This window comes from Vigna umbellata, chromosome 2 (assembly GCF_029865625.1).
Source record: "Vigna umbellata cultivar VRB3 chromosome 2, Vumbellata_1.0, whole genome shotgun sequence".
NCBI classification, from domain to species: domain Eukaryota; kingdom Viridiplantae; phylum Streptophyta; class Magnoliopsida; order Fabales; family Fabaceae; genus Vigna; species Vigna umbellata.
Window position 1 is genome coordinate 42568979 of NC_142166.1, and position 72089 is coordinate 42641067.

The 72089-nt window shown below is 30.6% G+C and overlaps 6 protein-coding genes and 1 non-coding gene across 7 annotated transcripts; 5 read left to right on the forward strand and 2 right to left on the reverse strand.

Moving 5' to 3' along the window:
* Nucleotides 1-5527: 5527 nt before the first annotated feature.
* LOC124842361 (putative methyltransferase At1g78140, chloroplastic) lies at nucleotides 5528-9393 on the reverse strand. The gene is made up of 8 exons (XM_088106917.1): nucleotides 9098-9393; nucleotides 8888-8991; nucleotides 8651-8791; nucleotides 8299-8383; nucleotides 7088-7281; nucleotides 6846-6957; nucleotides 6350-6457; nucleotides 5528-5809 (listed from the first exon to the last, which is right to left on the reverse strand). Exons 1-8 carry the CDS (start codon nucleotides 9269-9271, stop codon nucleotides 5669-5671), a joined length of 1059 nt encoding a protein of 352 aa, XP_087963043.1. The 5' UTR covers nucleotides 9272-9393; the 3' UTR covers nucleotides 5528-5668.
* Nucleotides 9364-9436, forward strand: TRNAK-CUU (transfer RNA lysine (anticodon CUU)). Its single transcript has one exon. It is a non-coding gene; the product is annotated as a tRNA-Lys (tRNA).
* Nucleotides 9437-22044: 12608 nt separating this feature from the next.
* On the forward strand, nucleotides 22045-24986 carry LOC124828437 (uncharacterized). Its single transcript, XM_047301723.2, has 6 exons — nucleotides 22045-22271; nucleotides 22403-22538; nucleotides 22614-22687; nucleotides 23608-23734; nucleotides 23845-24117; nucleotides 24491-24986. Exons 2-6 carry the CDS (start codon nucleotides 22419-22421, stop codon nucleotides 24758-24760), a joined length of 864 nt encoding a protein of 287 aa, XP_047157679.1. The 5' UTR covers nucleotides 22045-22271; nucleotides 22403-22418; the 3' UTR covers nucleotides 24761-24986.
* Nucleotides 24987-34221: 9235 nt separating this feature from the next.
* On the forward strand, nucleotides 34222-37280 carry LOC124828438 (putative pumilio homolog 7, chloroplastic). The gene is made up of 5 exons (XM_047301724.2): nucleotides 34222-35603; nucleotides 35741-35903; nucleotides 36308-36471; nucleotides 36650-36905; nucleotides 36987-37280. Exons 1-5 carry the CDS (start codon nucleotides 34222-34224, stop codon nucleotides 37089-37091), a joined length of 2070 nt encoding a protein of 689 aa, XP_047157680.2. The 3' UTR covers nucleotides 37092-37280.
* Nucleotides 37281-41495: 4215 nt separating this feature from the next.
* On the forward strand, nucleotides 41496-44378 carry LOC124828439 (sugar transport protein 5-like). The gene is made up of 4 exons (XM_047301725.2): nucleotides 41496-41703; nucleotides 42573-42892; nucleotides 42995-43624; nucleotides 43746-44378. The coding sequence occupies exons 1-4, from the start codon at nucleotides 41568-41570 to the stop codon at nucleotides 44175-44177; spliced, it is 1518 nt and encodes a 505-aa protein (XP_047157681.2). The 5' UTR covers nucleotides 41496-41567; the 3' UTR covers nucleotides 44178-44378.
* Nucleotides 44379-52595: 8217 nt separating this feature from the next.
* On the forward strand, nucleotides 52596-55856 carry LOC124828429 (sugar transport protein 5-like). Its single transcript, XM_047301718.2, has 4 exons — nucleotides 52596-52778; nucleotides 53491-53810; nucleotides 54431-55060; nucleotides 55210-55856. Exons 1-4 carry the CDS (start codon nucleotides 52646-52648, stop codon nucleotides 55648-55650), a joined length of 1524 nt encoding a protein of 507 aa, XP_047157674.1. The 5' UTR covers nucleotides 52596-52645; the 3' UTR covers nucleotides 55651-55856.
* An 11516-nt stretch (nucleotides 55857-67372) lies between these two features.
* On the reverse strand, nucleotides 67373-68982 carry LOC148204067 (uncharacterized). The gene is made up of 2 exons (XM_088107844.1): nucleotides 67845-68982; nucleotides 67373-67563 (listed from the first exon to the last, which is right to left on the reverse strand). The coding sequence occupies exons 1-2, from the start codon at nucleotides 68980-68982 to the stop codon at nucleotides 67529-67531; spliced, it is 1173 nt and encodes a 390-aa protein (XP_087963970.1). The 3' UTR covers nucleotides 67373-67528.
* Between the last annotated feature and the right edge of the window lie 3107 nt (nucleotides 68983-72089).

Genomic DNA, 72089 nt, shown 5'->3' on the forward strand with positions numbered 1-72089 from the left:
TTAAAAAATACATAAATGAATGCAATGGTACACCTATACGAGCCAAGTCTAACAACCTGGGGACCATTGGAAGTTTGAATTTGTTGCTTCCAAATTATTATGTCCGAATAATTTTTAGGGTAACAAGGGGAGTTGGAAATTACACTTGAATTTGCTGCTAATGCATTAACTCAGAGCATGCATCGGTACTCAGCTACAAACAATATTCCAGACACTGACCCATTAATAATAGGGCTCAAAATTGAAGCTCTTCAAGTTTAAAAATGTAATTTGACTGTATTAGGATAAAAAATAGGGTTGTATTTTATATAACAAATTTATGGGTTATATAGGGAGTTTGATAACGGTATGTGCACACATTACTTTATTTGATTGTAATATCCATGCCAACTACGAATATTTTATATATGAATTGAGACACCCTTAACGTCTTCTGTACACACATACATACATACATATATATATATATATATATATATATATATATATATATATATATATAATATTTCTTGTTGAGAAAAAAAATATAAAAAAACAAATTAATAAAAAAAAGTGTGGCGCAACACCAATTTTACTTATCTCATGATAAATGCCAAAATGTTGTAACTATAAAAAATGAATACCGTTAAGTTAAAACATTCCGTGTTTTATGTTTTTTTTTCCATTATTCCTCTTTAACTTAGTATTTATGAATTATTCCCATATGAATATTTTATTTTTATTATCTAAATTCTTTGTATTATTAGTAAATATATTTCTTTAATTTTATATGTTTTAAAGTATCTTTGGAATAATTTGTTTTTTGGTAAAGATTAATACTAACAAATAAATAATGTATGTGCAATTTATGAGTGTTATTTGATAAATTTAATTAATAATAAAGTATACATTTAAAATAATATATCAAAAAGTACTTGTTAATTCTTTCCTAAACTTTTCCCTAAGTAATTATCAACCATTTCTGTGGCTCCTTATCACCTGCTAACTCTGTTATTAATTGATAATCCAATACGAAATAGATAGATGTTGGACCAAACAACATCAATTACATAAATAAAAGTTAAAGTCTATAAACCAAAAGGTCTTTAAATGCAAACATTCGCGGTTTAGTAATTTATTACATTATTAAAAAGTTATAGGAAACATTTTTAAAATATATTTTTAGATTATGTAAAGTTTGTTTGATATGATAAGTTGTTTCCTGTTAAGTTTGTTTCATATGAACAATTTGGGAAATAAGAAATTTATAAATAAAAATATTAGTATATGGTTTATTCTCAAACTTGACAAATAAATTTTTGCATAGCAATCAAAGTTGTATCGTACGGCCAAACGGCTGTACCGCAAAAGAGAAACGGCTTCTCTCCCACTTTAACCTCCAAATTCAGATTAAGACAAAGACTTATAGATCATCCAACCACGTATGAGTAAAGACCGAACACAGAGAGAGTTCAGTAGTAAAATACTTCTTAAATATGCTAAAAATCGAGATTGAGGGTAAATATTTATCAGTGTAATGAGTTGAGATTGGACCTTGATTAAGACTCCATCATCTTAACTCATCTCAAAAACTATAAATAGAGATCAAAGAAAATAGGTAGGTAATCATATTTATTGTGAATTTAAAACTTTACTCTGAGTCAATCTAGATTAATTACTAAGTATTAGAGTATCTTTAACAGTATCTTCATTCGATTTAGAACGTGAACGAAAGAAAACTTAGACTAAAGACGAATACAATAATTCAAACAACTAAAAAGTAAAAGTGTAAAGGTGTATTTGTGAAATTACTCGACTCTACATCCGAAACAAAAGTTAAAAGATAAAACTATTTAATAATTTTATAACATGTTATTTATAAATATATGCAAGAAAGTATATTAATTATTACAATAAATAAAGGATAGAGTGAAATAATATATTAAATTAAGAGATATATCACTGGAGTGAAATAACGTCACTCAATCATATTCTCTAGGAAAATATTTTTTATTTAATATCTTAGGTATACTTCTTATAAAAAGATAATTGTTGTAACATTATCTTCATTCATGTGTGAAACAAATAGTTTGAGCAACATATTCATTATTATTTAAGTGACTGGATGCTTAAACTTGGAAATTTAACACCAGTATTTATTACTGAAATTTTTTTAACTTGAACAAGATTAACTTGCTTAAACGAAATATTCATATTAATGACACCATAAAACATTATCAAATTGTTTAATTTAAGTACTTAATAATCTAACAAATCCCATACATATATATATTTTTCAACTTATCAAATACAATTAGATATTTTTTAGAATTTCATCATATCCCACCCATAGTATTTGTTGTATGGCAGCAATTTAAAGTATTTCTTGTCCTCATACAACTTGTAAATTCTCGTCAATTCACCTTTATGCATTCAAATTCCTATTGAACTCAAGTTATCATAAAATAATACACATAGAATCAAACTTTCTATATTGCGAATCCAAGTCATATCAATGTATATACTACATGGATATAAAACCAAAAGTTCATTTAAATTTTCAACTTCAACGATGACAGATTCCACCAACACGACAACTTATTCAAAACTTTCAACAAAAATACGAAATTTCTTTTTCATAACTAAATACTATATTTTATTTTTAAAATGGTGTTTTTCTCATTTCCATGTGCAATTATCCCATTCTATTAAATCTAAAAGAATGTAAACAAGTCAAAAATTCATAATATAAAAAGAGTGACTTAACTTCCCTTACATTATAACAATTTGGAGATTTATAAATTAAGAAATTGAAGTGAGACACTTTCGAATCCCTTGTTTAGTTCAATATTTAGAATCTATAAGAAAACACACTTTAAATCTCAAAATGCACTTAAAAGAAGAAAAGTAAAATTTCATATATCATGATTTTTCTCAAACACTTGTATGGCTCAATCTAATAGATAATCAAATAGAAAGAAGAGATAAATCAGAAAAACTTAACTTTATTTTAGTCTACATATATTAAGAATTAAATTTTTAAATCCAACTCAACTTTATAAAATTAATTTATAAAATAAAATTTATATTTACTTATTCACTTATATATTATAAATTAGTTTTGTCTTCAACAATAATATTTAAGAGTACTAATTAATTGTCATTCTTAAATTTAAGAAGTGAAGCAAAGTTTAGACTTTGATTTTGGAATTAGTAAGAGATATAAAAAAAAATTTAAAGAATAGGAATGTGTTTCTTAAGAAAGGACACTTTAAACCTAACTCAACCCCACAAAATCAGTTTGTAAGGTGAAATTTGCACCTTACTTATATATTATAATTTGGTTTTATCTATAGGTTGGACTTCCAACATTTCTATATTTTTTTACACATAAAGAAAACAAATTCCTTCTCTTTTTAAATTTCTATTGACATTCTTTGTTGGATAAGTTTACATCTTTCTACTTTGTTTTTAAACTCTAATACAAGTTTAAACTTATGTCATTAATATTATTCCTTCTGGGCTCATTTATCTATCACTTATACCAAACGATACGTATAATACACAATTAACAATAATAAAACTATTATTATTATCATCTAGAAAAAACATGTACTCAGTAATGCTTGTATATTCAATTTTTTATTATGTTATTCTTTTAATGAATTAAAATTTAATATTTATATTCATTTTAATTTATATTTTTTTAATAAAAATATATGTATTATTATTTCTTTATTTGATACGTAAACTATAATTTAATCTGAAGAAAATATAAATTACAAATTTTCTTGAAAAATGAGAAAATACGAAGAATAAGTGCATTGTAATGTTTAGTTAATAGACAATTTATCTTTACTAATTTAACATTATAATTTTGAAATATATAAAAAATAACATAACATATATACATAGATAAATGCGATTATATATTATTATAGATTATAAACTATTATTGATAATAGCATAAGAAGAGGAGAGAAATGTGAGTCTCACCATTTTAGAATGATTGTTGCAGAAGACAGAGTAGAGAAATGGAGAAAATCCTTTTCTGTGGCAATGGTGATGAAGATCACCCTCTCACCTCCCTTCAACTTGTTATTTATGTCTTAGATTTCATTATTCTCCTTTTTGGTCACTAAATAAAACAAATCAAATTAGTTTGGGAACTGGACCACTTATTTCTCCCAAGCCAATTATTGTTCTCTACTTCTTTCATGAAAGTGGACACTCCCACAAATGAATATTGTTCTCGGGTTTTTCATGAAAAATTATTATTTACAGAAGAGCCAGTGGAATAAAAGGAGAAAAATATTAGGAAAGAAATGTTTGTTTATTTAAAAGTTAAATTAAAAAACAATTAAAATAAATAATCATTCCTTCAAAGGATGTTAATTCAAACATTATATTAATTTTATTGTTATTCTGTATAAATGATGAGAATTTTTAATTTTAAACTTAATTTGGTCTAATGAATGTTCTAATATCAGACAAAATAAGGTTTAATAGCCAATTTAGTCCTCACTTTGATTGAAAAATCTCAATTTAGTCCCTCGTTATAAAAGTGTTTTGAATTAGTCCTAACTTTTAAAATAGTGGGTCAGATTGGTCCTTTCTGTTAAATATAAGTTAACAAAATTAATGGATGATGATGTGACACAACTTAAAGCTAACGAGGGACCAATCTAACACATCAGCTTTAAGCTGTGTCACATCATCATCCATTAATTTCGTTAACTTATATTTAACGAAAGGGATCAATCTGACCCACTATTTTAAAAGTTATGACTAATGTAAAACACTTTTATAACGAGGGACTAAATTGAGATTTTTCAACCAAAGTGGGGACTAAATTGGCTATTAAACCGACAAAATAACATATCTAAACAAACAATAAATTTTGTTAAAATAAATTTTAATTCATGACTTTAATATTATTATAAAAAATAAACTTTAAATTTAATTCAATCTTACAAAATCATAAAATAAGATTTACCATCACTTAAATACTCTAATTTAATATTCTCTTTATATTAGACTTTCAACATAAGAATACAGAATGTTATAGACCTTTTACTTTTTTACCATTGATTCTAAAGTTTTGTGAATGTTTATTTCCATCTCCTACGTATTGTTTTACTGTATTTTACTAAAACCAATTCCGTTTCACCAAAGAATTACATAAATCTCAATTTTTATAGGTACCTCAAGAAAAATTATTGACCAACAGTTTAGATGATAATAAATTATAATTATGTATTTTAAAACTGCACGAAAAAAAATTTGGTGCCCACAATTAATTTGTAGAGCTTTTAAGTTACTGATAATTTAAACCTACTCTACATATGAGAAGCTTTTTGCTGTTATAGAGGTTATACCGAGTACCCTTTTTCCAACGATCTACCCTTCTCGGATAATTTACAAACGTTAACAGTATCAGTGAAACATTGGGCATTTACTCCGTTGTGGTTAGCAACAAATATTTTGCCGGATTTACCAGATAATCCATCTTCTGTAATATGGTTTGATTATTGTGAAGCCTAATTAATTACCAAGTCAAACCACAAATTTAATCAGATTAACATGCATCATTTTGTCTGCTTACATTTGAAAATTTTGATCATGGAAGATATACAGGCTTCAGCATAATGTGTTCAAGGCAGCAAACAGAGCACCCGAAGCTCAAACTTTAACTGGGCTTTCTAGCAGAGATCATCACAAAAGGCCCATTTCTAATGCATTTAAACCCAACCAGCCCACACGCCCTGCAGAGATCTTCAAGCTCACGTTCAGAGAGAAAGCTGTAGTTCCCAGATGCTTGCCTTAGAGTCTGAAACGTCAAACAAATATTCTATTACTCAAAACTTATAGAAATAAAAATAAATGATAAAAGTTGACCAACAAACATTCATTTTAGTGTCTGAAAGATTGAGTTGACGAAAATTTAACCCTGTCATGGAATCTGAAATAAAAATCATTCTTCCACGCACAATCGAATACTCTAGATTGATATCTTCTCATATCATTAAGAAACTAAATTACCACCGACTTCCTATAATTGAGAAACTGAATTGAAGCTAGCAGATCCAAATTAAGGAAAAAAGAAACAAAAACAACTAAGCAAAGAAACTCTTACTGATTTTATCAATTCAGACGGAGCATGCCAACACTTGCACAAAAAATTTCAAGCTAAAAAATTTTAGAGAATTATCACCAGAGAACAGATTTATACAATTTGTTTTACAGCAAAGAGAAGAAAGAGAAGTGAGGAATAAAATGGTTGATATAAAGGAGGCATAGATAAGAAACTAATACTGTAGTAAGCGTCGTAAAAAAATGTTGTAAAAAAAACATTATTTAAAATTAATACCTGCCGTAATATACTTCGAAATGGGATAATAGAAAAAGGACCATCAAGTATGTAGGTGGTTGCAACAAATACACCTCCAGGTCGTAAAACACGACTTATTTCAGCAACCTGTTAAAATAGATTACATAAAAGGAAAGTGAAGTCACAGAGTGATGGAAGGCATGGCCATCTGACTAAACTAGGCATACTACTAAGTGATAAATCGGCTGAAGTAATTTATCCATAATATAAAGGTAACCCTTGAAAAAATTGCTTATATTTAAAATCTGCTAGCATGATTAACATTCTGAAACATGTTCTTGTAGTTGTTGACACAACACTGCATACACGTTAAGGGATTCCATTTACTACTTCAGATTAATATAAAAACGTTGTAAACATCTCAAAAACCATGGCTAAAGAATTTATAATTTTCCTCAAGCCACTGTCACAGGTATTTGAAACAAATGAAACATTGTCTGCAAAATCCAAACATAGAGAATAGTTATTCACTTACAGCTGCCAATGGTGAAGGCCAACAGTGTAGAGCAGCGCCAGCATGCACAGCGTCAATAGAATTAGAAACAAAGGGGAGCCTAGATATGTCTGCTCTAACCAAGATTAAGTTCCTAAAACATAAATATTAACAAAATATAATTGTAATATGAATAAAAGATGGCTTAAATAGTTCCTTAGAACTATGAATTCAAAAGTTAGATATAATAATTTATAATCAGTTTAGAAATATAAACTGAGTACTCTTTTGGGAAGTTCTCTTCCTGCTGAATGAATTCATAACATTGCTGTAACATGTTTTCCGAGTAGTCTAGAGCAACAACAAAAGAAAAGAGTTGACTTTTTGCGAATAATCTTGAAAACAATCCACTTGCACAACTAGCATCAACTATATTTCCTCCCAATACGGGTTTTAGGAAACCCTTCATCAATTCAAACTGCAGACAAATTAAGTAGAAGGCGTGAATCACTGTTGAACAACACACGAGCATAAAGAAGTCATACATTAACAACATAATTCCAATATAAAAGTACATAAGACAATAGAAGACAGATTCGTTAGTATTTCAAATGATTTTATCTTATATTTTGCAGCACCATATCCAAATTAATATTCTTTCCACCAATCACCCAAAGTTAAACAAAACAAATTGATTGGTAGAGCTCTCTGGACATACACGAGCTAAGGGTGGGCACATTGGCTAATGCTCTCTGACTGATCTTAATCTCCTCTTTAGAAGATAGTGCAAAACTTTCATTGTGTACCTTGAACAAGAGTCCCTAAAAGAAGCATTTAATCAGGTGGCATTATGGATTTGAATAGTTCAAGGCTTTTGTGGAGTTCTGTACAAGTTACGGAGGCTTTGCACCTCTTCTAAGGAGATTAAAACCAGTGATGATGTTAACATTGATTTTCTCAAGAACACAATACCAAACATGACAGAAGGCATTATTATCATTGTTGGAACGTCCATTAGGCCCAATGTCTCACCTCAATATATTTTGCTTCCTCATTGAAGCAAGTAAACCACCAAAGGTTTACAAACTAAACAATCCTTATTTTTATTACAAAAAAGGATGTGTAGCTTCCTTTCACAAATAATTAAGTTTTAAACTTGTGTATGAATTACACAACAAAATTCATTTTATATAAATTGAATGCAGTAAGCACTCATGATTATCGGATATTTTTATATACATGATATGATAAGCCTACCAAATAAATTCCAATAAATCTAATTCTAATCAAATATACTTACAATTACAAATATCTTAATTAAATAAGAAAACAAATAATAAAATATAAAAGAAGAATAAATTTTAAGAGATCATCTTAGATACTCTAAGAAGATATCACCGGATATTTTTCTTATTTTCTAACAAAACATATTAAAAGAAATAATATGGGTTCATTAAGAAGGAATTGTTATTGAGAACTGGGAAATTTAGTTAACCTCTTTCTCAGGACCTGGAAAACCACCCCACACAGAAAAGGTTTGACGCCAGCCCCTCTCATAGAGAAATGATATCAATGGCACCCTGATTCAACAAACAATCAGTATGCATATAAGTGGCGAATCGACTCCACAGCATATACACAGCAGAACAACTATACTGTTAAGTCGCTGAGTGCCATTATTAGCAAACTAATATTCATATGCATATGATATCTATCCTCAGATAGTAGGACCATGACTTAAAGGAAAACAAAAACCATTCTCTAAGATCATCAAATACAACTAAAGATTGATCATGAACAATAAAAAAAACTTCATATGAAAAAAAAATGACAGAGAACTAGAATGCCTGAAAAGCTCTGTGGAAAATGGCATCGTATCACCGTAGCTCTTAGCTCCACCTGTTGCCGTGAGATCAATGTGAGTTTGGTTACCAACATATGTTTTCTGACATGTCCCACATTGAAAATTAGACCCGCTGATTGTATCTCTGCATATAAAAAAATTATCACAATGAACAAAAGACCAGAAATGACAAACGCATACCTATAGCGGAAGCAAATAATAGATTATTAAATAAACTCACACGGAGAAACCAGGACCACCATTCCATGTCAAGGAATCATAACACACGGGACAAGCCAACGGGTTGCTGCTATTCCTCACTTCCTTTTCAACTACGACGGATTCCTAAACAAAAAATTACGTTCCTCACGCAAGTGTTTGACGATAAGTGCTGACGAAAATTAATATGTAAGTCAAAAGAAAATTCAATAGGAGAGAGAAGAAGCGTTACCGTTGGATTGGTTTCGGTGTCTATGACGGCAGTAGAAGAAGCACGAAGTCGAATTGAAGGAGGAAATCGAAGCTTTGCAGCGAAATGAGAGCGTGAGAAGAGGCGCGTGGGGGTGAACGAAGAGAGTGGTGGAGAACGCGTGTACATAGTGGCAACTGCTCCGCCTATTGCCATTAGGCAGCACCAGCAATAAGAAACGAGAAGAATGGATTGAACAGCATAGAATAATCTACGAATTCTTTGTAGCTTCGATTATGTTGTAAATTGCCCGTCTAGCTCAGTTGGTAGAGCGCAAGGCTCTTAACCTTGTGGTCGTGGGTTCGAGCCCCACGGTGGGCGTTTTAGTTTTAAAAACTTTTGCTATTCCAAATTTCCAATTTCTGTTTCTTTGTCTCTCTCGTCTTCTTCCACCTGCCAACATATAAATTAGTAATATCCCTTCCATTGAACTCTTACACAGCACAAACACGATAATGCTTTCATTATTACATTTGTTTTTAATCATCATTGCGTTCAATTATTAATTGATGTCTAGTTGTTTCCTTAAAATATATATTATACCACCTCTACTTAGGCCTAATTACAGACACATAATCAACGGACAAAATATATTACATTTTTATAATATTTAAAATAAATATGTTTTGAATTGTAACCTTTTACATATCTTTATCAATTTATTGATATACTTTTTTTTTGCTTATTTATAAATACGTTGATTTATATATCAATAAAAATGCTTTTATTAAAAAAATAACAAATAAAGTGGTACCGAAACTTTTTTATTCAGAATATATTATTTGATAGAAATTATAATAAAATTAAACACATATATAATTGGTTTATCATCAATTTTTGATGCTGAATATAGATTATGGTTTGCACATGTTGAGTTTACATGTTAATAAATATTATGTATCACTTTTATTGATTATTATACAAGATATTATTATGTTTATTTATTTATATCTAAAACTGATGTGGTTAGTATTTTTTGGAAACATAAAACATTAGGAGATAATCAAACCGGCTACAAGTTGCAACAATAAGATTTTACAGTCAAAAGGAATACAGGAATAATGTTTTTGATAATTTTTTTGAAAGTTGACATTAAACACCAACCTATTATGTTTGACACTCTATAACAAAATTGTGTACGTGAGAGAAAAAAATAGAAGCCATCATGGAGATGATAAATATGCTACATGAAAAAGATTGTCAAAGAAGTTGTGGGCAAAGGCTCCTGACATTGTTACGTTTTAGTTGAATATAGGTTATACAAACCAAAGGTTTGAACAAGATGACTTTATTTGAAGGTTGGTTTGGATACAAAATCAAATTTACAAAATTTGAGAATCTTTGGTTGTGATTGCTTCTCTTATGTTTTGCAAGTTAAAAGGGACAAGTTTGATAAGAAGGTTGAACACAGGGTTTTCCTTGGATGAACAACACTTGCAAAGCTTTCCAGCAGAAATCTTAAGGTTCCTTGATGATGATGATGATGTAAACATCTTGTCACAGAGGTACAATATCATTATTTGAGATTTATCAAAGATGCAATATGACTATCTAAAAAGTTCGAGGAAGTGTTCATGAAGATAAAAAGTTTATTAAAGTTATGGAAGAAGAGTCCAAAATGAGAAGATGGTGCAAAACCCTGAACACAACTACCTATAGGAATAAATACAAGGTAAGATTAATATTCAAAAGAATACTCAAGTTTTTGGGACAAATTTTGATAAACATTTACTCTTGTTGCATGTCTTGATATAATCAGAAAGTTGCTTGCTTCAACAACACAGGATGAAAAAATTACCATTTTAGATATGACATTTACATTTTTAAATGGCTATTTGCTGGAGGGATAGTAGAGCAACCAAAGAGATTTAAAGTTAAAGGATAAGAAGACAATTATAAGATAAAGAAGGTATAGGGTTTGTTAGGATATAACTGATGATCATCTTCAAAATCATAGATTTGTCAAAAGCTAAAACGAAACTGCATTATATGTGAAAGTGGTTGGTGTTATTTTAATCATGGTTTTTGTCTAAGTTGATGACGTACTTGTGACAAACACTAATGAGAATGTTAATAACAAGCTCAAAGTTGAAATAAAAAATCTTGGTTTCATGAGATAAAGACGAAGCTTATATGTAAAAAAATCAAAAGAATTAATAGAGAAGTTTTTCTTGGAGGACAGAAAAAAAAAACATTATAATGCACAAACAAACTAAAAGGCAAAATTCAACAATTATATGGAGCCGATAAGGTAGATGAACATCATTATAGAAGCTTAATAGATTTTAAGTAATCTTTCAATGTTCATGCGTGCTAGTGAAGTTCATTTTCAAGTTGTTAAATGATATTTTTAGGATCAATCACCCATCTCATATGAAGTATTTCCATTTTAGAATTTGTGCTCTGTTACGTTTTTGTCCTTCAAAGACGTCTCAGAAGGTGGAAGAGAAAAATGAGTATTAAACTCTTTTTAGCCAAAATTTCTAAGCGATATGAGACTATTGGACGTGGTAGGAATATAGTTCCTAGTCGAGGTCTAAGGAGAATGATTATTCATCCTCAATTAAGGGTTTAAGGGACCAATGGTTCTTCTTAAAACCTCGTTATTGATCCTATGGTGGAGACCAAGGTTCCAATCCCAAGTTAGGGTCAATCACCCTTCATCCAAGGTATTGTTCACTTTTGGAGCCTATGCTCCGTCACGATTTTGTTCTTAAAAAGATGTCTTAGAGGGTGGAAGGAAAAAGGAATATTTAAAATGTATTTGGCCTCGACTCCTAAGCGATGTGGAACTATTGGGCATGATATGAACATAAGTCTCCCAATCAAGGTTTGAGGGGAACGATTATTCGTCCCCAATAAAGGCTTTAAAGGGCTGATGATTTGTTTATAACCTTGTTATCGGCCCCACTTTGGATGTCAAATGTTCTTACCAGGATCTTGAACATGGACCTTCGGACATGTGGCGAGATTTGAGTGGATTGGAGAACCCTGATGTTACTCTTGAGGGCTGAAACAGATGAGGATGTCTACTTGCAAAAGAATCTCTAACGCTCAAGTCAACAAAAGAGTTTAGATATTTTGAGTAAGAGAGAATGACCAAGGAATAAAGAGATTGCGTTGTTACAACAACTCCCAGCTCGTCATAGGCCAGGTAAAAAGGAGCTATTAGACTAGGTAACCGTCTTTGCAAAAATACTTCCATATGGTAAAAAAACATTTCATAATGTTTCAATGAGTTTGAGATCAATCATGTGCTAAGAAAAGAAAACAATAAGATCGACATGTTGTCTATATTGGTTAACATAAAGAAATTCGACTAACATATAACCCTCATCCAATAGACCCTCTAAACCCCGAGCTAGGATCATGAGGATGTACTCAAGATTTCCCCAACCACACTAAGCTAGATAACCTCAATCATAAGTTATTAGACCACTAACATACTCATCGCCAACTAAACCAAAGCAAAGTACATACATATACAATGATTAGGGTATTCTACAATGTGTAAAACGAGGAAATATTCAAAGCAGGGATTTGTTGCACCTTTACTCAAATGCCTATATTAGAAATAGGCCCAATATGTGCTTGTTGAGATGCATCGTAGCATATGCGGCATGCACTCTAAAGCTTGATGCATGGTCGTACGAGTACTAAGAGTCGATTATAACTAGCCTACATTAAGAAAAGATGTCCATGAATACATCATGAAGTGGAAGAGTGTCAACAATTTGGCCCACTCCATCAAGTCCCTCTTGGAAAGTTGCACACCATTGCTCCTTTGGCCATTTATCACATAGGAAATGGACATACTAAGCCCTTTGCAAGGTATAGAAAAAACCTAAAGTTCATCGCAAAGATCTCGAGAAAAATTAAAGCCCTATCTAAAGAAAGTCCATTGGCCCAATCCATAGCCTCGATAACCAATCCTTCAGCTTAAGCACCAACCTGCTTGCCACTTCACTATCAACCTTGGAAATATCCTCAATATCAACAATAATGACATCATCCATCGCATCCTTACCCATGTGAAATCGACCCAAGTCTAGGTCAAGGTAGATGTGAGCTAGTTGCCTCTTGGTTGACACCCTCCTCATCCAAACCCTACAACATAGGCAGTCAACCCACCAGTGAATAAGGTTGACACCCTCCTCATCCAAACGACAACATTAGCTTTGAGATTGATAGTTTTCTCATTCAGAAGGGTCAACTCCTCCTAAAGGTCTCAACATTTGTCTCGACCTCTTTGACCTTTGTTACTAAGGTCATCTTCTCATCCTTTAGTTGCTTGAGAATACTAGATCATTGTAAGTAGTCTTAATTCCATACATGAGCATTCGACATCCATCGAGAGGTTGAAACATACAAATTTAGTATTATTTCATCAAAGTTTGACATAATGTTAGCAAACTCCAACCAGTATGATCTTTGCTCACTTATGATTGTAGTAGTTCTCATCTCAACCTTACACATAGGATATGGTCAAAAGTTCTAGTCGATATTCAATGTAATCTTGGTATGATCACTATACATAAAATATATGTTCTATTTTCTAAATATTATCTTTTATTAATTTATTAACTAATAACTTTTCTATTTTGGTTATATATAAATTTGCATACAAATAAAAATAACTACAATTCCCAAGTAAACAAATAACCAACAAAAACTCATAGTTGTATTTTTATCCATTTTTTTATATTAAACATTTACCCCCCTACCCCAGTCTCTTCGCCGTACTACAATTAAAATGAGTGCAACCCATCATGACAATTAAGCAATACTATATATTAAAAACAAAAATTGAAATATAGATTAGTATGATACTCTTGCTGAATTAAAGCATGGAGGACCATAAGCAACTAGCAATATCTCCTTGTTCATCAACATGCTATCTAATTGTTTTAATATTTAAGTTGGTTTAAACCCTCCCTTGGTCCTCATTTTTGTATGAAAATCTCAATTGGATCCTCATTTTTTCATCTATCTCAATTGGGTCATATTTTTTGTAAAAATGAACACATTTTACCCTAACCGTTAACTGGTCCCAGACGGACGTTAAATTAAGGACACGTGGTGTAGAGAGAATGTGCTTGATGTGTGTTCCTCATTTACGTGGAGTGTTTTGATTAAATAAACAGTGGTGATTTAAAAGGCCACGTGGTGATCTTTTGACTATTTGATGTTTCGTTGGACGGTGGTGGTTGTTGGTGATGGCGCCGGTGGAGCAGCAATGAGGGAGGAAGCGGAGGGGGAGGGAGGAGAAGATCTGGTTCTAGTCAAAACATCACCACGTGGCCTTTTAAATCATCACTGTTTATTTAATCAAAACACTCCACGTAAATGAGGAACACACATCAGCACATTCTCTCTACACCACGTGTCCTTAATTTAACGCCGTCTGAGACCAGTTAACGGTTAGGGTAAAATATGTTCATTTTTACAAAAAATATGACCCAATTGAGACAAATGAAAAAATGAGGATCCAACTGATATTTTCATATAAAAATGAGGACGGGAGGGTTTAAACCTATTTAAGTTCGATCATTCAACTTCATTTTGATATAGTGGTGGATTTAAATATCTGACTTACAGACTTTCTCTCCAGTAGATTTAAATACGGTTGATAATACTGGTAAAATCTTCAAAATTTCAAGTCGCGGAGTAATGCATTAAATACAGTTTCTATGGCTCCCTATACATAGGAAATTCCAACTAGTGCTTGGAGTTGACCATCAACTTCACATAGTATAATATTATACCGACGATGCATCTTTACTTTACGTTCTTTTCTTAATTGCTTATTGGAGATTGGAAATGTGAAGGTTTTCTAAAACTAACTAATGAAATTCACTTCTTCGTTTTTTTTCATGTTTTGTATCTTACACTTTCTCCAGACTCAATTTTAAAGCAGCATGTGGTGGTCTTCACCACCAATGATTTTGTAATGCTAATGGAAACTATTTCTTAGACATAACAGATGTCTGTGAATTTTGGGCTATTGATCTATTTTAGAAAGAATACGTAGACAAATTACATCCACGATAAATCTTAAAACAGATCCAGATTAACATCAGTAAATATTTATTTCACTTATTTTAAAAGAAATAATATTAACAAATTTTAGCTATGATAAATCTTGAAATACCCTTACTTTTGTATCCCTAATTCTATTTTTTATTATAATAATTCAAATGAATAACTTATTTGTAATTATTAAACTAAAGAAAATATCAATAACAAGAATTGAAGGAAAAATTGTTGATTGAATAATTTTTATTCTCAAAACTAAAAAAAAAACAAGAAACTCTTAAACCTTTACTCACCTCCCTTATTCCTCTTAGGCTTTTGTCTTTCGTCTCTCTCACTCCAACATTTTCTCTGTCATCCTTACTTTAGTCATAACTGAAAAAATCAGAAACACTCGTCTAACCCTAATACACCTTCCTCACTTATCCAATTTATTTCTCTCTCATCTCCATAATTATTTTTTTTTATTAAAGTGGAAAACAAATAAATGAGCAAGAGCAACAAATTGCGGTGTCACAAGTTTCTTTTAATTAACTTATAAGTCTTTTCGAATTTGAATCTAAGAAAAATATGAAAATAACTAAGATAAAAAAGAAGAATTTGAAAAATGATGAAAGATTTCATTCCAATTTAATTGAATCTAGTTCAAAAAAGATACTACAAAAATAATACATGGATATGAAATTATATTTCGTTTCAAATTGTCAGTATTTTAGTTTTTTTTAAGTATTTTTTATGACATTGTTGCCCCCAACCTATCCATAAATCTAAAAAATAGCGAGAATTTTTTATTTCTCTCAATATCTCTCTCAATTTGAAATTTAGGATTTGAATTGATGCCTTTCATCGAATCCTCCTAAAATTGCATTGATTTATCCGAAAGATTTCACTTCAATTGGAATTGTATAGGTGAGAGAGAGTATTGAGATGAAAGAAAATAAATTGGATAAGTTAGGAAGGTAGATTAGGGTTAGGCGATCGATTCTGATTTTTTTTTTCAATTGGGGCTACGGACAGAGAAAATGTTGGAGTAAGAGAGATGAAAGAGAAATGATTGAGAAAAATAAGGGAGGTGAGTAAGGGTTTAGGGGTTTCTTTTTTTTAGTGTTCAGAATGAAAATTATGTCAGAGAAAATGTTGGAGTAAGAGAGAGAGATCAAAGAGAAAGGATTAAGAAAAACAAGGGAGATAAGTAAGGGTTTAGGGGTTTCTTTTTTTTAGTGTTCAAAATGAAAATTATTTAAATACTCTTAAAATTGAGAATCCATAATATATAAAGATATTTTTAAAATCCATTACACATAGTTAGAATGTACCAACTCAAAAAAGAGCTAAGTTAGCAAATCCATATATATATATATATATATATATATATATATATATATATATATATATATATATATATATATATATATATATATATATATATATATATATATATATATATATATATATATATATAATAGTAATTTATGGTTTTAAAAAACATGCTCATGTTCGTCGACAAGTTTTCTAGTTTCTTTTCTCTTGGAATCACTTCTTCCTTAGTGTAAGCAATAAATTCAGATGGCTGTATATGTTTTTCCTAAAAATAAAAAATAAAAATAAAAATAAAAATGTAATTATAAATTCAGATGGCTGTATATGTTTTTCCTAAAAATAAAAATAAAAATAAAAATGTAGTTTATTGCCGATGCAATCAATAGTAAAATCCAAAATATATACAAATAATGCTTAGCTGCTAAGAAATTCAGAAATGTTGCTTGACTGTATATAAGTTGTAGAGTTTTAAAATTTTGCTGCCATTCTGAGCAAACTCTTCTGGTGCCACTACCAGATGCTGATGCAGACTTGGGGAGGTGAGTTATTCAGTTAATTAGGATGAAAGCTCACCAGCTGGCAAATCTTTATTGCAGATAAATGGAAACAGTGCTATGAAAGATGCTAATTAATTGTCATACTATATATTATTTTTAACATGAAGTATAAGCTTGGACGGTTCAATTATGTTTCTTGTTATCTAAATATCATCATAATATGGTAACAGATAAATGAGAATTTAAAGTATTATTTTAATTGGGGTAGATGGTGGAGGAAATGAAGAGTCATAAAAACCTAGTAGAAGACTCACCTTGTGGCCTCTTTAAGGAATCGTCCTTTCCATTGTGTTGGTTGGGTGTGCTTCAAGTTAGGTTTGCACTAAAGTGTGGGACATTATGTCGTATTTTTTTCACGCATGGTTTCTGCTCCATCTTTCCTTAGCCCTAAAATGCTACTAATCTAAACCCAAACCTCAAGCTCCACATATAATCATGAAAACCCATGCTTTCAATGTGTAATAGATAATTTTACTTTTCTTAGATGGCACCAAATTATAAACACCTCTCAGCAAGGCTAAATGGATGGAGGTCAAAGGATTCAAGAAGCTGGATATATATAACAAGTTGTTGATGAGGAAATTGGCTTGTGAGCTCATTTCCAACCCAAAAGCTTTGTGGGTCAATGTATGAAAGTATATGTGCATAAAAATATCACATTATTCCTTTTCCTCACATATAAACTATACTTCCCTGTGATTCCAAAACCTGAAAAGGAATCACTTTTATTTTGAATCAGGTCATGGAAAATAATCATTGGATTTGGGTGTTATTAGTTGGAAAAATAATACAAAGTTCTCACTAGATGTATGGTTGCTCGGATTCAGTATGTTCAACTATTGATATATTTTAAAGAATGGTAATGTTTAATATATTTCTAAATGAGAGAATATATAAGCTATTCAAAATGTTTATTTTGAAAAAGTGGGAAAGGTGGCAACATCGCTTTAGGTATTCTTATTTACCAAAAACGTATTCAATTCCAAAATAATTTATCAATGTGATGAACTTGGAACTGGACCTTAAATTTTCTAAGTGAAATCTCAAGTTTAATTAATTAATTTATTTATGTATTTGGTTATTATTACAATTATTATTACTATTATTATTATTATTATCATTATTATTATTATTATTTATAACTATTAATAAATAATTTTTTTTAATAACTGGTTTTGGTGTGCACATCTTACCATCCATTTTATCTTTATTGATTTAAATTACTTTATTAGTTATTTACTTTTTAAATTTTTAACTGTTTCTTATAATTATAATTATTTTTAAAAATATATATTTTTAAATTTACTAAAAGAAATATTGTAATCATAATTAGAATAAATATTTTTTATTTATTATAATAAATTAAAAATAGACCCATATACATAACTAATGTGTTTCCACTAATTAACATGTTAAAAGAATAATCAATTCTGAAGGTAAATTATAATTATTGAAATAATATTGTTAAGAAAATTATTTACGAGAATTAGGAATTGGTTTCACTAATGTGTTGATATAAGATTCAATATTATAAGTTATCTTAATGCTCTAATAGTTATCTAATCTAAAGTATAAAAAGATGGAATATGTGGTGAGAAGAATAGAAAATTCTAGTTTAGAAACTTTATCTTAGTCATAAAATGTTAATGGATTAAATTTTTGTGTAGTAAGTTGAAAACTTGTTAGTAATAGCTCTACAAACTAGGAGATCACCACAAGTTCATAACTTGTTAGAGTTCCGATATCAATACATGTATTCGAATAATTGAATCTTACATGAATCTTTATATGTAATATATTTGATTTTATGAATGATTAGTGTGATGTTAACTCTATGTCTATTTTATGAAAATTCTTTTGCACTTTTAGCTTATAACTTCTTTTGTTTTGTGTATTGTTTTTTCTTTTATGATGATCACCTTAATAGTGTGAGCATACGAGAAAATAGGAGTGGACTCAACTCAAGATGAGAAAAGTGTAGATAGTTTAATTTATAGGTTGGGTCTAGTTTGTACATGATTGTTTTGAAATACCTTTGATTTATTATTTTAGTTATAGTTCTTTATGTTGTATAGAATCTTAGTATTTACTATTTCTTATGTTATTATTACATTAGTTTATTTTTTTGATTATTGATCATGTGATATTTATTTTGGTAATATTAATCTAATGAAATAGAATGTTATAAGTAATAGATAAATATTTTAATATGTAAATTATATTTTAGATTTATGATAAATACTTTATATAGTTACATAATATTATTTTTAATTATTTATGATTATATTTTAGATTTATGATAAATACTTTATATTTTTGGATAACTATAATGATTTATTCCTCAAGTTTGAATTTTCTGTGTTTTTATTATTAATTATGTGATGTTTATTTTAATAATATTAATCTATTAAAATGAAATGTTACAAGTAATTGATAAATATTTTTAATATGTAAATTATATTTTAGATTTATGATATATAATTTATATAGTTACATATTATTATTTTTAATTATTGACTATTATTTTAAAACTAACATTAAAATTGGAAAATATTGAAAATGATTGGTTAAAAGAGATAGAAAAAAATTAAGTTTTTGGTAACAATAAAAATCAAATCGAATATTAAAAGCATCAAAAGGATATATGTAAGTGCATTTGAATTTTAAAGATAATATATATATATATATATATATATATATATATATATATATATATATATGTATATATTGTTTGCCAAATTGTTTAGTTGTTATTAAAAGTATAAAATTGATATTAGGAATGTATCTCTACTTTAAAAATGAAATAGATATTTAAAATAGGTTTATCGTAGTTCAATCACAGCTTCTTAATTTATTTTATTAAAAGTATAAAAACATATACTTTGATTCATGTTATGGGAGTAAAATATACTACTTAATGAGAGGAGAATAGTCACACATGCAAATTAATGTAGGAGAGACTGAACAAAATATATTAATTACTGTGATAAGTAACTATGAAATATTAATAAAAGTGAATGAATGACTAAAATATATTTTGAAATTTACTATTTCTTAGTGTTACAGTTATATGCATTTTATACTTCATTTATAGTTATTTTTATTGGATTTTCTAATGTGAAACATAGGTTCGGTTTCTATCAACGTAATATTGTAAAAAAAATATTTATTAACACGTTTTTTATTTTTTATGAGGAACTTTTTATATAATTTAAAAGTTTTTATGTATCCTTCTTATCTGGTTAGTAAAAAAATACTAAACGCTCTAAATTTATTATCTTAATTTATTAGATATTGATACTTCACAGGCACTTTAAAAACTAGTAGTCAATATAATAATATTTTTAATTATGTATCACATTTTAATTTGAAAAATCAAATATAAAATAAAACGATAATTTTCAACTTATATAAAAAGGATAATATAAAATAATGATACAACAAGTTTGGGTCTATTTTGTTGCTACCTCGCAACTTTGAAGATAGGAGTGAGAAGAAATGAAAAACTAGGGATACAACAGTAACTTTCCCTTGTTTATTTTTAAAGCTGGGGTTAAGAGTAAAAGAGGTCACATAACACTTCCCAAGGCACACTAAATTTTTAAATAGGATAAAATCAAATTTCAAGATACACAAAGAGATTTAAAAGTATTTTACTTAATTTAAATTTATAAAAAAAATCTTATGTCACTAGTATTATGTAAAAAAAAGCACACGTCACTTTCACCCTCATCCTAAACAACGTTTTAAAACATAAAAAGAAAAGCGTGGAAAAGAGATTTGTGTAATTGAGTTACATAAGAATTTTAAAATTTGAAATATTTGAGAAATAAGCGTTACAAGCAGCCGGTTGGAGTTTGCTTTCTAACGGATAACTTTATCGTTAGGTTGGATACCGTTACATTCCAACAATCACATAAATTATAGTGAGAGACGAAAATACCCTGGCCATTGTCATTTACTATATTTATTAATTTTATTCTGGACTGAAAATTTTCCAAAGAAGGAAGAGAAAAGCTGAAAAGGTAAAGCTTGTGTTGGGAGCATGTGAGGAGGGGATTTTGATTTTTGAGAGCACGGAGTCGATAATTATTAATCACAAAGTTGATGAGAGATGGGCATTTGCCACACGTGAAACCTTTTCATGTTTTTTGCTTCTGTCCCACGAATGGTTTATGATTCACTGAAATATAATAAAAGAGAATTGAAGCTAAATCTCACAATTCTGAAAAAAAAAAAACTCACTTGATTGAATGACTCCCCTTGTGTTCCGAAGAATAAAATTTTATAAAGTCACAAATTAGTTGGCAGACCTTGACTTTTTGCACATGAACATCACGAGATATCTGATCCCATGGAATGTGTATTGCTTCTTTGTAGAACCCACTATTTGCCAATTTGCCCACAACCCTAAGACCACCCACATTTCTGTTTCCTGCCAAAGAGGAATACCATCACCCACCCACATACACTCTTATTCTTCTCAAACCACTACCTACCATTTTCTAATAAAGTTGATTAATTTTCACCTCCATCTCTTTTATAGCAAAAATTCATGTTTATGACATAATCAAATCCATAAATGTTACATTATTTTCCTTTTACATCAATGCTTTCAGTAGCAGTTCGCTTATGTGGTTAATCTTTGACTAAATTTAGTACGAAATAAATAAAAAAAAGGTAAGATCGATCGAGTTCATCATCATCGTCACAAAGTGGGTGGGTGATTTGCTAAAGAAGGGAAACAAAAGAAAAAAAGGGTAGCATTTGCGATAAGGGCAAAGAAGTAATATTACTGTGCTCCCTTGTAACAACCGACATGTGGCGGTACATGCGGCGCACATGCTTACAGTCCCTAGTTACAAAATACAAATATACAAGGGTTGTTTGAGATTCAAGAATAGAGAGAGAGTGTAAATGGTAATTAACAAGAAAATTAAAAAAAAAAAAAAAAGTTGAAAGAAAGATAACGGAAGGGTTATATAAGAAAGTGTGTATGCTTGGTTGGCGTTTGCTTTGTTTTGAAACAGAAGAGGAGTAGCTTCTACTTTGTTTGTACTACTCTACACACCAGTCTCTTTTTCTACCCATTAAGATTACCTGCCCTTATATATATAAATAAATTTACTTTCTGCTGTGTTCCTCTCTACCATTGAGCAAACAAAAAGAATCTTGGAGATCGGGAGGTCATCGTCGTCATTTGTTGGCTGAAGATTAACATAACGACCTCGGGCACCCAGGAACAGGCACGGTCCCCCCTTCCATTTTCTTGTTGTCATTTCTTGTGTTTTGTTTTATTGGGAGATTTTGTAGACTGGAGATGGAGGGATGGAGGAATGAGTGATAGCTAATAAGGTTTGATTAATTGGTCGAGCAGGGCATTACTCAGCAATATGGAGAGAAGCACTCCGGTGAGGAAGCCACACACTTCAACCGCAGATCTGCTTACTTGGTCGGAAACTCCTATTTCTGATTCCCCACCTCCTCCTTCCTCCGCCTCTCGTTCTCACCAGGTATATTTTCTACCCTTCTTCTTTCGCTCCTGTTAAAATTTCTTTATTTATTTTTCTTCTATTGGGGAATTTCAGCCGTCCGATGGGATCAGGAAGGTCGTATTTGGGGGTCAGGTCACCGACGAAGAAGTCGAGAGCTTAAACAAACGGTGAGATCTAGTCCATTCTCTCTCATAATTTTTTTTATTATTAAAATTTGTAACCCATTTGGTCTTGTTTTGAAATTCCAAAAGGGGCTAGTTCTTTTTTCTCTAAGATATGCACAATTTGTGCGTGGCTCTGTATATTTTTACCTTTTGTTTCTGTCATTGATGTATGATCAATAATTTGTTTCTATTTTTGGTACCAATCTTATTTTATTATTGACCCCTTTAATTGAAGCGGGTGTTTGAAAGTGGGGCGAATGAGATTGACTGATTTTGTTGGATTTGGATTATCAGATCTATCTTTGAACCTTGCTTTCTTGCTCCTCCTGATTTTCACCACGTCTTATTCTTTGTTTTAGAAAGTGAACTGATGAATTGAGCTATTTCCTACCATTAGTGTGGGGAAGTCACATTTACAACATCAGGCTGTTTTTGAATTGTGACGAGAAATTAAATTCAAGATATGTTCATTCTCGCTCTTGTCCCTGCAAAACCCACAACTCTAGCACATTCATATTCTGTGTTCTAATTCCTCACCGTCACTTTGTTAGCTACCAATTATTACTCTTTTGTGGAAACGGGTCATATCACTGAAAGTTCCAACTATACATTGTCTCAGAGTGAAGAAAACACTATTTATTCGTCTATTTTTTTATCCCCTTTCCCTTTGTTCCAGTCTTGGAGGTTGCCTGAAAATAGAGAAGTATAATACAGAGCATTGATTTCGTTTTCTTATATTTTTGTGTTTTTCATTTTCTTGTACCTACTTTATTATGATTCTAGACTTAATTAAAATGAATATGAATTTAAATTTTTAGTCATATTCCTTCCTGTCCTTATTAAAAGGACGGGAGGCAGTATTATGAATCCTAGATCAACTTTGCCGTGTTGCGCCTGAAATTATCTAGTTGTGGAATTTCCAGAAAGCCTTGTTCGGAGTATAAGATGAAGGAGATAACTGGTAGTGGAATATTTGTAGCCAATGGAGAAGACGATCCCTCAGAAGCTGGCAGTACGAACCCAAATAAGACTGGAGTACGTATGTATCAGGTACTTATATTTGTGTGTCTAAACATGCGTGAACACAGATGCTTTTACATATTGTGTCAGTCATTAAATTTTGCTAACTTGGAGCTTTATTGTTCACTGTTGAATTAAAGCAAGTGACTGCTGGAATCAGCCATATCTCCTTTGGTGATGAGGAGAGTATTTCTCCAAAAAAACCAACTTCCTTGCCCGAGGTGGCCAAGCAGCGTGAGCTAAGTGGAACTTTGGAAAGTGAAGACTCTATATTGAAAAAGCAACTTTCTGATGCGAAGTGCAAGGAGCTCAGCGGTCATGACATATTTGCTCCACCACCAGAAATCAAACCCAGTCCAATAACTCCTCGCATACTTGAGTTAAAAGGGAGCATAGGCATTGGAGAACGTCATGTATGCACCACTCTAAGTTGCTAACCTTGAATTATTTGGGTGAATATTTTTCATATTTTTATCATTCTCCCGAGAAGTTTAAAATTTGGATACTTCAATAAACATAAAGGCAAAAGAGTGCATCTGTTAATCAACTCTGGTCGGCATAGCACTCTTCCCCCTTTGCAAGATTGGGTTCCATATCCATCTCTTGTGAGTGAAGAAAATTTGGATTGGTGGGGGCATACATTGTTTAGACAAATATGTCACTACAATGATCTTACAAGGAAGTAGAGTTGATGTTCTTCATGCATAGTGCATACAATGATGTTTTTGTTTAGCATTTATCATTGGGCATCTTTAAATAAGTGGTTTGTGTTATCTTGGTATACAGGCCGATGGAGATCAAAGCGAAACCAACGCTGCTGGGGAACCAATGAAAACAGCAAAGAAGATCTATGACAAGAAATATGTAGAACTTTCTGGGAATGACATATTCAAAGGTGATGTGGCACCCTCATCTGCTGAGAAATCATTGAGTGGGGCTAAACTACGAGAGATGAGTGGCAGCAACATCTTTGCTGATGGAAAGGTAGAAGCAAGAGACTACCTAGGTGGCGTACGGAAGCCACCCGGTGGTGAGAGCAGCATTGCCCTGGTATAATTTATTAGGTCTAACTTATCTTCATACTGTCTTGTTTTGTTTTAATTAATTTTTAGTGGGGATGTGTTATTATATTATTTGACCTTGTATTCTGGGTTTTGGGAATTGGTGTTTTAGGTTTCTTGATGTCTTGACCAAAAGAACCATATGCTAATTGGTTGTATGTCCATAATCCTATGCTTCCCTGTGTTTGCTTTTAATGAAGTGATTTGAACTGTTTAATTGATTCTGTGATTCAGAAGTGTGAATGCCTAGGTTTGAATGAGTACACCTTTACCAACGGTACAATATGCAATAATATCAATCGTGATATTTTTTCCATAAACATTGTTTTATCACTAAATCTTTTAATTCGGAAATTAAATAAATTTGTTGTAACCGTTAATTAATGACAGGTTAACGTTATTTAAAAAATATCAGTCAGATAACAAATTTTTTTTTTAAAAAATATCAAATTTCTTTTGTTCTTTTATTGTTAGATAGGATTTAGGGGAAGTTATGGGATTTAAAGTAAAATAACACGGAATATTCTCGGCCATGATTTCCAAATGCAATCTTCCCTGATATTTTATGTTCACTTTAGTAAACATTGTTTTTTATTAGTAGTTAACATTTCTTCTTGAAAAAAAAGCTTTATTAGACAATATTAAAAATAAATTAAAAATGAAAATTAATAAGAAAATTTTGTAACGAACTAAAAGAATAAAGTTTTCAGAATTCTTCTAAAAGTTACAAGATTTTGACTTTCCACATTAACATGTTTTTGGGTTGAAATCAATAAATAATTAAAAGAAATTAAACATTTTCTGCAACATTTATAACTTTCTTTGTAAAATTGGTGTGCAAAAGCATCAGCATATCAAAAAATAAAAATAAATACCGAATTCAGACAATTCTTGTTGAAAATTTTTAAGAACAATCGTATAAAAAAGAAAACACACGAAAACAAGAATGAAAGAAAGAAAAGAAAAACTAAAGTTAAATATGAAAAAAAAAACTGTACTTGAAATTTCTTCTGAAAAATAACTTTGAGATGTTAGGATCAATAGCACATTCCATAATAAATATGTTTGATAAACAATATTATATATATATATATATATATATATATTCGAAAATGACATATTTGATATCATAATAAAATTTGAAGATAGAAGAAGAAAAATTAAAGGTAAAAAAGAAAGTTTCAAACTCAGAGGTTCTATCTAAAATTAGGAAGATGAAACCTGCAAAAGAAATCTTTCATAGTAAATTAGGAATTTAAATCCACCAAACCCTTCTTTTGCCTCATGTAAGGCAAGTTTTTCTCCACAACTATTGCCTTAAAAGTTCATATTTTTTTTGTTATTTGTATACAATTAAACCATCTATTTATAATCTTCCAAGTTACCAATATCGGATGACCAAAATGAATCTAATTCCATCAATGCTTCCAACAATTCAGCATGTAATGCATAGTTTAAGTCAATATTTTGTGCAAAACAACCAAGCACTCCAACACTTCGGTCTCTGAAAATCCCTCAACAAGGAGCAATACCAAACACACATTTGGCAGTTTTATTAGTGTGTGTGTGTTTTTAAATATTAAATTAATTAAAATAAAATTTCAAAAAAATAGATGAAAATAAAACATAATAGAATAAAAATAATAAAAAATCAATTCAATTAATTATTTTAATTTTAAATATTAAGCTAATTAAATACAAATCCAAAAAGTAAATATCATTAAAACATAATAAAATAAAAACTTTATTTTATTTTAATCAAAATTTAAAATAAATTCAACATAAAAAATTATTTTTAAAAAACTAACTCTAGTAAATATTATCTTATATAATAGAACTGTAGTTTTTTTTTTAATAAAATTTTTAGTTTTTTTTTAAGTAAAGTTATCATATGATGACTTCAACTTATAATATTTTAAAAATTCAACTTCGTTATCTCTGTATTAATATAATAGTAATGATACTCATATTGATTTCATGTTACATCAATAAATTTATATTAAATGTTGATTAATCTTTGAGTATAAATATTTTTTTTACATAGTATGACTACTGATATGACTGGTGAAGATAAAATGAAGCTGATAGGTTATGTGAAGTAGAAGGGACACAATTGCCTTATCTGAAGCTCACACTATTCGAAAATCAAGACGAACTATGTTTATGTGGAAACATGTTGCTACAAAAGAAGTCAAAGGTTTATGTTAGAAATGACTCACTAAGAAGTGAAATCATGTGTATTTATGTGCAAAAGTAGGAGATCACTTATATATCTTTTTTCTTTCTTAAACTAATTTTTTTGTAGGTACATCTGTGGTGCATGTTTTGAGATTATATTTGTTTGAAGTAATGAGGTGTAGGATACTTATCTCTTTTAATTTTAGTGTTTAATTGTTATATGAAGGTGACAGATGAGGATTAAAGCACATGAATGTTCTTTTATACAAAAATATATAGTTATTTTTTCCAATAAAAATTATTTTTAAAAAGTGGTTATTTATTATTGTAAAATAAATTTAAATATACCGAAATATTATATACTAATTGAATGGTAACCATTTCTTTCTTTACATGTGTTTGATGTTGTATTTCATTGGCTTTTTATTCATTTTTTAGGATAGATTAATTGTCAATTTTATAAAGTATTTTACATTTTATTTATATATTAATATGCTTTTTTTACTTATCTCTATTAAATATTTTGAGTATATATATTTTTATCAATGTGAAAAAAAATCTATAAATCATTAAATATATGATAACATTTTTTTAAATAATCAACAAAATATAATGAATTAATTAGTTTTATTGATTTATACATTCCATTAATAGTATCTTATATCAAGGAGTTCATGGAATAGTTGATATTTAACTAATTTAATTCATGTTGGGGGGCGAAACAGGGTTTAGATAAAATTAGGCAGCACATTTTTATGAATTTTAGCCGTTACGAAAACATTTCCTAAATAATTCCATTCAACATCTAACATTTAATATTTAAAATTTGAATTTGGAATTCTGCATTTATAGCTTTTTATTTATTTATTTCTGTTTTATGATTTTAACTACTCTTACCAGACATTACCAAAATCTTTAGCAAATATTTGTTTTGACATGGTTTCCTTTTTCAAGAATTTCTAAGGATTATATAGATAAAAGTATCATTCTTATCAACATGTTTGACTGTCATTAAGTTATTTAATTATTTTTTACCATCTTTAATTAAATAAAATAATTATATTAAATAAGATAACTTTTTATAATCTGATAATTTTTACAATCTTTAATTGTTACAGATATTTTTAGCCATGGTTTAGTCTTCTTTTTATAATCTTATTTGACTAATAATTAATATATTCAAGGCATATGCTTCTAATTAAGGTATTTAAATAGATTAATATTTTCCGGTCCTCGGATAAATTGCTTGAATTTTCATTTTCAGTGCCATCTAATTTCTGTTTTTTCTTGAACTTTTTTCAATTCCTTTCATTTGTATTTGGTTCATTTACATCTAAACTATTGGTGAGTTATAATATATTAGTTATACTATCAATGCATTAATCAAAAATAACATGTTCAAATTCTTTTATAGTGTTCACGTTTGTTATAGATTTTAAAAGCTTTGTTGGTCAAGGAATAGCCAAATATACCTTCAACCTTATTATCAAATTTTTCAATATTATCTTACCATTACTCAACACAAAAGAATTTATAGCCAAAAATTCTTAGATGAGATAGGTTAGGTTTTCTACCTTTAAACAACTTATACGGTGTGAGTTTCAAAACATGTCTTACGAGAGTTCTATTTAGTACATAACATGTGCTTACTCCGTCAGCCCAAAAGTATTTTGGTAACGAATTCTCATTTAGTATGGTTCTTTCTAACTATTCCAAAGATCTTCCTTTCTAAACCACCATTTTACTATGGTGTTCTAGGAGTTGAGAAGTTATGTGAGATACCATGGTTTTCACAAAATATTTCAAAGTTTTTATTTTGAAACTCACCCCTATTGTTACTCCTAATTGACTTGATTTTAAGTTCTTTTTCATTTTGAATAATAAATGCAAATTTCTTAAAATCCTTTAGGATGTCACATTTTGATGAGATAAAGAAGGTCCAAGTAAATCCAGAGAAATCATCAACAAGTACTAATGCATACTAATTTCCTCTTATATTTGTTCTAGAAGGGTCAAACAGATCCATATTATTAATTCTAGTGGCTTTATATTGGATATATATTGCTTTGACTTAAATGATATTTTTACTTGTTTTTCTTTTTACATGCATCACAAAGTTTATTTTGCTCAAACTTGATTTCAGGTAGTCTTTGAACAAGATTCTTTAGTTTGTTTAAATGAGACATATGACTGTCAGCTAGTCTTTTATGTCATAGCCATGGTTTATCATTTTTAGCAAAAAAAAAAAAATACAATAGAATCAAAAAGTGTTTTCAAAGTCAATGATGTAAGTTTTTTGGTATCTTTTACTAATGAAAACTAATTCATCAGATGATGCACAACAAATCAAATAATGGTTTACTTCAAAACTTTGTCACATAGTTGGCTAATGCTGAACAAAATGTGTTTGAAGCCTTCCACTAGTAACACATTTTCTATTTCAAAAGATGAAGAGGTTTTTACCTTTCTAGTGTCTAGAATTTTACCTTTATTATTGTCACTATATGTGACATGTCCACTGGTTTTGTAGGATAAATGGTTGAACTTGCTTGTATCTCCAGTCATATGCCTTGAGCAACCACTTTCTAGGTACCACATGGACTTATTTTCTCTTTGATTATCCTGCAACACAAATTGGAGAGTAGTGGCAGGTACCCAATTAAATTTAGTTCCTTTCATGTTAAGGGGTTTCAATGATTTCTTAGGAACCAATTTAAACTTTCCTTTAGGAACACCATGATTCTTGTAATAGCATGAATTTGATGCATGACCTAGATGATTGTAGTAAAAACATACAATTGAGGGTTTTCTTATGTCAATAAACTTTCTGGCTTTTAATCGATTATTCTTACCAACATACTTTATTCCTTTTCTATTCAACACAATCATTTGTGAACCAAGAAGAACATCAAAATTTGAAGTTCCTATAGTGAATTTAGACAAGATTTTCATAAGGTATTTAATTCTTTCCATTTGTTTTGAACAATTTTCACAATATTGAGCACATTCCTTGTTTTCATGCATGGTGACATTTTTCTAGAGATTCTAGTTTTGATTTCAAACTCTCATTTTTCAGAATCTTTATTTTGTTTTCTAGCCACTTGTTTTCACTTTATACTTATTATTTGAGTACTGGAGTTTCCTAACTTTCTCGTGCAATCTTCAAATACATCAAGTAGTTGATAATACTTATTTTAAATGCTTTCAGATTCAAAATTACTCATATTGCTTTCAATTCATTAAGGGCTAGTGTAGAGGATATAATGTTTTTGGTTTTACATCATATTGCGCTCTGTGCTCTATTGTTTTCATAAAGAGTCCATTGTAAAAATTCTTTAGGCATAGTCTTACCATATTCCGTCTTTGTGAATTGAAAGGAACCATTAACAACAACATCTCATACACCTTTATCCATTAATTCTAAAAAGATTTTCATTCATATTTTCCAAAATGGGTAATTCTCTCCCACAAACAAAAAGTGTGGTCTATTTATGCATGCCCCTTCAACAAATGTTTGAGATATATTAGCCGATCTTTTTAACTGATTAATATTCTATTAACGAGCGAGCGCCAATTGTTAAAATTGTAGGAACAATATATCTCAACCAAAAGGAATGAATTAGTTTAAAACTGGTTTTAAACTTCTTGAAAATTCCTGGTGCATTAAATTGTTTTCAATGAACTTTTCAATCTTTTAAAATATTAAATTTTTTTGAAACAAAACAAGAGTTTAAATCTAGTATTCTTCCAAGAACCTGAACTAGAAGGAAATCCACTATGAGAAAGTGTCAAGATTATAAAATAAAAAATTCCAGAAGTCTAAATCTTTAACCAAAGCAAGAATTAACTCAACAATTTTCAGAATTTATAGTAAAGATAAAACCTAATACTTCAAACTCCTCTAATATCTTTTATTTGTTTTTTGAAGGCTTGCAACTTTGATTTTCTTGATTTTTTTTGTTTAAGATGTTCTTATATATTGGAAATATACTGACAATTTTAATCGATTAAATTATTTTCTTAATAGATTAAAATAGAATGCTAAGCATCCTTGTGTATCCAAACAATTTTAACAGAAAAGTTACTTAATCAATTACAACAAACTTATTTTTAACCGTTTTAATAATAAGTTAATAACATCTTACATTCAACATAAATTTTAACATCACATTCCTTTTAATACTATTTAACAACTTGTTAATCATGTAAAAAATATTTAAACACATTTAAACATCATTCAACGTCAGAAAAAACATATTAAAAGTAGTCTCAGTTTAAGCATTTGGATGACTTCCCTATCAACATAAAAGTCTCTTTTGAATAATTTCATTCTCAAAACTAAAAAAAATAAGAAACCCAAAACCCTTACTCACCTCCCTCATTCCTCTCAACCCTTTCTCTTCCATCTCTCTCACTCTATTTCTAAGTTTATGAGTTTTTCACTTGGGATACAGTAGGGTGACAGAAAATGTTAGAGTGAGAGAGGTGAAAGAGAAAGGGTTGAGAGGAATGAGAGAGGTGAGTAAGGGTTTGGGGTTTCTTGTTTTTTTAGTTTTGATAATGAAATTATTCAAATACCCTTAACCTTAAAACTTATAATCATGATATAGAACGATATTTTTGTTTACTAAAATTCGCTACATATTGTTAAAATGTACCAACTGAAAAACAGGATACGTGCGCAAATCCATATATATATATATATATATATATATATATATATATATATATATATATATATATATATAATAAAAAATAATTTTAGGATTTGGTTATTTGTTTCTGTAAAATAACTTTAAATACAAGAAAGCTTTAGATACTACATTAGATATGATAACATTTTTTCTTCTTTAACTCTATTTAATGATATATTTCTTTGGCTTATTATTTATATTCTAGAAGAGAACAGTGGTGAATTTTATAAAGTATTTTACTTTTTATGTATAATATTAATTTAATTTTTATCTTTATTGAATATTTTGAGTAAATATATATTTTTATGAAAAATTATATATGATTAAGAATAAATACGGTAACCTTTTCTTAAATAGTCAACTGAACTGAATTAATTAGTTGGTTTATATATTCTGTTAATAGATCTTATATCAAGGAGAAAATACTTTATATTTAACTGGTTTAATTCATATTGGGTAAAACAGTAATTTAGATAAAATTAAGTATGCTCACTTTTATGTCCATTACCAAATCACTTCCCAGATATCTCAAGGTCTTACATTTATTAATTATTTAAAATTTGAAATTGGAATTCTCTCATTTATAACTCTTTTATTCCTGTTTTATTGCTCTAACTTCTCTTATCAAAGTTAACAAAATCCTTAGCAAATATTTGTTTTAACAAAAAATATTTTTTTCATGAATTTCAAATACATAGCTAAAAATATCATTATTTCATCATTAAGTTATTTAATTAATTTTTTACCATTTTTAATTAAATAGAATAGTTATATTAAACAATATAGCTTTTATATAATTTTTTTGATCTGGATGTTACTGTTACAGGTCTTTTAAGCCATGGTTAGACTATTCAAGGTATATTTCATACAAAGGTATTTAAATAGGTTAATATTGGGCTTTAAAAAGTTACAATAATGTTAAATAATTAATTAGTTATTGTTAATATATAAGACTGACAAAATATTAAAATAAGTTCACACCTCTTTCTAAAATAAATAAGAATACATGTTAAAGAGTTATACAATCAAAGAAAAACCAAAATTTTCCGATGTGGCACATTAACAAAATAAAGACTCTTCTACATGCTGAAAATATAGATATTAGATTGCAATTCGATTCTTTACAAATTAATGACCAATTTGAGACTATGCACAATAAACATTGTACTTATTTTCCTTCACAAAAAACATTTAAATAAACAATAAATCAAATTAAAATAGACTCAGCTTAAAATTTCGAAGACATTAAATAAAAAATAAACAAAAATTTAATTGAATATACTTAAGCCTTACCTTAGAACTATTCTAAAAACTAAAGCATATTAAGTACTAAAAAGATTTCAAATATTCTTGATAAATCTTCATCTTGTATGTCCTCTATCAAAATAAAAAATCAATTCGTTATACATAGAAAACTACTTAAAAATATAACTCTGTTTATAAAATACAAATAAAAATAAAAAAATTTTAACTTTATTTCAAATTTACGGTCATACTAGAAATAAAGATAAGGAACTTATATTTTCTACTAGAATTTTTAGTATTATCTCTCTACTATGTTTTTAAAATACACTAATTTTAATATATTAAAATAATTAATATGTTTTAAAATATCAAATGAATATTTAAATACACATAAAAAATCATAAAAAAAAACTTAAGATAAAATCCAAATTCAAATATAATTTTCTTATGCAACATATAGTTATTACGATAAATTTACAAGCTTTTCTATATCTCTTTTAATATCTTCTTCCAATTTAAGTATCACATCAAACTTCTAAAACAACTTTATATAAGTATGTTGGCGTGTCGGGTGGAAGAATGACCTATTATTTTGATTATTTTGAAAATTACCGCGATATTGTTTAAATCAAACTTATTATAGTAAACATGTTACTAATATTATTTTGTTTGTTTTCCCAATGATATTGTAAGTTTTAGTGCTTATTATAATTTAAATAATCTAAATTGTTACTATTATGAATATGAATATATAGATTTATTATTTGGAATGTGAATTTATTCTATCGCATATTTGTTTATTATTATTTTATTTTTCCAAATTTTAACGAACACAATAACGCATTATATTATATATTATATATTTAAAAATTAGTTAATAAGATTCGTGTAATATTTACAGATAACCCAATAAACTTGTTTTAGCTTCCAATAACAGAATTGAAGTTAAATTTGCCTTTTATATTAAACAATAGAAAGATAATTTGAATTATTGATAAATCTTAACAGAATAAATTCAGATTAAAAAAGTCAAATTTATTTGATTAGATTCTGTTAATAAAAGGAAATAATATGGAAGATATATATAAATATATTTATGGAGAAAATAGGATGAGTTTTACTTGATATGAGGATATAATATAAATAGGATTAGGGTAATAAAAAGTTTAAAACTAGTGAGTGCTTTGCTAAACCTGTATCAGTCATTGGCAGTGTAGCAATCGAAATCCTATGGAATCAAATCCACCTGATTCATAGGCACTCTCTTTGCTGAGTAGTCTATACTTTCTAATTCTGTTTCACTCTTTTTCACTTCAAAACAACAAAAAAAACCTGAGTCATGGAGGCACACATCGTAAACATGTCAGAGGACAAGAGAGGCGCGGCAGCAGAAGGAGGAGAAACGAGGTTTGTTGCAAATCCCGATGCATCCAATTCCACACCAACCTCCACACCACTATCCTGTCTCCGCGTCCTTCACCCTGACCACGTGGCTGTTGGGTCCCCCATTACCAGGGTTCCTCCATATTCAGCAGCACCTCCCTCTCCCAAATTCTGGGTGGACCATCACCCTTCCACTCTCACTCACACCCACACCAACTGGGCCCATGATTCCTCACTGATTTCCGATTTCTCCAAAATGAATCTCCTCGATCAAATCCAAACCGATGTGGACCCCTGTCCTTATTTTAATCAACCAGGAACCCTTCCAAACCCGTATGATTCTGGTTTCAATGAAACAGAAAACCTTCCATGCCATCCCCATGTCAACAATGCCCGCTTGTTCAATGAACAAGGAATTCTCCCCTATCATGTTAACAATTCGGCTTTGTTCAACGGGACGGAGAACCTTCCTTATCACCACCATGTTAACAACGCCGGATTGTTCACTGAAACCGGAACCCTCCTCCCCTATCACCACCATGTTAATAACGCTGGAGTTTTCGATAAAGGTCACACTTTTGACACTCCAGATGATCAAGGTAACCTTCTGTATCATCACCCCGTGGACCAGAGGAGGAATCAGTTACAGGCCACAAGTAGTGGCAACTATCCCATTCTTCGTGATCGTTATATGGCTCCACATTCTTCCGGAGGGTTCAATAGCTTCGTCAGGTTATCTTCTATTGCGGCTATGAATTGCAATGCTAATAATCCTTCGCATCATTATGTTTCAGCGAAAGATAAGACTGAACCTCCTCACTTTCTGCCTCCGAGGAGAGTGGGGGGAGACCCTGCGGCTTTTAGGTGTGACAATAGCATTATCTTGCAAGGGAGAGATTCAAGACACTGCTTTGAGAATGGGTTTGGTTCTTCTCATAGAAGGGGTCCTCCCCGTGACGAGTTTTGTGTGAGTGGCAGTGTTTCCAAGAACATTTTTCCTGGTGGTCCTTCTGGTCAAAACGCTGGGGAATTCTCACTGCCCATGCCACTGGATTATTATTCTGTGCCGGAGTCTCAGCGTTGCATTTACAACCTGGCAAAGGATCAGAACGGTTGTCGTTTCCTGCAGCGGAAGGTTGATGAGGGAAGCTTCGAAGATATGTGTGTTGTATTTGAGGGAATCATCGGGAGTGTTGTTGAACTTATGGTGGATTCTTTCGGGAATTATCTGGTGCAGAAGTTGCTCGATGTTTGCACCGATCATCAACGACTGCAGATTGTGCTCATGTTGACTAATCGACCAGGCCAGCTCGTTAGAATCTCTTTGAATACTCACGGGTATATTTCTTCATATTCTATAAAAAGTTTCTTCTTCTACACACACCAGTAGAAAAAATAAAATAAAATAAAATGAAGCAGGCGTTTTGTTTTGTTGCGTGGTTTGGCCACTGAGCTAACAGTGTCACTGTAAACAGCACGCGCGTGGTGCAGAAGTTGATTGAGACCCTCGATTCCGATGATCAAATTTCATTGGTCAAGTCTGCCATTCAACCGGGTTTTCTTGATCTTATTAAGGATCTGAATGGAAACCACGTCATTCAACGTTGCTTGCAATGCTTCAGCTCTCAAGATAACCAGGTATAACTCTCTCCTACCTTTTACTCTTCTAGTGTCTTATGTTGTTACATCATACTTGTGCATGTTCTTTGTAAAAATTGAATACGTTTTGAATTTATTAAACATTGTGATGAAATTATATTACAATGCAGTATAGAAAAGTATACTTGGATTGGAACAGTCATATCATCATCATATTATCCTTGGGATTGTCTAAAATGGAAATGGGACTTATTTTTATATGAAGATATCATATACTCAGAACGTGGATTCTTAACAATACGAACACAGTACTCATGATGTTCACGACAGTTTTCTTTCCATTGATATGGTAGTTGTGTATATTGGGCCGGATAACCCAAAACAGTGCTAGTATGTATATATTACTCATTGTTTGATATTTAAACATATCCTTTCTCTTGCAGTTTATCTTTGATGCTTCTGTGAAGTATTGTGTTGAAGTAGCTACTCATCAGCATGGATGCTGTGTACTGCAACGCTGTATTTATTACTCTATGGGTAAAAATCGAGATAGGCTGATCTCAGAAATATGCAAGCATGGACTTCTCCTCGCCCAGGATCCATTTGGGTAATTGAATCCATTTGATACGATAATTTTTTATTTGGACATCAGTATATTATTCATTTATATTAGAAATTGCCTAGTTTCTGTTGTAAATATTTTGTTGGTCATCCCATTCAAAAAGTTTCCTAATCTATCCATTGTTTTGATACACTGAGTTACACTCATAAATAATTTTTTGCAGAAACTATGTTGTTCAATATATTATAGAAACTGATACTCCAACTGCCGTAGCCAAAATGCTTGGTCAGTTTAAAGGGAATTATGTACATTTGTCTACACAGAAATTCAGCAGTCATGTGGTTGAAAAATGTCTCAGAAATGTTGGAGATACGAGGTCCAGGATAGTTCGAGAATTACTGGCTGCCCCTCATTTTGAACGACTTTTGCAAGATCCATATGCCAATTATGTCATTCAATCTGCTCTCACCTTCACCAAGGTTTGAAAATATTACTTGCACAGCATATAATAATAAATGATTGTGAGAATTCTTAATAATTACTAAGATTATGTGTGACAGGGCCTTCTGCATGCTTCTTTGGTTGATGCAATTCGTAATTACAAAATGTTGCGCTCCAGTCCTTTTTGCAAGAGGATTTTCTCAGGAAATTTGCTGAGGAAGTGATGCTTCACGGTCATATGTTGTTGTTTTGAATAGTCTTTTTAGTCTTTATCTAAGTCGGTCTAAGTATGTCGGTACTCAAACTAAAGGCATTGTCGTGTATTATTTCCTTGTTGTTGTGTGATGTATGGCACATTCCCTGGAGTTTCAAGTCAGGTTCTACGCTGTGTTTAATAAATATTTTAAGGATCAATTATTGGTTTTGCATTTTCATATGTTTATGTTTTCTTATATTTCTAAATCAATTGTTTTTTTATTTTTAAAGCTGCTCAATATTTTCTTTTTGATATTTTCTTTAAATGTTTATACGCAGTTAATTTATTGTTCGATTTTACCCACATTGGTTATACTATGCACGAATCATCAAATTTTTAATTTTATATTGTCATATTTTAAAATGAATATTCTTCATTATTATGATTCATAAAATATTTTTAAAAGGTGACATTTTTAATATATTTTATTCCTATATAATATTGAATTACATATAATTTCAATGGGAATATTAGCATTAAAGATTTTTACATAAAAGATTCAATTATTACAGTTTTAATGATTACGTTACATATTAGTTTTCCTTAATTTAATCTTAAATAATTTGATACTGATTCTAGTTTTACGCACGAAAAAATATAGATAAGAAGGCTCTGTGTGTGTGTATATATATATATATATATATATATATATATATATATATATATATATATATATATATATATATATATATATTAATTTGCACTAATGTTTGTATTGACTATGATTAAACATTTTTATTTATTATTTTATTAGTATTAGGATTTAGGGTTAACTAATTTATGTAAGAGTTCTTTTCTTTTTAAATTCCATTAATAAAAAAAAACTATAATAACACTTATAGAATTCATACAGAAGTTATTTTAAGATTATAATTTTTCTATTTATTCTCCAATTTGTTTATAAGAGCTTACTCGCTCCAAGTCTAAAATATTGAAGTGATCCTAAAGTGGCAGTGTTTGCTAAAGGATTCAAGTGTTTGCTTGACATCCAAAATTATGTTGAGCAGTTTCTAATTTTTGTTTTTCAAGTCTAAAAGTATATTGAACCAAAGCTGTAATAAGGGAGTAATACTTAATAAACTACTCTGTAAATTTGTATGGCATCCTGCAACGATTTGATGGTATCACAATGGGTGGATTTAACAGGGCCCAAAATTTCACCAGCCCTATTTGTTCTCGGTGTTTTAACTAATAATTGCTTGAATTTAGAGTGGTTAATAATTTTCTTTCACTTTTATAGGTCTATTTCTTCCTCACCCCATTTTTCTTCCCTGCCTTCCCTTAAAAATTACAAAATCTCAACTTTACCTTCTGTCAAAGTCAACCATAACCCTATTTTCCATTTCTATCATTTTCTCTTGCGTCTTACATTTAAATTTGTTCTAAGATAATGATTAAATTGTTTTATTTAAACAAAATTCCAAACAAAACAAAATATAAATAAAATGATTAAATTCAGATTTTTCACATTACACTTATTTCAATATAGATACGTTAAACTGTCACGTTACAGTTAAACTGTCACCTTACATTATCATTACTACTTGACATATTCTTATTTAATAAGACAATACTTTTTTGGAAAAAACACAAAATAAAATAAAATTAAAAAAACACTAAAAAGAAAAAAAAACATGACTATGATACATGAGTTGCGGTTATTAGTATTGTTTTAATGGAAAAAACTAAATTGCATCACATTTTCAAAAATGATGACCAATTGAAACCAATTAAAATCTAGTGACCTAATTGAAATTTTTGAACAAATGCGATGACCAACCGAAGATTTAAACCTTATTTTGTTCCTTTTATATGTTATCTAGACTGATTTGGGACTATTGTGGTATGAATTTATGAATTTTATGCAGGTTTGTATGTGGTACGTAACACATAGAAACATGCTATTAAAAAAAAGGCTTAATATCACTATTGGTTCCAATTTTTGTTAGCTTTGTTCGAAATGGTCATAATTTTTTTAAAATGTTCAATGTAGTCCTAAAGATCGTAATTTGTGTTCAATTTAGTCCTTATTGCAAACGCCGTTTAAATTGTTAACGGTCAAATGTCTAGTTGTGCAATCAGTGACACATCACTCTTGACACGTCATCATCATCTCCTACCTCCAAAAACTCTAATTTATCCCTACACATAAACCTAGCCACTACCTAACCCTAATCGTCGCCGCCACGCTCACGGCCAGCCACCATCTTCACACCTCCATCATCAAACATTTTCGAAACCTTAACTAAATGGTCGTGCCACCACCACTGTTGTTCATCTTCTCTGTTCAGCAACTACCCAGAAACACCACCATGACCATCTTCCCCTTCCTCCACCATGAATCGCCATCAACGTCTTGTCGTAAAAACCATGATTGTCGCAACGAGACAGCGAGCCATGCACAAGCTCATCTTCTTCGTCAAGTCTTCAACCTACAAAGGGAAATACAAAGAACAAAAAAGTTAATTGGAGCATAATCGCCGCCGAAAAGCGCCATTCTCCATCAATCTTCATATTCTCCAGTCATCGCAAAGCTACTCTTCGAATCTGCAAGTAGAAAGAAACCAAATCGCAGACAAGCAACCATGAGCCAGATTCGCATCGTGACGCTCCTGCATTTCGAAACCCATTCAATTTTCGCAGCGCAGGCATAAGGAAGCCTTTCCCCCTTGCATTTAGAAACCCTAATTTTTTGGGTGGGGAAGGGGCTGCCACGTGGTAGTCTCTCACTGGCTGTGCCATGTTTCAGTCAAGGTAGGTCAACAGTTAATTGACATGTCATTCATTGATTTAACGATTTAAATGGCGTTTGCAAAAATGACTTAGTTGAACAGAAATTACGATGTTTAGAACCACATTGAACATTTAAAAAAATTAGGACCATTTCGAACAAGCTAACAAAAATTGGGACCAACATTGGTATTAAGCCTAAAAGAAACAAAACTTTTTAAAAAGTGATATTCTATATAGGTTAATACTCCAACGATATAATAAACTTCACTTTTTATACTAATTTTAACTGATATAAAAAAGTGAAACTTCTTATACCAGTTGGAGCATTAACCGATATATAATATTAAACTTTTTATATCAGTTAGTTGTAGAATGGATTATATAAGAATTTATACCTCTTCTAGTGAACTTTTTATACCGATTTCAAAATGAGTATAAAAAGTTAAATACTCTTTATACCCCTTAATTTTACAATGGTTCAAAATTCGGTATAAAAAATCTTTTTAATTGGTATGAAAGACTTTTTTGCGGTAGTAACCAAAAACGTACTAGCTAATTGACTGAATTAAAAGAACTTAACAAAAATTAACTAATCAACGTAAAATATCCTATAAATTATTATTTTTCATTAGTTAATTAGATTCATAAAAGTAAATAAAAAAGTAAAATAACTTATTATTTAATTTATTTTCTATAAGTTAAAACTAAATAAATTTTAAAACAAAATAGAGCAACAAATCCTTTCAGTTCCACTTGGCATCATATGGAACTAACATAGAAAACACGATTTTAAAATGTGTCGAACAGGAATAAAATAGCAGAAAATTCTGAAGGAACTTTACATACATAAATAAATTGGTCGATAAATTTAAATTAGCAACGAATTTAATCAATAATTTTAAAATTTTAATTACAAACAAATATATTTTGATTTTTAAAATTTGTCGGTAAAATAAATTTCAATTATCTACCTATTTTATCGACGAAGAATTCATGATGATTTAATTTTTTTATTAACAAAGTATTGATCTATCGATAAATGTGTCAATTAACAAAGTAATTGAAATTTGAAGTTTGGTTTATGTATGTAGTGAAGGATTGATTTCCCCTGTTAAAACAAAATCCCGTTGATATGTAATAACCATTATAACAATAATTCACTATGGTTGAATTATTATAGTACTGTTGTTGACATGATGCATTATTTTAACTAACCTTGATTACAATACATGACTGTAGCATCGACAATTCCTTCCTAAATATCTTTATTTAGTGTCAATGCTTTATTTTACTTGCTGATAAATCTATCCAATCGTAAAGTTTACTGAAAAAAGAAACTGAACTACAGTATTGAAATATTATTTAAATGGTTATTAATCATGTTTTTACTAATGACATATTTAAACGAATGATAACAAATAAAAATAAAAGAGGAAATTAAAAAAAATGATGGATTTTAACTGGGTTTACGTGGTTAGTTAGATTAATTGCAACCGTCCAGTTAAAAGAGGAAATTAAAAAAGGTACTTTTATATACGGTTGCAGCACTGTTCACAACTACAGATAGATATGTAATTGCATCCATTTGAAGAAGCCATTTTGTTTCGTTTGGTTGAGAAACTTCCTTAGGCATAAATTGGGGACGCGCAAGTATCATCCACCCTAATAACCACTTGGAACCTGTAAAGCAGATCAATTAACAGAGCTGAAAATGGCCGTTGGGGGATTCACGGAGAATGCACTGCCGACTGCCTTCCACGGCGACAAGATAACACTCTCTGTTCTCATAACGTGTATCGTTGCTGCCTCTAGTGGACTCATTTTTGGATATGACGTTGGAGTTTCAGGTTTTTCTTCTTTTCGTGATGTGATTTGTGAAGGACTCACTCTTTTTCATATCTTCTATTATTAGATTGTTATTTTATTGAATAATAAGACTATTCATATAAATTTAATTAATGATAAAATATATTCAAATTTGGTATAGGAATGAATAATTATAGCACCAGGTATAATGTTATTTTACTGACAATGTGTTCTGAACTATAATAATTAAGAATATTTTGATAAAAATAATTAATATATGAAATAAAAAAAAGAAAAAGTCTTATAAAAAAAGGTTATGACGATTTTCAAAACAATATCCTACTTTTAGAGATGAATAGAGTATATAAATTATCTTGCTCATAAAATACTTAATAAGGAAACAAGAAATAAGAGAGAAATTAGGTATACGAGAAAATATAATATATTCATACATGATAATGATACGTGTTTTTTTTATTGAAAAAAAAAGAAAAAATAAACGAGAAGTTGCTATTTACCCACATAGTATTCTTGAACAAGTTCCACAGTTTCTTAGTATTTCTTATGTATTATTGCAACCAATAAAACCGATGTCCTGCGCAATTTAATTTCATCTTTGGTTCTCGTCCACACCTCTCAGTCGAACCAAAATAGTAAATCTACGTTTCTAGTTTCATCACTTTTTAATCTACATCCATTTAAGAATTACTTTTCATAATAAAATCTTATAATAAGATAATAATAATAATAGGCATAAATAAAATAATTTATGAAATTATAATTTAAGTGTAAGAGAAAAATGAACCAATTTTAGTTTGGAATAAAAAAAGTCCCATAAAACAGACTTTTTCTCAGTAGTAATTTATATAAAGTTGAGAGTGAATTTACCGAGAATGTTATGTAATTTCAGGAGGTGTAACAACGATGGTACCATTTCTTAGGAAGTTCTTTCCATCAATTCTACGAAATGCATCCGATGCGGAAGTAAATATGTATTGTGTGTATGACAGTGAATTGTTAACATTATTCACGTCTTCTCTCTATCTTGCTGGTTTGGTGTCATCTCTGGCAGCTAGTCGAGTAACAACAAAGTTTGGCCGAAGAAACACCATCATCTTGGGTGGGGCCATCTTTCTTGCTGGTGCTGCACTTAATGGAGCCGCACAAAATATTCTTATGCTCATACTTGGTCGTGTCCTTCTTGGCCTCGGACTTGGCTTTACTAATCAGGTTAGCTTTAACAGTTTTATCTGTCTCTACAATTTCAAAGTTCTTAATAATAGGTAAAAACATGATTAACCGTACGCATGGTGTGGTATGAATTTGGAAAAGGCTGCGCCACTATACCTTTCCGAAATCGCACCACCCAAATGGCGAGGTGCCTTCAACACAGGCTTTGAATTTTTCCTTGGAATTGGAGTGCTTGCCGCCGGCTGCATAAACTACGCCACGGCAAAGTACACCTGGGGGTGGCGGCTCTCTCTCGGCCTCGCCGTGGTGCCTGCTGCAGTTATTACAGTTGGTGGCTTTCTCATAACTGACACCCCGAGCAGCTTGGTTGAACTTGGAAAGATAGACCAAGCCAGAAAAGCCTTGCGCAAAGTAAGAGGTTCCCACGTTGATGTTGAACCGGAGTTGGAGGAGCTTATCAACTGGTCACGGAATGTGAATTCTGTGGAGCAGGAGCCCTTTATGACTGTATTTGAGAGGAAGTATCGACCTCACTTGGTCATGGCTGTTGCTATCCCACTTTTTCAGCAGCTTACGGGCATCCACATCGTCGCATTCTACTCACCTAACCTTTTTCAGTCCGTGGGATTGGGACACAGTGCAGCTTTACTTTCTAGCATAGTCTTTGGACTTGTCAACCTTGTTTCCATCATCGTCTCAACTTTTTTTGTTGATCAGTTTGGTAGAAGATTCTTATTCGTTACTGGTGGAATTGTCATGCTTGTCTGTCAGGTAAGTAAATATTAAGCATTATTTTGTCATAATTCTATATTAGAATACTATATAAATAAAATTTCGCTTTAATATTAATTTTGAGTTCTCACGTTGCATAATTGCTTTGGCCACTTTGAAGATTTCGGTGTCTGCTTTGCTAGCTGTGGTGACGGGTGTTCATGGTACAAATGACATATCAAAGGGTAAAGCCATGATGGTATTGGTGCTATTCTGCATTTATACTGCAGGTTTTGGTTTGTCATGGGGTCCTCTCACCTGGCTAATTCCAAGTGAAATTTTCCCCTTAAAAATCAGAAGCACTGGGCAAAGCATAGCAGTGGGGGTGCAGTTCATAGCACTATTTGCTTTATCACAGACATTTTTGACAATGCTGTGTCACTTCAAGTTCGGCGCCTTCTTGTTCTATGCCGTTTGGATTGGTTTGATGACCCTTTTCATTATATTTTTCTTGCCTGAGACCAAAGGAATTTCTCTGGAGTCAATGTACATCATATGGGGCAAACACTGGTTTTGGAAAAGGTTTGTTACAGGAGTAGCTGACCAACCATAAAAATTGTTAGCAGTGGAACTCCTTTCTGTAGCTTCTGTTTCTTAGTTGATAATTCTGTAGGTTCTGCTTACAACTTCTGATATCAGAGTACTAGATACAAGCAGTAATGTATGAAACTTATACAAATTCTGTGGAGAGCAGTCGATTGTGATTTTTTGGATGAAAAAACTATATTACGTCTATGAGAAAAACGCTTAAATCCATAGTGTGACTAAATCTATTCATTGTTCTGAAGTTTGTTAAATTGAAAATTTGAGATCCTAGAGAATACCATCATACAAACAAAGGTTTGACTGGTTAATCCTAGCAAGGACTTTCCAAATAACTACATGCTTTGATTTCTTTACATGAAATGTTATTCTTAGAAATTTTTTGTTGGTAGGGAAGAAAGAATATTTGAAGTGCTTCAATTCGTTTACAAAACAAAACTATGTATAATGATGATTATAAAATATTTGTATTAGACGAAAACAAATATTTTATAATCAATCATCTTAACTCTCCAAAAAAACACCCTGCGTGAATTACTTACATGTCATTCAGTTAATGGCAATACAAAAATTTTAACCCTCCTAATAGATCCTGCCCCACCTCTACTTACATATCCATCCGTAAAATTTCAAAAGATGATCTCATATCCATTGTGAGTAAGGTTTAATGAAGTTGACCTTAGTATTGATGTTCCCATGTGAAATGCACGACTTACTATATATCTGTTAATGTTAACAATTGAGTTCATGGTCGACTTGTTTTTAACTGTGCACATTATTTTCCATGATTATCTTGATCTTCCCTTCAGCATTTTTATATGATTCAACTGCCGCTTCAACTCCTGGACTACAAGGGTCTTTCAATCCAAAGTATTCCCAACAGTATTAGTTCTGTCTCTTCAAGCTTATTTGGAATTGTTTCAAAGGCTATTAAGTCAGCTCCAGCATCAACAAGAATCTTTACTCTTCCTATGAAAATCTTTAGTGTCTGGACAGTAACAGCGTCACCATAGTCCCCAACATCTTCAGAACCATATGCCAAATGCGTTCCATAGCTTCCCACAATTTGCATCTCATTTTTCTTCTGCGCTTTCATTACATGCACATACCAATATGACTTCCGTTGGACCAATGATTTTCAGATTCCCAATAGGGATAACAGACCGCATTAATCTCCCAGCTCCTCATTGTTTGATTTGGATGTTACATGCCCATTTATGACATACAAGGTTCTATGCTCAATTTCTTCCGCAACAACCTGAGGATTCCATTCTGCATAAATTCCCTATAAGAAATGAACAAAAACAGGGCGTAACCTGTATATTTCTATCTTTGCTATTTCAATCTACTGCTAGCGATGTCTTACACATATTCTGTCATAACTGCACTCACTTGGATGTGATATCATTTCTCAGATTTTTCAACTATATAATCCATATGACATCGACCACATCATCTTTTACGAAGTAATTTGTCATAGACTTTCGAATCAGATAGCCTTTGTGTTATACTTGAAAATCAGACTACTTGCTGGACTCCTCATCACCTTTATCAACCTCTTCATTTGATTTAGACTACCCACTAAATATTTCTAGCATTTCATTAGAGAGTCAAGTTGAAATTTTGACTGTGTTTTTTAAGTGACAGTTAGGATAGCTGATTTGAACTATGTGATTATAAAGATCAGACTCGCATTTGTGATTTATTTTGTGTTTTTATTTCTTTGTTATTTAAATTTAAGAATGTTATTGATTTGATGTATTATCTAATTGCCAGTACTTGTTTGTACAATTAACCAGACTTTAAGAATGATATAGCGTGACGGACCAGATAGGTCAACTTGCAAGCTCGCGGTAAAAAAACGTGAGACGGACTAAGGTTTTGAGCTCACGAGCCTGCATACAGCCTTCGCACGCTTAGTGTGGGTTGGCCCACATAATCCTACAAGTAAACTAAACCCTGATTTGATTTTCCACACACACAAACAAACACAACATAGCAACAGTCTTAATTTCTCTTCTCTTCAAAAGCTTAGCACAACACATCTCCCAATTGGATGGTTTTAGAGGTAAAATATAACTAAATGGAAAATTAAAGTTTAAAAATAATTATGATAAAAAAGAAAAGACATCTTACAGGTTTTAAATTTAGTTTTATTTTATCCTTCTTTAAATTAGGACAACATTTATAAATGAAAATACATTAAACTCCTTCTCTTTGATGAGCAATGAAGAAGTAATAAAAGTTACTAACGCGGAAGTTATATGAATATCGTATCGTATATCTCGTTAAATGCAATTTAAAATTAAACTAAAAAAAAAAATTGTTCACAAAAATATACGTATATTTTTTAATTTAAGAAAAATATTTATAATTTGAAACTAATAAGTGCGTGCACAAGAAACAAAAGATGTACCCATCAATGTGGGCCAGCTTGCGGGCTCGCAAGCTTCAAGAGAAGAGGGTGTTGCTCCCTCCACCATCACACATTTCTCCCTCCACCTCTCCTTTACTATTTTGTCTCTCAGTAAAATTTTATTTTTAGGGTTATTATTTTTTAATTTTATCCATTCACAACCTATTTCACTAATAACCTATTCTAGTCCCATACATGAGTAAAATAGTTTTCTTTCATTTTAACATTATATTTCTTTCTCTCTTTCTTTCGTCGTTGTGAGATACTACAAATTGCAAAGGTTGGTGGTGGTGGAAAGAATTATCAAGCAGTCTTCCTCTCGTGGTGCAATATCGCTCTCGTGGTGCAGTGCGTGGAGTGGTGCAGTGTGTGTCGTGCTTCCTCGTATTCGAATAAACCTTGAAATAAAACCCTAAAATAAAAAGTGTAACCTTTAAACGTGACATCCTTCAACGGATGATCCGTTTAAGAAAAAACGGATGTCGACCTCCGTTTTACCTTAAACGGATGTTGACATCTGTTGAAGATGTCACCTCTGTTTAAAGGTTACTTTTTTTATTTTAGAGTTTGCTTTTGATGTATACTTCCTCATGCTGGTTGATGTTCTGGACGCTCCTCGATGTTCCTCCACACCACAGCGGCGACGCTCCTTCACACCACGGTGGTAATGGAAGCTTTCAAACCAAACAAAAACTGGGAAGAAAAAGGAATGGAAGTGCGGGAGGTGGGGAGGTGAAACGAAAATGGGGAAAGGGGAAGAGAGTTCCGTGGGTGGGTGCTGGAAAAGTAAAATTAGGGTTTCAAATTATTTAAAATAGGATAAAAGTAAAAATCTTTTTAACTTAAGGATATAATTGTATTTAAAATAATGTGGGGAGGTGGAGGAAGTATAGGGTGGTGGTGGAGGGAGTAACACCCTCCTCTTGAAGCTTGCGAGCCCGCAAGCTAGCCCAAAAAATTTCATTCTACACCTCCAACATTTCATCCTGTACTTCCAAAAATTTCATTTTTAACCTTCTGACATCCGCACTTTCAACTTTTCTAAAAATTTTATTTATTTTTATTTTTTTTTCTCTCTTATTAAAGGCATTTTAATAAATATCTTTTTATTTTTTTCTCTTTCTTATTAAAGTTCCTCTGCACCATCTTAATAATAATCTAATTTAACTTAAAAATTTAAATATTATTTAATATAATTTTATATTTTAATAATTATTAAATTATGATTTATATCATAATAATAGTTATATTAAATAAATAAAAATCAAATAACTAAAATAAAATGATAAAAATAAAAAATAAAATAATATAAAATTTGATTTAATATATTCAACTATATTAAATTATATTAAAATATTACAATAAGTTAAACAGTTATTAAATTTTAAATAAAAATAAAATTTGAAAAACTTATTTATTGGATACCGTAAAATATGTTAATAGTTTTTTATTTAAAATTTAATAAATATTTAATTTAATTAAAAATAATAATCTTATTTATTATATTTTTCTAATTTAATAATTATTAAAATATTATTTATATTTTATAAGAATTTTATTAAAAAAAGTAAAATAAAATAACTAAAGTAAAAGTAATAATAATAAAAATAAAAATAGTATACAAAATCACATTACAGATATTTAAATATATTATATTTTATTAAAATATTAATTTAATTAAATAATTATTAAAATTTAAATAAAAAATAAATTTAAAATTTGTTGATCGGATATAGAAATCCGGTAATATATGAATCGGATATGACATTCGATTAAGAATTTTTTAAAATTTTATTTTTTATTTAATATTAATGATTATTTAATTTAATTTAATAATTTAATATAATTTAAAATATATTTAAATATATAAAATGTGATTTTAAATATTATTTTTAATATTATTTTTATTATTATTATTTTTAGTAATTTTAATAAAACTATTATAAAAATATATATTATATTTTAATAATTATTAAAATATAAAAATATAATAAATAATATTATAATTTTCAATTAAATTAAATATTTATTAAATTTTAAATAAAAGAAACTGTTAGCATATTTAAAATTTTTGTTTCTATTTAGAATTGAATAGTTGTTTAATTTATTTTAATATTTTAATATTTTAATATACTTTAATATATATTAATATATCAAATCAAATTTTATATAATTATTATTATTATTACTTCATTTTTTATTTTTTATTATTATTATTATTATTATTATTATTATTTTAATTATTTTATTTTTATTTTTATTTTTTTAATATAACTATTATTATAATATAAATTATATTTTAGTAATTATTAAAATATTAAATGATATTAAATAATATTTAAATTTTAAATTAAATTAGATTATTATTAAGGTGGTGTAGAGTGACTTTAATAAGAAAAATAAAAAAATAAAAAAATATTTATTAAAGTGTTTTAATAAGAGAGAAGAAAATAAAAATATATTTATTAAAATATTAAATTTTTAAAAAAGTTGAAGATGTAGATGTTAGAGGTATAGGATGAGATGTTAGAGGTGTAAGATGAAACACTCAGTATTGAACCCGTTTTTCAAACGAAGGGTGGGCCAATGCGGTCCACATTTTGCAGGCCGATTGCAAGGCGACCCTAAATAGACTTAGACTGTATTGCCACCCTTACTTGGCTCTCTTGTATCTTGATTGACTAAATTGTGTTTCTAAACCTTTTACTACTGATATTAAGAATGTTTTTCACGTTCAAAATATTGATGTCTTCTTTTATGGTTTGTTGACAATTTCTTAAAAATTTAGAGGAATTATTTCCGTTATATATTATTTAGTATTTTTTTATTGTGAATTTGTCATGGGTTTCTGTAGACTATGAACACACAAATCAATCAATATAATTTTAGCATATTATTAATAGAGTTTGGAAGAAAATTGTGGTAGTTAGGGTTTATAAAAACCAAAATTGTATTCACAAAATTTGCTTTACTCAGCTATTAAAAGCTTGGGTTTTGGTCGTAGGTTGGCTAGGAATAGTAAACTAAGCGAATCCAATGAAAGAATTGCAGCAGGACGATGACACAGGAAAATTATGTGGCTATAGTTCTTGAAAATCTGAATTTTCATGCCGACAATTCGTATCGTTCAATTTTACAAATTGTCATTTTCCCTAATAAATGATAAGAAATTTAGATTGTTTGGTAAAACTAATTTTAAAAATCTCATAAGGTTAATTTTATATTATGAAGTATATAATTCATTATTTTATTATATATACTGTTTGGATAGGATTTAGATTTTTAATCCAAAGCATTCAAAGTTATCCGCTCTATCCTCCAGTTGTGTTGTTCTCTCTCTTCCTTGTCCAAGTTGCGGGGAGCGTGCCTGCGGAAAACACTCCGACGTTCAAGTCAATGACTTTGCGCAATAATCTTGTAAAGATTAGTTATCAGAGTTCAAAATTACATGTCCTCGTTTTTAGACAAATATTTATTAATAAATATATTGAACTTAACATTAGGTATGACTCATTAATCATCAATAAATGACATTATTCCTATTAATTATCAATAAATGACAATTATTTTCATTAACTCCCCATCATCGGCAGTTATTATTATTGATTACCTTAACGGCTGTTTTTACCGATGGGTTAACTGTTTGTCCGCCCGGTTCATTGGCCGGAGAGGTTTTATCGGTCGGCCATGATCCCAAAGTAACTTAGAAACTCTTCTGCACCCTTACCGTTTGGTCGGAATGAGCCCAAAGTAGCTTAGAGATTCTCTTGCACCTTTACCGTTCGGTCGGTTATGAGCGCATAGTAACATGTACCATAGAAAACTGACTTTTAAACTAGTTTATATTTGAAACATAAAATCCATGGACAAATAACTGAAAACTTGTAAGCTAGTTAATTAAATTAAAAGAGCTTAACAAAATTAAATAATCAACGAAAATATTTTAATTTTTTTTATTAGTCAATTAGATTTGTAAAAGTAAAAACAAAAATCTAATAACTTAGAGCTAAAGAAACTTTAAAATATTAAAATAAACATATATCAAACAAGTTTTCGCATGCTTATGAACACATAATTCGGGCTCTCAATAAAATATTAAGACCTCTGATAACACGTGTTAATGTTGATATATATAGTTCTTTTTTCCTTTTCAACGTTTTTCTTTAAATTTGTAAAAAAATGAGCGCACGGAATAAATTGAATATTTAGACAGTGTATTATTAAATTCATAGTTGATATGTTTTGCTATCTATCTGAATCTGCATTACATCACACTTTGTTTAATAGCTGCTGTGCTTTTATCTTGAAAACTAAAATAAACAGCGGCTATTTAAATATAATGTATTTGAATTAATGAACTACCCTAACCCTAACAATCCTAACAAATTACTAATTATGCCTGTCTTTTTGTGCTCTGACTTTGGAAGATAACGTTACAGGTGATGACCTGTATTAAACCAGCAAAGCACAACTGCTTATCCAAAAATATTGTACGCGACCAAGTAAGCACAAATTTTTAATGTCTTAATTCATGCGTATACCACAAGTTGACCCTCAATCTTGGAGGACCAGATAATGCAATTTGCTATGGCTACAGATTTTATACCTATTGATACATGCAGTCGTGTAAATTAATGATCGTTCATTCCAAATATAGCAAAGATTTTGCACTCGATAACATCTAATTAATTTGTACTGACAAAATTTTTTAATTTCGTTATTTATAAGTTAAATTAATTAACTTATGTGAAATCTCACTATAAATTTGAATAAAATACGGACTTGAGCAACACAGCTTGCATATGCGTACGAACCGGAATTGTCATCCATAATTTGTGGTTCATTTAATAATTTTGAGTGGGTAATCAATCATAGGAAATATCTTCATGGCTCATAAACAAACCAAGTAGTATGCCATTATACTCGTTCTACAAGTTAAATCTCTGACTCTTTCTTACTTACGTATTATTCATCATTCCAACAAATACATTAATATACTGTATAAGAGAAGACTTCTATATTATAAGAAATATAAGTAATATATGATAGTAATTTGGAATATATATATATATATATATATATATATATATATATATATATATATATATATATATATATATATAATAAATTATAAAATGTTAGGATGATTATATTTTATTAACCAATTTAATTTATTAAAATGATATAATTAATTAAATTATGACTAAGGATATATATCTCATGAAAAAATTATTTTTTAAAAATCACAAACAATATTAAAACTTAACAAAAAGATAACTGACAGAAATTAGATAAAAAGGAATTAATCCTCATATATAAACATGTAGATGTTTTTATTTCTTTTTTTTTTCATCTCATCAGGAGAAAAAAAAAAGAAACTAATGTGTTTTACAGTTCATTTATGTGGTTCCCAATGACAATCCTAGCTTTAGCTTATTTTTCTAATTGTTGTAAGTAAAATTAGAAATTACTCTATTAAATAAAGGATTTATTGTTCCATTATTATTAATCTGTTGGGATGCATAATCTAAGAGTATGTACCACCAAAAATTGTGAAGAGTTAATGAGTTATTCTTCCTAGCTAATTGACAATAAGTGAAGATTGGATCATCATCTTTTATCAGATATTATGTGTTTGCCGTATACACTAAAGGTTATTTAAAAAATATTCCAACTAGGGTTTAACGACTAACTGGATTCGTGACTGGTGAGAGATTTTAGAGAGTGTACGTGAAAACGTTTGAGTTCTATTTCTGTGCACAAGAAAATATCAAGGAGAACGTACCATAATGAAGAATTACTAAAAAAAAGTAATTAACGTTGCCGTGTACGATTAACAAGACAATCAGCATCTACAATGACATTTGTGGTAAAAAAATATAAAAAAGATATCGGGCAGAATTTCTTCCCCTTGGAGCAACTTGCACAAGACAGCGTCCATACAAGATGCTTAGCCTATAAATTAGTAACCATGCAAACGCTCTTATTATTCTGAGCGCCACTGAACAGAGTTAGAGTGAGTAATACAGAAAGAATAGCGGAGGAGCACGCCGAGGTTCAAAATGGCCGGTGGTGCCTTCGCTGTGGATACACCAAACAATGGTTTCGCTGGCAAGATCACGCTCTCAATTATCATCAGTTGCATCGTTGCTGCATCCAGTGGCCTCCTTTTTGGATATGACATCGGAATTTCAGGTTATTATCTGCTCTTTCCAGACTTTCCTCTTTTATCAGACCACGCTATTTGCTTTTAGGAACTCTGCTACAACTTCTTCATCAAACGCTGACTCTCGTGATTTGACACATGGTTGAAAATCAATATGAAAAAGATATAGGAGGAAGTTTAAGATCATTATATGGGTTTTATATAACGTTACTTATATTAAAATTACAACTCAATCTATTTTACGGGCATCATGCATATTTTTTTTCACATAAAACATCAAACTTTTTTTTTAGAAGAATTGAACCAACAATAACCTTTCACATGCTTCCTTTTAAATTTATCACTAAATCAAAGTATAACTTCATTATTTAAATGTAGCTTTTAAAATAACTAAAATTTAAATGTAAATATTGCTAACTTCATGAAAATAATTTACAATCATATCACGTGTTTTACTAATTTTTCACTGAGAACTATTTATAAAAGGGTATTGTTTCCGTAAGGGGAAGAAAAACTGCATTTTCGAGAACTTATAATCAAAATAATTGTCATGACTTGTGATACATATATCAATCAAAGTTGTAAATATTTACTAAATTCCGGCATAAAATAAAAGGCTTTAAATTTAATTGCAGGTTGACGATTTGAACAAAATAAATATATGCTTAGAGTTATATTGCATAAAAGGTTTTAATTGAATTGCATGTGCAAGGCTTACCCTCTAGTGTCCATAAATTTCAGGAGGTGTGACAACAATGGTACCATTTCTGCAAAAATTCTTTCCGGACATACTGAGAAAGGCTGCTAGTTCGGAAGTAAATATGTATTGCGTTTACGACAGTCAAGTATTGACATTGTTTACGTCTTCTCTTTACCTAGCTGGGTTGATATCATCTCTTGCAGCAAGTCGTGTCACAATGACACTGGGACGAAGAAACACCATTCTCCTTGGTGGAACCATCTTTTTCATTGGTGGTTCCCTTAATGGAGGCGCTGAAAATATTCCCATGCTCATTTTAGGTCGTATCTTACTTGGTTTTGGAGTTGGTTTTACCAATCAAGTGAGTTCACACATGCATATTTTTTACACCGCCACTTCCTTAAAATTCATTAACTATAAATGTTTACTCTATCTTCGTCTATATAAGGACTCCATTTGCTAAACTTCTATGTAAACACTTTAAGGAAAAAAGAAGCTAAAATAATTTATTTTATTAAATAAAATTATGATATTAATTTAGGGAAAGGATATATATGCTAATCTAGGTATTATTCTTACAGTTTTTTAAAAATAAAATTATAATTAATTCTTTTTGTTTCCCTCCATCGCTTAACTTACCTTTTTTTTTTTATCATGTTTTCCTATCCTTTTCCCAGTCGTAAACACAATTTTTATAATTCGGCATATGTTAAATAGAATTCCAACTTGGATTTTATATTTATAAGAGTCCCGGGTATGCATAATTTTAAATAGTCTGATCTTGTAACAACTAAAGTAACGAAAAACCATTGAATGTATGATCATGTCCAGAAATTATTTTTCTAATAATTAAAGGAAAAACAGATTAAGTCGAACCTTCTATCACATCATTCACATATTTGTAGCGTACAAGACATGCACAAAACTCAATTACTACTGAAAAAGTCAAAACTAACGAGTTGATGCAATTACTTGGAAAAGGCAACGCCGTTGTACCTTTCTGAAATCGCTCCAGCAAAATGGCGAGGAGCTTTCAACGCAGGGTTCCAATTCTTCATATCGATCGGAGTGGTCGCTGCAGGCTGCATAAACTATGGAACCGCGAAGCACACGTGGGGTTGGAGAGTCTCTCTTGGCGTGGCCGTGGTGCCTGCAGCAGTTATGACACTGGGTGCATTCCTTATAACTGACACCCCAAGTAGCTTGGTTGAGCGTGGCAAAATAGACCAAGCCAGAAGAGCCTTGCACAAAGCCAGGGGATCCTCCATCGATGTTGAACCCGAATTGGAAGAACTCCTTAGGTTGTCAAAAGTTGCAAAATCTGTGGAGCAGGAACCCTTCAAGACCATATTTGAGAGGAAGTATCGACCCCACTTGGTCATGGCTTTTGCTATCCCATTTTTTCAACAAATGACAGGAATTAACATAGTCGCATTTTATTCTCCTAACCTCTTTCAATCAGTGGGTTTGGGACACGATGCCGCTTTACTTTCTGCCGTTATCCTCGGAGCAGTCAACCTTGCTTCTCTTCTCGTCTCTATTGGTATTGTTGATCGGTTTGGGCGAAGGTTCCTGTTCATAACTGGCGGCATATGCATGTTTCTTTCCCAGGTAAGCAAACTCAATTAACTTCTTTGAATTCACTTTTGAGTTATTCTTGAAAGATGCTACTTTTAGGTGTTATTTTCTTGAATGATGTTTTGATTAAGTCTAATGTCTATATATATTATTTGACAAATTTTGTAACCATCGCTGTGAAGGTTGCGGTGTCTGTTTTGCTAGCAGTGTCGACTGGTGTTCATGGTACAAAGGATATATCGAAGAGCAATGCAGTTCTGGTGTTGGTGCTACTTTGTTTCTACACTGCAGGATTTGGTTGGTCGTGGGGTCCTCTTACTTGGCTAATTCCAAGTGAAATTTTCCCCTTAAACATCAGAACCACAGGACAAAGCATAGCTGTTGCCGTGCAATTCATAGTCGTATTTATATTATCCCAGACATTCTTGTCAATGCTATGCCACTTTAAGTTTGCTGCCTTCTTGTTCTATGGGGGTTGGATTGTGGTGATGACCGTCTTTATTATATTTTTCTTGCCAGAAACAAAAGGGATTCCTTTGGAATCAATGTACAGCATATGGGGTAAACACTGGTTCTGGGGTCGGTTTGTGAAAGAAGAAGCTGCCCAAGAAAATCTTCCTTGAAACATAACTTAGGTATATATACTGTTGTTTGTAAGGAATAGTAAAAAAGAAAATTAGCTTCTCCAGCCGCAGATGAAAGTCAGTGTATATATATGAAGAAAAACTCTCATAATAAACGCTTTTACGAGCATCTAAATATATACTTTCTGACTATTTCTGTATGAAATTGCCGAGTCAGTAAAGCTTAATACATATCAGTTGTTTACTTCGACAACTCCCTTTTAAGATACTGGAAAATGAACACTTCGATCAAATTTATCAACATTCGTTACCGTTTATTCGGTATTTAGAAATAGAAAAATAAGTTAAATATTAAAGTATTAGTACATTATTGAAATTTATGAAGGAGGAATAAAAGTGGGCAAGGAATTTTGAAGTAAAAAGGGAAAGAAAAAGAATGATGATAATTCATTTAAAGAATTGAATTGGATATTATTATCCCTTACTAAATTAAACGAGTGTAAAACATTTTTTCTTTGCACAAGTTTTCCTGCTTAAATAGGTAAGCAATTCTTTAATTTTCAATTAAACGAAAAACACACACATGATCTTAAATTTTTATGAAACTCATTATTATTCCATACAAAGGAGAAAAGAACTTACTTAGATCCATTGTATAATTTCTTCCAGTCAATGTTCTCCCTTCTCTTACTTCTCTTTAATGCTTTCTTGATGATATAGAAATTCTGAAAGATGTTTTTATCTGTCAAATTCACAGTTTCCTTTTTTTTCAGAGAACGTAACATTTTCTTTCTCTCTTTCAGAAACTTTAACGTGTCAACCGTAGTAAAACCTTTTCCCTCTTTATGATATTTAATCAATTTAATAAAATACCAAAATGCCCTTTATTGAAGTGAGAAGAGAGGGATTAATTTTAATAACTCTAAAATAATTCCTATAACTTTAATACCTTATATTCTAATAATCATCATATTAGAATCTGTACATCAAAGTTATACTTTAAATTACATGAACCAATGTTAAATATTAATATAATTTAACATTCTCCCACTTGGTTCATGTGATGACTTGAAGATCTAAAACTAAACTTTAAGTGCGCACCATTCATTAGAATTATCAAGTCATCATCTTTATATGAATTGAAATGATCGGATCATGGCGGACAAAAGTCATGAACGACAAGATTCCTTCCATGTATCACATAATCAAAACAACTCAACATAACTTTAATCAATCTTATAACTTTCATGTCTCTAAAAGAGATATAACATGTTACCACAATCAATAATACATGTATATAACTTAATGTGGATAACAATAGTATAAAGAGAAACATAACTTTAATTGAATTCACAAGTGTCATGACAGTACAAGCATATAACTATACATATCCATATAGATAGATAACATCATCATGTTAATATTGACTTATCCATAATGCCCATACTTTCAACATGGCCAATAAAAGTTTTGGGCGGTAGTCCTTTAGTTAACAGATCTGCTATCATCAAATCCGTACCAATATGCTCAATTAACACTCTACGTTTCTGCACTTCTTCTTTGACCGAAAAGGTTTTCAAATCCATGTGTTTAGCACCCTTTGAGTACTTGTCATTTTTAGAGAAGAAGACGGTTGCGGAATTATCACAATAAATACTTATTGGCCTAGCAATACTGTCAATAATGTTAAGCCTCGAACAAAGTTCTGCAACCACAAAGCATGAACTGTGGCCTCAAAGCATGCCACAAATTTAGCCTCCATGGTGGAAGTAGCAATGACTGATTGTTTTGCACTTTTCTAAGAAATTGCTCCTCCAGCTAATAGATAAACATACCCAAATGTGGATTTTCTTGAATCCACACATCCAACATAGTCTGAATCCGAGTAGCCAATCACCTCAAGATGATCTGACCTTCTGTAGGTGAGCATGTATTCTTTGGTACCTTGTAAGTACCTAAGAACTTTCTTTGCAGCTTTCCAGTGATCCATTCCGGGATTACATTGATATCAGCCTAACATTCCAACAGCAAAACCGATATCTGGCCGAGTACAAGTTTGAGCATACATCAAACTCCCAACCACTGACGCATAAGGAATGGACTCCATGGCCTTTCGTTCCAAATCATTCTTGGGACATTGCATTTGACTAAACTTGTCTCCTTTTTGAATTGGAACTATTTTAGGAGAGCATTTTTCCATTCTGAATCTCTCTAACACTTTGTTAATATAGCCTTTTTGAGACAAACTTAACAATCCTTGTGATCTATCACGGAATATTTCTATTCCTATCACATAAGATGCCTCATTCATATCTTTCATTTCAAAGTTGCTAGAGAGAAACTTCTTTACATCATGTAACATACCAACATCATTAGCAGCAAGAAGAATGTCGTCAACATATAGAACCAATATAACAAACTTACTCCCACTAATCTTTATATATATACACCGGTCAACGGTGTTCTCTACAAAACCATATGAAGTTATGGTATCATTAAATTTTAGATACCATTGTCGAGAAGCTTGTTTCAGTCCATATATTGATTTCTTCAATTTACACACCAAATTTTCTTTTCCTATTATTGTGAAACCTTCTGGTTGATCCATATAAACTTCCTCTTCTAAGTCACCATTCAGAAAAGCGGTCTTTACATCCATTTGGTGAAGCTCTAAATCATAATGAGCCACCAAAGCCAAAACAATTCTCAAAGAGTCCTTCTTAGAAACAGGAGAGAAGGTCTCTTTGTAGTCAATGCCATCCTTTTGAGGGAAACCTTTGGCGACTAATCTAGCTTTATACCTTTCAATATTTTCTTGTGAGTCATGTTTAGTCTTAAAGACCCATTTACAACCGACTCTTTTTGAACCCTTAGGCAATTCTACTAGATCCCATACTTTATTGTCATCCATTGATTTCAATTCTTCTTTCATAGCATTCAACCAATTCTCTGAATTATTACTTTCCATGGCTTGTCTGAAAGAGACTGGATCCTCATCAATGCTTAAGTCACATTCATGTTCAACAGCGTAAACCACATAATCATTCGAAATAGCAGGTCTTTTCTCCCTTACAGACCTTCTTAATGCTGCTTCTTGTGGTTCCTCTATCAATTGCTCATTTATGACTTGCTCATTTGTGACTTGCTCATTGTCAATTGGCTCAATATTTATATGTTCATTTTGTGGGATTGGAACATTAACTTGTTGTCTCTGCTTGTTGTGTGACTGTGATACAACAAGAGGGATAACAACTTCAGAAGAGACATTAGATGTAGAAACACTATCAGTATGCTCTTGAATATCCATTATTCGTGATTCCTCACTCTCACTAAATTGACCATTTTCAATGAACCGAGCATTTCCAGACTCAATTATTCTTGTACTATGGTTAGGGCAATAAAATCTATATCCCTTTGATTTATCAGGATAATCGATGAAGTAACCACTAATGGTTCTTACATCAAGCTTCTTTTCATGTGGATTATATAAGCTTACCTCTGTCGGAGAACCCTAAACATGAAGATGTCTCAAACTGGGTTTCCTTCCAGTCCATAGTTCATAAGGAGTTTTAGAAACTGCTTTGCTAGGAACCCTGTTAACCAGATGTACAATAGTCTTTAATGAATACATCCACAAAGATAAAGGAATATTACTATGACTTAACATACTCCCAACCATATCCAAAAGAGTACGATTCCGCCTTTCTACTACACCATTTTGTTGTGGTGTATCGGGCATTGTATATTGTGCACATATACCCCGACTTTCAAGATACTTTGCAAATGGACCTAGGACATTGTCCACTCTCATCAGTTTTACCATAATATTCACCACCTCTATCAGATCTCATCACTTTTACTGGTCTATCTAATTGCCTTTCCACCTTCATTTATGAACACCTCAAGGGCATTCACTAATTGAGATTTTTCATGTAATAGATATATATAACAATAACGTGAGAAATCATCAATAAAGGAGATAAAATATTTTTCACCACTCCAAGATTTAATGTCAAAAGGACCACAAATATCAGTGTGTATTAACTCAAGAAGTTGACTACTTCTTGTGGCAGGATATTTTGATATGTGTTTTGTTTCATTTACCCTTAATACAATCAATACATACATCCCAGTCATCAAAATCCAATTAAGGTAAAATTTCATTTTTTACTAACCTCAACATCCTTTCTTTGGATATGTGACCTAATCTTTTATGCCATAAGAAAGCAGAACATTCTTTTCCTGCACCACAATTTCTATCAACATGTTCAACATTAAACAGGGATTCAGAAAAATTAACATCAAGATTTAAACGATATAAACCATCCAATAATGTACCATAACCATAATAGTACGAAGGTTTATACAAATGAAATATCATTTTCAATCTTAAAGTTAAAACCTAAATAATCCAACTTTGCAACAGAAATTAAATTCCTAGCACAACCCGGAACATAGAGACACTTTTCAAGATTCAGACAATAGCCACTGTCTAGAATCAATCTGTAAGTCCCAATTCCTTCTATTCAGACAATACTTTTCAGTTCCTTTTATGGGCTGGATTGAAAGGAATCCCTGCATAATATTAGAAACATGAGTGGCAGCTCCAGAATCCAACCACCAGGTATTATTAGGCATTTCAATAATATTTGCCTCAAAACTTACAGAAACATAAAAAATACCTTTCTTTTCGAACCAAGATTTTCTTTTCGGACAATCTTTCTTGAAGTGACCTACTTTCTTGCAAAAGAAACATTTCTGGTCCTTCTGGATATTGCCCTTATTCACTTTCATTGGGGCTTTGTCCTTCTTGTTCTTCTTTCCTGATTTAGCTTTACTAAAGCTAGCACCTTCATGAGTTTTGAGATGGATAGAATGATCTTTCATTTTCTTCAATCTCTCTTCCTCTTGTATCAACATGGCTTTAATTTCTTGAAAGTTCCATTTGTCTTTAAGAGTGTTATAGTTCACTTGGAACTGGCCAAAATTCAGGAGAAAGAGAGTACATGATGAACTGTACTAGAAAAGACTTATTCACCTCCATTCCCATTGACTTCAATCTTGCTGCTATATTTTCCATTCCAGTTACATGGTCATGTATGGGCTGTGACCAGTCAAACTTTTTTGTAGTCAACTCACTCATAAGAGTTCCTACAATAGACTTGTCAGTTATGTCTGATTGTGAATACTCCTTGATCAGTTTCATGAATTCCTTTGTGTTTTCTGTATTAGGCATATAAGGCTTTACATTCTCTATCATAGACATGCGCATCAAGTTTAGTGATAGCCTGTTAGACCTATGCCAAGCCTCGTAAAGAGACTTCTCATCACTTGTACTAGTCTCTATAATGGCTGCGGGCATTTCATCCATCATAATTGTCATGTCCAAGTCTAACACACCCAGTTGGAACTGGATTTGTTCTAACCAATCAGCATAATTGAGCCCATTAAACTTGACAACATTGTTGCTCAAACCTAATAAATTCATGTAAGCTGAAAATAATACACAAGCTCATACATTAATGCTTTAATAAAATTAATGGATTTAAACAAATTACTATACTAGTCATACATTCAAGTTCACCTTTGGGTGACACTTAAACTGATAGGTAATCATTTAAGTCATTCATTTAAGTTCACCTTTGGGTGATTCTTAAACTGACAAATTCCGTATATACTTCAATAAACAATCAATCATACTTAAGTCTATATGTATGCTATCTTTGGATATACAAACATATTTGCTAAGTACATGAAATGTCTCACTTTAATGTCATCAATTATAAACAATGGTTCACCTTTGGGTAATCCATAACATCCTTATATCAATGACTAATTACTATATATATTCATAATTTAACATGCTTTATATTATCAATAATTTTCACAATAACATGAGCAATTTAAAAGAACAGCGAAATTGCTAAACCTTTTAATTTTGATTAGAATTATAACTCATCCGAAATTCAACTTAATTGAATTTCCTTCATCCAATATTAATAAACAACTACATATAATTCCTAAAACAAAAAAAAAATTATATTATACATCTCAGTAGATACACTTTTCAAATTAAAAATATCTTAAACCTTCAAATTTTTAATTCACATTTGAATTTCCATTGCACATCAATATTAAAAAAAAATAACATAAACGCAACAGTAAAAATACTTTACTGTGAGAATATGGGCACAACCATAAAGTTCCTTTTTGGCAAAATTAAATTCCCGACTTGTGGCTTCCAAAAGAAATTCACGTTACAGTGAATATTCTTTTACTTTCATCAATAAAAGCAATTGAAATCATAAAATCCTGCGACTTTAATTTTCTTTCATGCAGGATTTAATCTGGTTACTGCGCAAGGAATTTCAATTTTGACATAAAGCAACTTTAATGAACTTTAATGTTATGCACAGATCAAAATCACATTAATATGATAATTAAATAATAAAAAAAATAACTTGCTGCTTCCAGGATGAATGAAATTCGCGTCATAGTGAATTCAAAAACAATCATGCAACCAAAATTTGCTTTACTGTGACGTGGGTAAATCAAAATTTAAAAACTTGCAGGCTTTGTAGTGAATCTAATTTTCTTTCATGCCAATAAAAATAATTAAACATCTGAAAAATTAAAATCCCTAAATTTTATAATTCAAAAATTAGGGTTTCATAAAATTGAGAAAATTACCATTCATGGAGAATCATAAAATTCAAAACTTTCATGTAAGCAATTCTTTAATTTTCAATTGAATGAAAAACACACACACAAGATCTTGAATTTTCATGATACTCAATATTTTCTCATACACAGTAGAAAAGAACTTATCTGGATCCATTGTATAATTCCTTCCAGTCAATGTTCTCCCTTCTCTTACTCCTCTTTAATATTTTCTTGATAATATAAAAATTTCAAAGGATATTTTTCTCTGTCAAAGTTATAGTTTCCTTTCTTTTCAGAGAACATAACATTTTCTTTCTCTCTTTCAGAAACTTTAACATGCCAACCGTAGTAAAACATTTTCCCTCTTTTATGATATTTAATCAATTTAATAAAATATCAAAATGCCCTTTATTGAAGTAAGAAGAGAAAGATTAATTTTAATAACTCTAAAATAATTCCTATAACTTTAATACCTTATATTCTAATAATCATAATTTAATACCTTATATTCTAATAATCATCACATTACATTAGAATCTGTACATCAAAATTATATTTTAAATTACATGAACCAATATTAAATATTAATATAATTTAACACCAGAAGCCTTGTTTGTATATACTGTCCTAAGGTTTGTCCTTCTATCTTGCTTCTTGTTTACGCTTGTTTATTTTGAAAATGTCACTTTCAACTGCATGTGTCAATTAGGTCCATAATCTATGGATTCATTCTTACCTCTTCTAAAAGTATGTTTTATTTTTTTTTATCCATCCAATTAGGAACTTTTTAAAACTCTAACCTTAAAATCTCCATGTGAATGGAATTGGGATAAGATTTAGGAGGAGATAATCCTTAATGCTAACTTACCTCAATTTTTCACTTTTCTTTCATGACTCTTTTAATTGAAATACTAACTTATCTAATTGAAAATTAAGTTATATATATATATATATATATATATATATATATATATATATATATATATAATATGTAAAGTTTAATAGTGATATTTTAAGTTAACAATCAATAAAAAAACACAAACTTTTAATATAATTAATATAAAAATTAACAATTTTTTTATTATGTTATTTAATTTGTCATTAAATTTATAAGATATCATTTATCTATCTATATATATATATATATATATATATATATATATATATATTTTATATTTTATATAATAGGTTATTATATTTTATATATATTAATACATATTTTAAAAATTAATTTTATATTTAAAAACTTTTATTTGTGATTATTATTATATTTAAATAATAACTTGAATACAAAAATTAATAAAACATTTAAAATTATTAATGTTTCATTTATGTAGCAAATATAAAATTATATATTTTATTAGATAGTTTAATATGTTGTATTTTTATTATATTTAAATTAATATTTTTATATCACACTTATTATTATGTTATTAAATAAAGTGTATAATATATAATTTAATACAATTATTAACTATAATCTACTTTTTAATTTTATCAATTTTTCAGAGAAAAAAACTTATAACATTTAATAAAGTAAGTACAAAATACATTATAGTATATTTTCAAACACGAAAGAAAAAGTATGAAGTCTAACCTGTGAGAATATTTAATTAATTATAATAAAACTTATACTAAAGCTTTTTTATAATTATTAAATATATATATATATATATATATATATATATTATTAAAATAAATAATTCATAGAATTTAAATATAAATTTAAGTCATATATTAAAAAAAAGTCAACCTATAATAAAAAAAATCCATAATCTCATTGTTCATAAATTCATTATTTTAAATTTTTAAATTGAGATATTTTTTTTTATATTTAGATAACATTTTCACACAACAAAATTAAATTACTATCTTATATATTTTAAAAATATTTAGTCAGTCAAAAAAAAGTTAAATATGTTTAACCTATTATTAAAACAGGCCCAAATCAAGAAAGGCTGAGGCCCAATACTCTCTGGCCTTCAATACTGAAAACATCAGCTTCTCCTAGAAGCTTCCTTTGGTCAGAAAGCATTGCGTGTCTGAAACTGGATGTGCACGCAAGGAAAGAAAAAGCAGAAGGCTTCTCTGATGCAGTGCACAAGCGAGATGATGATGGAGCTGCTCCAATGGCTGTCCGTTGGGAGAGAAGAAGAAGATTAAAGAAGAAGAAAAGAAGAGTTGGTAATCGGAGGTAAGTAAAAGTTTATTGTATTCTGTATATGTGTATTGATCTCTTCATCATCTTACAAAAGGGCTGGAATCCCTATTTATATAGGGTTCCATGAAACAGAAAAGGGAGTTGGTTACAACTCATAACAGAACCATAAAAGCCTAAAACTAACAACCCTAAAACACTTAATGTTGCTCTTAGGAGCAATAACTATGAAGCAGAAACATTAATAGCCTCCCTTCAAGCTGGATGGTGGATATTCACTAATCCAAGCTTGGGGATGATGGATTTGAAGTGAGTGCGGTGAGGAAACTTGGTGAAAACATCGGCAAGTTGTTCCTCCGATCTAATGGGAAGAAGTCTTAGAAATTTGGCTTGAACCTTTTCACGTACAACATGACAGTCCAACTCGATATGTTTGGTCCGCTCGTGGAAGCTTTGGTTGTGAGCAATATGTCTTGCAGAATCGTTGTCATAGTAGAGGACGGCAGTAGCAGTGGGTTGAACTTGGAGATCTTCAAGAAGGTATTGCATCTCACAGACAGTGGCAGCCAGGGCACGATACTCTGCTTCAGTAGAGGATCTAGAAACAGTGCTCTGTTTCTTCGACCTCCATGAAATTAGGGATTTTCCTAAGAAAATGCAATAGCCAGTAGTGGATCTCCTCGTGTTAGGACAAGTAGCCCAGTCCGAGTCACTGAATCCTTTGATCTGTATGTCAGAATCAGCAGCAAAGAAGAGTCCTTCAGAAGGGCTGGACTTGACATATCTGACGATATGTTGTAAGGCTTGATAGTGGTAGTTAGTGGGCTCCTGCATAAATTGGCTTAAAAGATTAACAGTGAAACATAAATCAGGTCTAGTATTAGTGAGATAGAAAAGTTTCCCTATTAGTCTACGATAAGCACTGGGGTCATCCATATAGTTCTCTGTTTTGTATAGGGAATTAGTGCTACTAAGAAAAGGTGTAGTGCAAGGTTTGCTTCCAAGCATTCCTGTTTCTTTAAGGATATCAAGAGCATACTTTCTCTGACAAAGATGTATCCCTTTCTTAGATCTTGCAACCTCAAAACCCAGAAAATATTTAAGTTCCCCAAGGTCTTTTATTTGAAATTGTTGATGTAAGAGAGCCTTCATATTAGTTATTTCATTCATGGAATTTCCTGCTAACACAATATCATCAACATACACAAGTAAGGCTGTGAAATCAGTGGGGGTTTTCTTTATGAATAGGAGTGATCAGATTTGGACTGAGTATAATTTGCAGAAATAAGAAAAGTGGAGAGTTTGTCAAACCATTGTCTGCTGGCCTGTTTCAGTCCATACAGTGATTTTGTGAGCTTACAGACCTGTCCCTGTGTGTTAGTATTCAAGCCAGGTGGAGGATCCATGTAGACATCTTCATTTAGGTCCCCATGTAGGAAAGCATTATCTACATCAAGTTGATGTAGAAACCAATTCTTTGTGGCAGCGAGAGCAAGCAACAATCTAACAGAAGTGAGTTTAGCAACCGGGGAGAAAGTATCCAAAAAATCTATCCCTTCCTGTTGGGTATAACCCTTGGCAACAAGACGAGCTTTATACCTTTCCACACTCCCATCAGCTTTGTGTTTTATTTTGTAGACCCACCTACATCCAATGGATTTCTTTCCAGGAGGAAGTTGGGTTAAAAACCAAGTTCCATTATCTTGCAACGCCTTGATTTCCTTTTGCATAGCTTCAACCCATTCAGGGCTGCTTCTGGCCTCATTATAAGAATTAGGCTCTTTGCTAGTAGTTATGGCAAGAGTGTATCTCAAATGTTTATCAGATAGGGACTTATAAGATAAAACATCAGTGATAGGATAAGGCGTTTTCATACTGTTTTTGATACATAATGAAGTAGATGAGGAGTGATCAACTTGGTGTATGTAGTCTTTTAGATGTTCAGGGGTTCTCTTGACTCTTGTGGACTTCCTTTGATTGTTTCTTTGTTCTTCAGTGACATTGATGTTGTCGGTATTAATATCATTGTTATCATCAGGTCTTTGGTCTCCCCCTCTATCCTCAACCAAAACTTCTTCATACCTGCAAGGTAAACTATCAAGAAAAGATGTGTTGCCTTCACTGTTACTGAAGTCATCCCTAGTTCCTTGCTCATTCTTGTAAGGAAAGATGTCTTCATAAAAAATGACATTTCTGCTAATAGATATTTCCCTGGTGTTGATGTCTAGAACAATATAACCCTTTACACCATTCTTATATCCCAAAAATATACATTTTCTAGCTCTAGAGTCTAATTTATTTCTGTTACTCTCTAAAGTAGAAGCAAAACACAAGCACCCAAAGACTTTTAAGTCAAGATAAGTGGGAGGATCATTATATAGAATATCATAAGGGGTTTTATTATCAATAACAGGGGAAGGCAGTCTATTAATCAGGTATATAGCATGGGATAGAGCATAAGACCAGTAAGCATAAGGGACATTAGATTGAAAAATAAGACTACGGGTGACATTTAATATGTGTTGATGTTTGCGCTCCACAACAGAATTCTGTTGTGGAGTTTCAACACAGCTAGTTTGATGTTCAATCCCATAGGAATTGTACATGTTGGAACAATTGAACTCAGGGCCGTTATCAGTCCTAATGATTTTAACAGTTTTATTGAACTGAGTTTTAATTTTCATGACAAAGGACTGTAGAAGCTCTCTAGTTTGACCCTTATTGTGCATAAGAAAAGCCCAGGTGTGTCTACTGCAATCATCAACAATAGTAAGGAAGTATTTATGCCCATGTATAGACGAAATAGAGATAGGACCCCATATGTCACAATGTATAATATCAAAACAGTTTTCTGATAAGGAATTGGATTTAGGAAAAGGTAATCTATGTTGCTTTGCGTAATGGCAAATGTCACAAACACTATCAGAAACAGTTTGAATATAAGGGAAAGTTTTGCACATTCTTTCAACAATTTTATGTCCAGGATGTCCCAGCCTATAATGCCATAGATTTATATTTACATGCTCATAAGAAAAAACAAAATTAGGTGCCAAATTTCTTCCAACAGCCTGTAGGTAGTAAAGCCCTCTATACACCTTAGCACATCCAATCATCTTCAATGTAGAGCTGTCCTGGATTTGACACATCTTAGAGGAAAAGGTTAGTGTGCAGTCCATATCTCTAGTTAAACTTTGTACAGATATAAGGTTGAAACTAAAATCTGGTATGTATAGAACATTAAAAATTATGAAATTTTCTGAAAACTGTACAGTTCCTGCATAGTTGGCTGTAACAGTGGAGTTATTAGGCAATTTAATAGATATGGGTTTGATTTTAGTGAATGTTATGAACAAATTTTTGTCATGGGTCACATGATCTGTGGCCCCTGTGTCTATAATCCATGAGGACATACCTTGTCTGTCCTCTGCAGTGTCTTTATGCATTTGACTGACAGTGTGGGAAGGGCTGTCACTCTTCTCAAGCATCTGCAGTATTTTCTGCATTTGTTCTGGTGTGAAGCTTTGAGCAACGTTAGTGCTATTTTGCTGGTTGATCTGTGATCTTTCAGCAGAAATAGTGCAGGCATTCACAGTCCCCAACTCACTCTGTCCCATACTGTTTTGGTTGTTGCTGTCATTTTTCTTGTACCACGGTGGGTATCCATGTTTAGAGTAGCATTCATCTACTGTGTGATTCATTTTATGGCAGTGGGAACATTGCTTTCCATAGTTAGGATTTCTTCCTTTCCCTCTTCCTTGTCCACGAGGTGTGAATCCACGTCCCTGACTCTTCCAACCTTGATCATTCTTCCAATGGTTCTGTTTTTCAGTGCTGTTTGCCAGAATTTTAACTTCATTTTGGTTGATGAGTCCAGAGGCATGTTTCTCCTGTCTTTCCTGTTGCATTATGAGGGAAAAAGCACGGTTAATGTTGGGTAAAGGTTCCATTAGCAAAATTTGTGTTCTTATAGTACTGTAATGCTCATTCAGGCCCTTTAGGAAGCATATAACATGTTCCATTTCCCTGTACTTATAGGAGACTTTAGAAAGATCACAGCTGCAAGGAATCTTGCAGCTACACCGTGGGATGGGTCTAAGAAATTCCAGTTCCTCCCATAAGACCTTCAAGTCAGTGAAATACTGACTTACGCTCCTTTCTCCTTGCTTAATTGAATGAATTTCTTGGAGCAAATCAGAGAATTTAAAATAGTCTCCTTTGGAAAATCTTTCCTTTAGTTCTTCCCATAATTCTTGAGCATCTTCTACATATATAACACTTTCTGCAATCTGGGGTGAAAGAGTCTTGATAATCCAAGACAGCACCATCATGTTACTTCTTTCCCAAGAATCAAAAATTGGATCTTCTCTTTGGGGTTTCTTGATCCCTCCATCTATGAATTTTAACTTGTTCTTGGAGAGAAGAGCTCTTCTCATATTTCTACTCCAAGAAGTGTAATTGGATTCATCAAGAATCTGAGAAATAAGAGAAATCCCTGGGTTTTCTCCTGGATGGAGATAAAATGGGCTTGAAGGATTGTTGGACGGATCCATGCTTGCTAACAGAGTGATAAAGGGCAGATGCAGCGGAAACAGAGGCAGAACAGGCACAGGACCTGCTCTGGTACCATATTAAAACAGGCCCAAATCAAGAAAGGCTGAGGCCCAATACTCTCTGGCCTTCAATACTGAAAACATCAGCTTCTCCTAGAAGCTTCCTTTGGTCAGAAAGCATTGCATGTCTGAAACTGGATGTGCACGCAAGGAAAGAAAAAGCAGAAGGCTTCTCTGATGCAGTGCACAAGCGAGATGATGATGGAGCTGCTCCAATGGCTGTCCGTTGGGAGAGAAGAAGAAGATTAAAGAAGAAGAAAAGAAGAGTTGGTAATCGGAAGTAAGTAAAAGTTTATTGTATTCTGTATATGTGTATTGATCTCTTCATCATCTTACAAAAGGGCTGGAATCCCTATTTATATAGGGTTCCATGAAACAGAAAAGGGAGTTGGTTACAACTCATAACAGAACCATAAAAGCCTAAAACTAACAACCCTAAAACACTTAATGTTGCTCTTAGGAGCAATAACTATGAAACAGAAACATTAATACCTATCAATGATTTCAATTTTCTATGTTGCAGTATAATTTTTCTATATAATTTTTCTATATAATTTTTCTATATAAGAAACCAATATTGAAATCTCTTACAAAGTTTGCTAATCTAATTAAAATGTTTGTATATAATTTTTTATAAATTAAAAGTATTTAGGTTTGTAATAAATTGGAAATTAATTATATTTTTTTTATATTAAAAATAAATATTTTTTTTAAAAAAGAAAACTCATGACTCTAACCACAAAGTTTTTGTAAATATTTTTGCTAATCATGTGAAATAAACCAAATTGACATGTGAAGAGTCAACTAATTCATGTTCTCTGCAGTCCCTCTTATTGTTCTGGAAGCTGATATCCTTGCTGTTTGTTTTTCTAAATGCAAGATCTCTCTTATAAAATAATCAAGAGATGTTAAAATTTTAAAATTTTAAGAAAGTATAAAATTACATCAATACAGTATCATTCAGGTACATGTGATAAACTCTCTTTATCGTTTTATAATTGTTTGGCCATGAGAGTAGCTGATTCCTCTGTGATAGGAAAAGGTCTTGTAGCAAGAACATCATCACCTCTTTAAAATTCCAACCGGACATGTATCTATAAATAATATTATTGAGGGAGCACAAATGTAAATATTTGTTATCTGCGTCACACCCACAATTGAAAAGAAAATATTCAAAACAAAAAAAAAAACTGTAATTTTGTTACTAATTTTATTTCTTTTGTTTCATTATTATTTCCATGTAGCCAACTTGATGTCATGTTCTTGTTCTTAGTGTTTCAGCTTTATTCATTGCAAGTTGACTTCTCTATTCAATACTTAATGGGTTGATTAGCATGTAATTCGGTTTTATTGTTTCAGTCAAATCGTGTGTTTCTTTAGAAAGAAAGGGAAAAAATAAAAAGACATATTTGTTTATAACAAGGGTTAAACAAAGACATTTTTCACAATGTCATCGTGGTAAAAGTCAAAGGTTTTTCAATAATTAAATATGATTTGACAGCTTTTTGACTTTGAAGCCACTGGAATGTGACAACTTTATATTCTTCAAATTATTTTTTAACAAATTTCAATAACCCTCATCTATAATTTCTTTTATCATAAATTCTTCAATAATAAATAACGAAAATAAAAATATTAATACAATCTTAAATAAAAAAAGTTTTATAATTACTTAAATCTTGTTTAAAATTTAAACAGTACTAATTAGTTACGATGAATATATTAATGAAGAAACGTTACTTGGGTAAAATATTTTTCTAATATTTAAAGTTTAACATTTTAAAACTCTTCTCTAAAACAAGTGTTAAATAAAAAAGACGTAACTATTTGTATTTATTTGGCTATTAGAATATATATATTTATATATATATATATATATATATATATATATATATATATATATATATATATATATATATATATATATATATATATATATATATATGATGAATTGATTCCTTTATTATGTATATGAATGCAGTATTTATACAAGATGAGCACTAATAATAAGAAGAGATATATGTTATCAGTGGTTCCTGAAATATCTCTTTAACAACTTAATACGTTAAGATTATGATTTCTGAAATATCTCTTAACCATTATGACTAAATCAAAACCCATTAATAATAAATTATTGTGGCTGATCATTTATCAATAACATATATATATATATATATATATATATATATATATATATATATATGAGAGAGAGAAAAATACAAAAGAAAAAACACATCATCTCTAAACACTTTTTTAGAATTATCTAACTTCTTTCTAAGGATTCTTTCTCTTTATTCATTTGATTGAATAATCGAAATAATAGGATTTATCATTGCTGCAAACTTTTCAATTTAGACTCATAAGTTTCTTCACTCGTTTAAGTTGAGTTTCAGTTTTTTTAGTTTTTTTTATTATTTATTAATTGTAAATCTTTTTTTATTTCTATTTGTCTTTTTAGTCATATATACGATTCTATGTTGATTAGTGATTCTAAGGATATATCTTGATCATGTTTGTGTTATTTCTATGTATAGATAGGATATCCTGTGAATTAAAGAGGATTTGTGATTCCTTAGAGTAAGTTCAGTTGTTCTCAAGTAAGGAAAACTAATTGTACTATATTTAAGTTATAAATATATTGAAATTTCTAATTTTATGATTGTGTAGTGAATTGATTGAATGTTGATATGTGTGATATGTTGAATTATGGTTCCGTTCTTAACTTGTATGAATTAATTGTACGTTGAAATGTGAAAATGTTAGTTGATTGATATTGCAAATGAAATTATTGAACTAGTGAAGACGGTGTAATCTAAAATTTTGTATGTATTTGACATTTGTGATTTTAATGTTTGATTTTTGAAATTTTGCTAATTTGAACTTGGTTTTGTATGATTAACAAAGTCATAATCTAATTAATTAGTAAAGTGATATGAATTTTTATATTTAAAACTGTTTTGAGTTGTTTCATTACAAGATATTCATTAATCCATAACAATATGTTTGCATCTTTACGGATAGAATTTTATATCTAAATTTTCTCTCTC

What these genes read in the sequence shown, in the direction of transcription:
- LOC124842361 (XM_088106917.1), bottom strand. Translation starts at nt 9,271, where the DNA reads ATGGCAATAGGCGGAGCAGTTGCCACTATGTACACGCGTTCTCCACCA. An exon ending in GGCCTTCACCATTGGCAGCT is followed by an intron (nt 6,458 to 6,845) that starts GTAAGTGAATAA and finishes CTATTTTAACAG; the next exon opens with GTTGCTGAAATAAGTCGTGT. An exon ending in TTCGAAGTATATTACGGCAG is followed by an intron (nt 5,810 to 6,349) that starts GTATTAATTTTA and finishes TTGACGTTTCAG; the next exon opens with ACTCTAAGGCAAGCATCTGG.
- LOC124828437 (XM_047301723.2), top strand. Translation starts at nt 22,419, where the DNA reads ATGGAGAGAAGCACTCCGGTGAGGAAGCCACACACTTCAACCGCAGAT. An exon ending in CCGCCTCTCGTTCTCACCAG is followed by an intron (nt 22,539 to 22,613) that starts GTATATTTTCTA and finishes GGGGAATTTCAG; the next exon opens with CCGTCCGATGGGATCAGGAA. An exon ending in GTCGAGAGCTTAAACAAACG is followed by an intron (nt 22,688 to 23,607) that starts GTGAGATCTAGT and finishes TGGAATTTCCAG; the next exon opens with AAAGCCTTGTTCGGAGTATA.
- LOC124828438 (XM_047301724.2), top strand. Translation starts at nt 34,222, where the DNA reads ATGGAGGCACACATCGTAAACATGTCAGAGGACAAGAGAGGCGCGGCA. An exon ending in ATCTCTTTGAATACTCACGG is followed by an intron (nt 35,604 to 35,740) that starts GTATATTTCTTC and finishes CACTGTAAACAG; the next exon opens with CACGCGCGTGGTGCAGAAGT. An exon ending in TCAGCTCTCAAGATAACCAG is followed by an intron (nt 35,904 to 36,307) that starts GTATAACTCTCT and finishes TTTCTCTTGCAG; the next exon opens with TTTATCTTTGATGCTTCTGT.
- LOC124828439 (XM_047301725.2), top strand. Translation starts at nt 41,568, where the DNA reads ATGGCCGTTGGGGGATTCACGGAGAATGCACTGCCGACTGCCTTCCAC. An exon ending in ATATGACGTTGGAGTTTCAG is followed by an intron (nt 41,704 to 42,572) that starts GTTTTTCTTCTT and finishes ATGTAATTTCAG; the next exon opens with GAGGTGTAACAACGATGGTA. An exon ending in TTGTCATGCTTGTCTGTCAG is followed by an intron (nt 43,625 to 43,745) that starts GTAAGTAAATAT and finishes GCCACTTTGAAG; the next exon opens with ATTTCGGTGTCTGCTTTGCT.
- LOC124828429 (XM_047301718.2), top strand. Translation starts at nt 52,646, where the DNA reads ATGGCCGGTGGTGCCTTCGCTGTGGATACACCAAACAATGGTTTCGCT. An exon ending in ATATGACATCGGAATTTCAG is followed by an intron (nt 52,779 to 53,490) that starts GTTATTATCTGC and finishes CATAAATTTCAG; the next exon opens with GAGGTGTGACAACAATGGTA. An exon ending in TATGCATGTTTCTTTCCCAG is followed by an intron (nt 55,061 to 55,209) that starts GTAAGCAAACTC and finishes ATCGCTGTGAAG; the next exon opens with GTTGCGGTGTCTGTTTTGCT.
- LOC148204067 (XM_088107844.1), bottom strand. Translation starts at nt 68,982, where the DNA reads ATGGATCCGTCCAACAATCCTTCAAGCCCATTTTATCTCCATCCAGGA. An exon ending in CACTGCAGAGGACAGACAAG is followed by an intron (nt 67,564 to 67,844) that starts GTATGTCCTCAT and finishes TGTCAAATCCAG; the next exon opens with GACAGCTCTACATTGAAGAT.